Source organism: Chiloscyllium punctatum, chromosome 15, assembly GCF_047496795.1.
Source record: "Chiloscyllium punctatum isolate Juve2018m chromosome 15, sChiPun1.3, whole genome shotgun sequence".
Taxonomy (NCBI): domain Eukaryota; kingdom Metazoa; phylum Chordata; class Chondrichthyes; order Orectolobiformes; family Hemiscylliidae; genus Chiloscyllium; species Chiloscyllium punctatum.
Genome location: NC_092753.1, coordinates 58,862,946 through 58,935,034, shown reverse-complemented (window position 1 = coordinate 58,935,034; position 72,089 = coordinate 58,862,946).

Below are 72,089 nucleotides of genomic sequence, written 5' to 3'. Positions count from 1 at the left end.
AAAACCCGTCTGTTTCACTAATGCCCTTTAGGGAAGGAAATGTGCTATCTTTACCTGGTCTGGCCTCCATGTGACTTCAGACTCACTGGTCTAAAATGTTATTTGAAGCCAATGTTTGAAAGACATTTGACATGGGAAACAGATGCTCAGTGATGCTCACATCACATGAAAAACTAAAGAAAAATGTGGAATTGAGCACTGTAACATTAAGAATATCCCAGTATCAATCCATCTTAGCATTGAATGAATTGACTTAAGCAGGACAAGATGATGATTTATTATAATCTGTAGTAATAGAGTCATAGAGTCAGAGAGATGTACAGCATGGAAACAGACCCTTCGGTCCTACCTGTCCATGCCGACCAGGTATCCCAACCCAATCTAGTCCCACCTGCCAGCACCTGGCCCATATCCCTCCAAACCCTTCCTATTCATATACCCATCCAAATGCCTCTTAAATGTTGCAATTGTACCAGCCTCCACCTCATCCTCTGGCAGCTCATTCCATACACGTACCACCCTCAGCGTGAAAGCGTTGCCCCTTAGGTCTCTTTTATATCTTTCCCCTCTCACCCTAAACCTATGCCCTCTAGTTCAGGACTCCCCGACCCCAGGGAAAATACTTTGTCTACTTATCCTATCCATGCCCCTCATAATTTTGTAAACCTCTGTAAGGTCATCTCTCAGCCTCCGATGCTCCAGGGAAAACAGCCCCAGCCTGTTCAGCCTCTCCCTATAGCTCAAATCCTCCAACCCTGGCAACATCCATGTAAATCTTTTCTGAACCCTTTCAAGTTTTACAACATCTTTCCTATAGGAAGGAGACCAGAACTGCAGGCAATATTCCAACAGTGGCCTAACCAATGTCCTGTACAGCCGCAACATGACCTCCCAACACGTGTACTCAATACTATGACCAATAAAGGAAAGCATACCAAACGCCTTCTTCACTATCCTATCTACCTGTGACTCCACTTTCAAGAAACTATGAATCTGCACTCCAAGGTTCCTTTGTTCAGCAACACTCCCTAGGACCTTACCATTAAGTGTAGAAGTCTTGCTAAGATTTGTTTTCCCAAAATGCAGTACCTTGTATTTATCTGAATTAAACTCCATATGCCAATTCTCAGCCCATTGGCCCATCTGGTCCAGATTCTGTTGTAATGTGAGGTAACCCTCTTCACTGTCCACTACACCTCCAATTTTGGTGTCATCTGCAAACTTACTAACTGTACCTCTTATGTTCGTATCCAAATCATTTATGTAAATGACAAAAAGTCCTTCCCCCCTTTGAGAACATTGTGCGTCCTCTCTGAGACATCCTTAATCCTGGCACCAGGCAGGCAACACACCATTCTGATTTCTCATTGCTGGCTGCAGAAATGTCTGTCTGTGGTTAGGGCTAGAGAGTCCCCTAACACCATTGACCACTTGGAGCCTGACATACCCCTCATTATATTAACGCGAGTCTCAGTATCAGAAACCTGACTGTCAATGCTACATTTCCCTGAGAGTTCATTGCTCCTTACATTTTCCAAAACAGTATACTTGTTTGAAATGGGAATCGCCACAGAAGGCTCCTGCACTACTTGCCAATCCCTCTTACCTTTCCTGGAGTTAACCCATCTATCTATCTATCTGACTTTATCTGTGGCTTTTCTCCCTTCCTATAGCTGCCATCCATCACTCCCCCCTCCCCCCCCCCCCCAGCCCCCCCCCCCCCCCCCCACCGTTCTTATAAATTTTCCTTTGCCTCTAACTGTCACTCTAATTGATCCATCTGATCCAATAGAATTCACAACCGAAGACATTTATTATAGATATAATTCTAAGTAATCACTCTACTAAAGGCCATTTTTTCTCCTTTGCAATCTACAGACCCAAAAAATAGCACAATCATATTGCTCTAAAAAACACTGCTCTGGGCTAACTTAATGCTTATGGCTTATGTTTCGATTTAATTCTTAGAAGCCAGACCTGTTGATGTAGAAAGGCTATTTCACTTGACTGGAAAGGGAGCATTGTATGGGTGGGGGTGTAGAGTAGGAGTGGAGGTTGAGGGATGGTTTTAGACCCAATGGTCGCAGGTCTCAAATTAATGGATAGGCCATTTGGGTCCTTGTCAATATGAAATCTCCTCACTAAAAATGTAGTGAATCTTTGTGTTCTCCACTTCAAAGGTCTATGGAAGATCAATCATTGAGTATGTTCATTGAGGTTAATTTGTTTCTGGACACTAATGATATTATGTGATATGGAGGTAGAACAGGGTAGGTCCGAGGGTAGGTCCGATCAAGGACAGTAGTGGGAGACTGTGTATTGAGTCGGAAGAGATAGGAAAGGTCTTGAACAAGTACTTCTCTTCAGTATTTACGAACGAGAGGGACCGTATTGTTGAAGAGGAGAGTGTGAAACGGACTGTTAAGCTAGAAGAGATACCTGTTAGGAAGGAAGATGTGTTGGACATTTTGAACAACTTGAGGATAGACAAGTCCCCCGGGCCTGACGGGATATATCCTAGGATTATGTGGGAAGCAAGAGAGGAAATTGCAGTACCGTTGGCAATGATCTTCTTGTCTTCACTGGCAACGGGGGTGGTACCAGGGGACTGGAGAGTAGCGAATGTTGTGCCCCTGTTCAAAAAAGGGAATAGGGATAACCCCGTGAATTACAGGCCAGTTAGTCTTACTTCTGTGGTAGGCAAAGTAATGGAAAGGGTACTGAGGGATAGGATTTACGAGTATCTGGAAAGACACTGCTTGATTAGGGACAGCCAGCACGGATTTGTGAAGAGTAGATCTTGCCTTACAAGTCTTATTGAATTCTTCGAGGAGATGACCAAGCATGTGGATGAGGGTAGAGCAGTGGATGTAGTGTACATGGATTTTAGTAAGGCATTTGATAAGGTTCCCCATGGTAGGCTTATGCGGAAAGTCAGGCGGCATGGGATAGAGGGAAATTTGGCCAATTGGATAGAAAACTGGCTAACCGGTTGAAGGCAGAGAGTGGTGGTAGATAGTAAATATTCAGCCTGGAGCCCAGTTACAAGTGGAGTTCCGCAGGGTTCAGTTCTGGGTCCTCTGCTGTTTGTAATTTTTATTAATGACTTAGATGAGGGAGTCGAAGGGTGGGTCAGTAAATTTGCAGATGATACGAAGATAGGTGGAGTTGTGGACAGTGAGGAGGGCTGTTGTCGGCTGCACAGGGACTTAGATATGATGCAGAGCTGGGCTGAGGAGTGGCAGATGGAGTTCAACCCTGCCAAGTGTGAGGTTGTCCATTTTGGAAGAACAAATAAGAATGCGGAATACAGGGTTAATGGTAGGGTTCTTAGTCAGGTGGAGGAACAGAGGGATCGAGGGGTCTATGTACATAGATCTTTGAAGGTTGCCACTCAGGTGGATAGAGTTTGTAAGAAGGCCTATGGAGTATTATCGTTCATTAGCAGAGGGATTGAATTCAAGAGTCGTGAAGTGATGTTGCAGCTGTACAGGACTTTGGTTAGGCCACAGTTGGAGTACTGTGTGCAGTTCTGGTCGCCTCACTTTAGGAAAGATGTGGAAGCTTTGGAGAGGGTGCAGAGAAGATTTACCAGGATGTTGCCTGGAATGGAGAGTAGGTCGTATGAAGATAGGTTGAGAGTTCTCGGCCTTTTCTCGTTGGAACGGCGAAGGATGAGGGGTGACTTGATAGAGGTTTATAAGATAATCAGAGGAATAGATAGAGTAGACAGTCAGAAACTTTTTCCCCGGGTACAACAGAGTGTTACAAGGGGACATAAATTTAAGGTGAAGGGTGGAAGGTAGAGGGGAGATGTCAGGGGTGGGTTCTTTACCCAGAGAGTGGTGGGGGCATGGAATGCGCTGCCCGTGGGAGTGGTAGAGTCAGAATCATTAGCGACCTTTAAGCGGCATTTGGATAGGTATATGGATGGGTGCTTAATCTAGGATAGAAGTTCGGCACAACATCGTGGGCCGAAGGGCCTGTTCTGTGCTGTATTGTTCTATGTTCTATGTTCTAACAGGGAAGTGCAATTGAGGTCTGTGGTTAAACATTATCTAGAATAGTGGAGTAGACACAAGGGCTGAACTGCTCACTCCTTATTCCTATGCTCTTATATTCCCATAAATTGCTTCAACGCCCCACGCTCAATGTAGTTTAAATTTCCTCATTACTTACTATCCATTGGTCCTGTTGAGAAAAGGCACCCTAGGTTGGGGCAGACATAGAGGTGGCTGGAAAACCTGTCGGCATTTGCTTTTTAAATCAATTAAGTTATACCAAAATTAATTTATAGAAAATAAGGGTGGTACAGTGTGCTTGTACCATTGGTACCATATCCCAACCTAAGTCCTCACCTTAAGAAGGAGGAGAAAAGGTGGAGAAAAATGACTGCATAGATCACAATTAAAAATGTATAAACTGCCAACTGTGTCGCTATGGTAACTCTGAAGGTTACAGTTTAAAGTCTCATTCTGCAAGCTTCAGACCACAACCTAAGTTTTTCTTCAATACAATACTGAGGGAACACTGCTCTACAACATATCATTCTTTTTAGCAAAACTATGGCCCAGAGCTGCAGTCAGTGACAGAGTTAAGGATTATGTCGCTGATTTTGTGAAACCTCAATTATCCAGCATTCGATTATCCGAATTTTGGATTATCTGGACAAGATCAGAATGACCCAATACTTGGCTAAATTGTGTTATCTGAACATTCGATTATCCAAACATTTGATAATTCGAAGAAAATACTTTCTGCCCGTGTCATTCGGATAATCAAGGTTCCTTGGCACTATGGACCTTTCTTGACCATAGACTACAGTGGAAACTTGTTCTTCTGTCTGCAGTACAGATCCATTGGTGAGCATTCCTGGTGAAGCAACATTCCCTCTGATTTTTCACCACTTGAGGTCTATCTTTAACTCAATGACAGTCCCTGATTTAGTGGCCTACCTGCTGAACTTTGGCCATTCATTTAATGATTTTCAGTCCATTGCTTCATATGCTTTTAAATACTACTCCCAATCCTCACTTTCCCCATTGTCAACTCTGCAACCCCCCACACCCTTACCCCTCCATTCACTCAGCTTCTCTTCCCTACTGGCAACCCTGGTACCCCTGCCATAACTTATTGGCTTCTCAACCTCTCAACCCCGGCTCCCTTGGTTCTTTATCATCATTGGTAGGCTTGAGGTTCTGAGGTTGCCATGAAGCCAGAGGTGGTGAGGAAGTGGGCGTAAATAACCCAAGGCAAATGCTGAGGTAAGTGCAGCACAATCAGCCCAAATACAGCCTTACCGATGCCAGTAAGACCTTCAGCGTGGCTCCCCACAGAACTCAGTCCGGCCACTCCCATTTCCTGGTTTAAGGGGGGCTTTGTATCCTCGGACATTACAGTGATGGTGGTGCCTCTAATGATGATGAACATCTCAGCATTCAGCAATAACGGGACTGCAAGCTCCAAGCCACTAAGCCATCCCTCATTTGCCATCTTAGGCAGCTTTAGTAAAACCTATGTCACAGTTTAAAGACAGGGTGGGAGTTCTGGCTAGTACTTTTCATCTAACGACTTCATCAAAAGAAGATTAATTGGATAATTTATCTCAATGCTTATTTGTAGAACTTTGTTGCTTTGAAATGAGATTTTTAAATTTCCCTACATGGCAATAGTGGCTGCATTTCAAAAGAACCTCATTCACTGTGAATTATTTGAAAAAGCTTTGGGTTGTCAAAGATGTCACACAAATTCAAGTTCTTACCTTTTTGAATACTTTATATTGCAGGGATGTCACCCATATTATTTAGTACTGTGCTCATATTGTTGTTTGAATATCTCTTTGAATTTCCAATGTAATTTTGCATGACATTAAGGAATCTGACAGTTTGTTACGCTAAAGAACACAAATGCACATAGATGAAGTTCTTGTTTAAATGTGTAGTAAGAACATATAAAGTGTATCTTAGGTTCTGTGTCCTCACAGAGAAAATATACCTGTCCAAATTATTGCATGTCAAATGTAGAAGTTGTTTGGTAGTTTTCTAGCAGAACTCAATATTACACAAATGTGTTGCTGTAATGAAAATTCAATTTAATTACAGGCTTATTCCAATTAAAATCATTTATCGCACTTTGCAGCTTTGAAGTAGTCCAGTTAATTTAAAAAATGTCTTCATTACATCTTGTTATTTAAGAATTTATCTTACCTTTCCAAGAAGAGTTTTGAGATACTTCAATGTCTAATGGCAGCAATTGTGATTCTGCCATGAATGCCCAATTGGGTGAAACATTGTTGAAGAAAACTGATTCAACTTGCATTTATCAGCGTTTATCATGTGGTGAGGTAAAAATAAGGATTGGTATATTAGGGAGAAGACATTACAGACAAGATGTTAAATCCAAAGAGATGATGGCTGTTCAGTGATGTTGAGATTGGGAATAGACAGAAGAAAGGGCTCCAGCATAACAGAATAAAGAGAGCATGACACAACAAACAGAAAAGTGGGCCATTCAGCCCTTTAAACCTCCTCCATCACTCAATTTGGTCATGGTTGGTCCTGTGTTCTTAATTCCACATTTCTATTATTCCCAATAATCTTTGATTCCCTCGTCAATCACAAAATTATCTACCTCGTCCTTAACAATATTTTATGGCCTTCTGAGGATGAAAGTTTCAAAATTGTGCAACCCTCTGAGAGAAAGGATAATCCGTCATCTCTGTCCCAAGAAGGTGACTCCCAAGTTTAAAACAGTAGTCCCTAGTTCTGGACTCATCCACTAGGGTAAACATCCTTTCCACCTCCAACTTGTCAAGACCATTCAGGGTATAATATACTTCAGTTAAGTTACTCCTCACTCTTCTGAACTCCAATGGAAATAAGCACAGCTTGTCTAACCTTTACTCATGCAACAATTCACTCATGTCAGATATTAATTTAGCATACCTCCTTTGATACAGACTGTAATGATTAGGATGTGGATAAAGAGGGGAGAAATGGAATGAGTGAAACAAGTAGAAAGCAGAAGGTGCAGAGGAGAAAGTACAGTGGAGTATCAAAGCGAATAAAGAAGATATAAGGGGAAGGATGGTGTGAATGTGTGCAGTGTAGAGATAGTGTAACAGATTGCAGACAATAGGTCAATATTGAGGACTTTTGAAGAACAGATAACCAATTGTCCTCTGCCATCACAGGCTATTCCTGGCCACTTTTGTCTCAACTGGTGTATTCTCACCCATTTGCTACCCGCATTTCACATGGTGACTGCTCCTTAGGATAGAATGAATTCCATTGTGCAATGTGAAGTGCCCACAGTTTCAGTGTCACAGTGTCTGGTTTGATTTCCTCTGGCACTGACTGGAGGAAATAGGAACAGATTTTCAAAGAAGACCTTATAAGATGTTCTTATGACATAACAATTCCAATGGGAAGGAAACATTTTTTTAGTCGAGAAAAGGAGGAATAAGTGATTAGAATGGGACCAATTTTTCACTTTTCACCTTAAACTCATTCCCCATTATTTTCAGAGCTTCCTGTTACGGAAAGGGAAGAAACGAAAGGAAACCCCTCTCCTGTATCTCCTCTTCTGTTGTGTTTTATCTTCTTCTGCAATTACAGTTGTGATTATTGCAATCAAATAAATTGTCAGCCTGCAGTCACGATGAATGATAAGATTGCATTAGTCTGAATGTAAGAAACAATATAAATAAAGGAGAACTTCCAGGGGAAGAACAAGTTGCTAATGTGTACCCTATTCTTAATGGGAACTCACGGCAAACATTGAAAGTATTTTAAGAGATCTTGTCATGAGAGGTGTCATAGATGCTCAGTAAATTAATGGACAGGGGCAGTGAGTTCTCTTAACGTGGCTGATTTGATAAGGTAATAGAGCTTCTTGTATCCTACTGAAATACTTAGATAGCTGTCAATAAAAAGAAATTACTGCTTTTCAAAATATAGTCCTGCTCATTTAAGATGCTTCAGATCTTTAAACTCCACAACAGCATATAATTTCCAATGATGGGAATGCTTCCAATGATCGAACTTCCCTGTCAGAAGCTTCCTAAAAATATGCAAATATCCTCAGAGACAGATGCAGGTTGTGTTTGTATTCTCACATCATCACTCTTTTGCTGATTCTATCAGAACACTTAGGTTAGTATTTTTATTTGTAATGAAATATGTAGTGTTAAAGTTCAGTGTTCACCTTCAGTGCAATTTACTCAGCATGGATTCGAGTGCTGCTATATTTGTAAGTTTTGTTATATAATATGAGGTTTGGCTCATTATAAGATGGAGTGGAGTTACATTTTTTACCCCCTTATTGTCAACAGTTGGAAAATGGAACCATTTTCAATTCTCCTCAGGATGTAAGAATATGATTATCATTTGAATGTTTAGATATCTGTGCATTTTGTCCTGGTTTTAGGTTGTTTCTAATGATTAACTGAACAAAGGCTTCATCTGGTTATCTCAGTTCTGACACCTCATTATTTCTGACTGCTCTGATGCTTATTTCAAATCGGTAATGCTAAAATAGCCAATAGATTCAGCAGGCAGGAAAATAGGAACTAAGCAGCAATCCTGGTACATTCTGGGAAAGGGAATTCAAGGTTCAGAAGGGGAGACAATGGTAGGTCACACTATCCCATTTTCTGACTATTTTAAACAGGATTGTAGAAACAAAAATGTTCAACCAGCATATCTGGATGACACGCAGCAAGTCTTTTTTTCCCAAACTGTAACACAAAGGGTATTTTGTGAGCTTATTTTGTTTCAACTACAAAAGCAATGTTACACCAAATGAAAACCTCTGTTCATTTGTTGTACACTGAAATGTTTAAAGATAGTTAGACTCTTACTTGCTTAATCTTCAAAGGAAAGTATGTTTTATAGCCACATACTCTGTCATTATTCTTCACATTCAATGTTACCGGTCTTCACTTGGAGTATAAATTTAAATAGCAAAAGAGATCCCTTCCCATGATTGCCAACATTAGTTAGTGTACTTTCGACTAGCTGAAAAAAACTGGAAGTTTCATGTTCAGTCTTTTTTGCATTGTTTGCCAAAAAAGTCATATACTTTGAATGTTTATTTGTTATAGTGGATCAGCATCCTTCTGGATAATTTTGATGTTCCACATTATTTCAGCAATTGAATTCATTTTAGCTTTTAAGTGCAGATCCGCATTATTGAACCCAATTGTCAGTCCCAAGTGCACAGAGGTAGGAGAATTCTGGTTCTGTGAACCCACTCTTTACAGATAGCTGCTGAACGTCCCATTTTCTGAATTTATTTTTGGTGTTTTGAGATGGGTGAGGTGGTGCTAGACTGAATTGGATGGCAGGGTGGGCAACTTGTGAAGACGTGAGCAGGATGACCAGAGCCAAACCAGGATGAGTGGAAAACCTGCCTCAGAATTCTGGCACTGTGTCCAAGTTTTAAAATAGAGAGTAACACAAACATATCCCTTTGACCCTCATGTGTCTCTGCCACCATGTTCCATCCAGGTCAATCTGGGCCCTGTACACAATCCCCAAGGCTCCACACATCCTTTATGTCAACCTATGTCCATGAATGTATACCTGTCCCAAATCCATGGACCATTGTGCCCTCCATACCAACCTATGCTTCTGTTTCCACACCTAGTCCCTATGCTGACATGGGTAGTAATACATGAGAACCCATGTTCCTCACCCACCGACCATTGCCCTTTTGGCTAACTTGCCAGGTTATCCAGTACCTCTATGAAGGGATCTTGGGACCTAGACACAGATGAAAAAAGTAAATGCCTATTAAATAAATTAAGTATAGTGCAGACTTGTCTATGTTGAGAAAAATACTCATTCATTAAAAAAACACATTTACTCAACTTAAATTAATTTGCCATAATAAAATCCTACAAACAAAACTCAGGGTGGCATGGTGGCTCAGTGGTTAGCATTGCTGCCTCACAGCGCCAGGAACCCAGGTTTGATTCCCACCTCGGGCGACTGGCTGTGTGAAGTTCGCACATTCTCCCTGTGTCTGCGTGGGTTTCCTCCCACAATCTGAAGATGTGCAAGTCAGGTGAATTGGCCATGCTAAATTGCCCATAGTGTTAGGTGCATTAGTCAGGGGTAAATGTAGGGAAATGGGTCTGGGTAGGTTATTCTTCGGAGGGTCGGTGTGGACTTATGGGGCTGAAGGGCATGTTTCTACACTGGAAATCTAAACTAAGTCAAATGCAATGAGTATTAGCATTCAGCTTTGGAGAAAGTTGGCTTCTAGACAATATTGACAATATGAACTTTGAGCTAGGTTTCCTGAGATTGTAAAGAGCAGCACAAAACACAAGCAGAAGGCAACAGTGACAATTGCCACCCAAGGAAAATAGGGGACATATCGCAGCTTCCTCCTTTCAGACTCTTTTCAAATTTAACAAAGTTATAATGGGCGGCACGGTGGCACAATGGTTAGCATTGATGCCTCACAGCGCCAGAGACCCGGGTTCAGTTCCCGCCTCAGGCGACTGACTGTGTGGAGTTTGCACATTCTCCCCGTGTCTGCGTGGGTTTCCTCCGGGTGCTCCGGTTTCCTCCCACAGTCCAAAGATGTGCAGGTCAGGTGAATTGGCCATGCTAAAATTGCCCGTAGTGTTAGGTAAGGGGTAGATGTAGGGGTATGGGTGGGTTGCGCTTCGGCGGGGCGGTGTGGACTTGTTGGGCCGAAGGGCCTGTTTCCACACTGTAAGTAATCTAATCTAATCTAATGATTGAAGTTTGAAACAAAGGAATAATCGTTAATACACATTATGTGGTGGTGCTGATGTTGGACTGGGGTGGACAAGGTCAGAAGTCAGAAGATGCCAGGTTATAGTCCAACAGGTTCATTTGAAATCACATGCTTTTGGATTGTCGGGTGAAGTGAGAGAGAAGCACATAGGCACAGAATTTATAGGCAGAGGGATCAACGGGCAGAGAGATCAAAAGATCATGCAAATGGTGTGAGTGAAGTGTTGACAGGCTGAATAATAGGTCTCTGCAGGTGACCAAGAGTGTCAGATGATGTGAGTAAAGTGTCAACAACTGAATAACAAGCGAAGGGATGACCTATCAACTGAATAAATGAGGCAGAGAGATAATTACAAAAATTTCCTTACCAATTATCTTAATGTTTCATTATTAGATCTTGACTCTGGATTAATATTTGCTTGCTGCATGTACATTTGTACTCTTTTTCGCTTGTTCATTTGTGTTTCTTTAATATATATTTGAGTAAATAAGATACTTTATATGTGAGATAACGCATATGTTAAAGTATGAAACTTAGTTGTGTCCTAAATATTTGCTAGAATTGTGCAATAAATATTTGCTAAATACAGGGTTTCTGTCTATATAAACAATACAACTGAAGATTTATCTTCCTTGACAAATCTTTGAATGCTGTTTAAAATTTTTGTAAACTATGTCCGGTTTATTCCTTACCCACAATTTCAGTGCCAAAACAAAACTATATCCATACATATGCGGTGAGAGTCTAAAGCTTGATCGCAATTTGGGAGTGACTCTAGACCGAACTTTGCCCTTCTGGGAACATCTGAAGAAAAAGCAGCAAAATGTCGAAACCAGAAACAACATACTAAACAAACATGGTGAATCTTCATGAAGCACAGCCCTCTGGATCTCAGCATTTTGCCCTATTATGCTCTGCAGCAGATTATTGTGCACCTGTCTGGCATAGGTGATTAAACATGTATATGTCATTGGTGCTCAATTGAATGCACATCATAGTTGCACCCCTCCACACAAAACTCCTCTCTTATAGGGGTAGAGACAGACATCACAGGCCCAGACGCTGTTCCTGACCCAGGTACTCGGTCCCACTCCTAACCCAACAAGCACAGCTGTCCCCATTGACCCCTCCGCCCCTGATTATTGGGTTGCAATGTAACCTCTATTCTGGGTACAGCTTTCCTGGTGTTCAGTCCTCACCAACATATTCCTTCACACATCTGCTAATTGACAAAAAATACAAGCTGGTTCAAACTATGTGTTACACCTCATTTACCACTCCACAAAGAAATAATCTTCAATCTACCAAGCTGTACATTTTTCATCTTGGCAGCCTGTATTGACCAGCTTTCCTGGGAAAGGTATATCAGTGGACATCCTGTGGATCAAAGAATGTGAAGCAATGGAAATCACTAACCAGGCCTTGTGACAAATCCCATTTGCCAAATTATCACAGCCACAATGATCTTTGCTAACCAGATGCAGAAGTGAGGGCCCTTGTGATGTTACACCCACGAGACACAAAGAGAAAGCCTAATTATTTTTAAAACAAACCCGACTAGTTTAAGTTTTACAATTAGTTCATGTTGAATGTAAAATAGCTCATACTGACCACAGATTGGGCATGTTAGCTGCTTTGAGGAAGTTCCGGCAATTACAGGGACAAAGCTAACTCATCATCCTACTGGAATCCCACACTTCCGGTTGTGCGAACATTGCAATGAAAGCCACACAAAATCACAACAGACATTGCATCTTCCTGGCAGGGTTTGATTTGTAAGCAAACCATTGAAATTTACTATGTCTGAAGAGTTTTTTCTCATTTTGTTCTTTCATGGGAAATATGTGTGATAGCATAACCGATATATGTTGCCCATTCACTGTTGCTTTCAACCGAGTGACTTGCTTGGCCACTTCAGAAACTCGTTAAGAGTCAACCTAGGTTTGGAATCACATATATGTCAGACTAAATAAGGATGGCAGATTACCTTCCCTGAAGAATATTAGTGAACTAGATAATGATAATTGACATGATCACAAACACTGAGATAGTGTTCCAGATTTCTTAAAATAATTCACATTTCTATAGTTGCCATGACATCAGAGCCAGGGCCTCTGGATTACTAGTCTGGTGACATTATCAGTGCCACCAACTCCCCAATAGTAGTCTCACAGTTATCCCTTTTTAACCCACAGTGGCTTTTGACTGTGGGTTGGAAGAGATAAACTACTATGTTGTACTGCCTCACCCTAGAAATATGTTACAGCTTTGAGTGCTGTTCTTAGAACAGAGAACAGCAAGCAGCTCCAGCTTCAGCTAAAGCTTGCTGCTTGTCTCAACCTTGTTCAAAACCTGATTGCCAAGAAAAATTATAATGCTGAGACTTCAACTACATCCCAGCTCCCACAAAAAGGGCTTATAAAGAACTGTTAACCAGCAGAATCTTTACTGGACATTGAATTTCTGAACTCTGACTCACTGTGGGTGGTATAGTGGCTCAGTGGTTAGCACTGCTGTCTCACAGCACCCAGGACCTCAATTTGATTCCACTCTCAGGTGACTGTCTGTGTGGAGTTTGCACAGTCTCCCTGTGTCTGCGTGGGTTTCCTCCCACAGTCCAAAGATGTACAGGTTAGGTGAATTGGCATGCTAAATTGCCCATAATGTTCAGGGATATGTAGGTTAGGTGCATTCGTTAGGACTAACTATCGGGTAGGTGGAACGTGTCTGGGTGGGTTACTCTTTGGAAGGTTGGTGTGGGCTTGTTGGGCCAAAGGGCCTTGGTGTTCACACTGTAGGTATTCAATGATATTAGAGTCAATCTTTCTTTATAGCTTTATAGCTGTAACATTATATCCTGCATGTATTATCCTGATGTAGTATGTAAGGTATGATTTATTTGGTTAGCACAAAATACAATGCCCCCCACTGTATTTTGGTACATGTGACAATAATAAATCAAATCAAAATATCTGGACTGAATTGAATTGAATTAACTTTATTGTCACGTGTATCGAGGCACAGTGAAAAGCTTGTCTTGCAAGCAATACCGGCAGATCACATAGTTAAGTCACATAGATAGTAAATAATAGGTAAACACAGGTACAGGTGAATGTTAAGAATTTGTGAGTCCATTCAATATTTAACAACAGTAAGATAGAAACTGTTACAAAACCGCTGGTGCATGTCTGAAGAGTTTTTTTCTATGTCTGAAGAGTTTTTTTCTCATTTTGTTCTTTCATGGGAAATATGTGTGATAGCATAACCGATATATGTTGCCCATTCACTGTTGCTTTCAACCGAGTGACTTGCTTGGCCACTTCAGAAACTTCAGACAGCAGTGCTAACCACTGAGCCACTATACCACCCACAGTGAGTCAGAGTTCAGAAATTCAATGTCCAGTAAAGATTCTGCTGGTTAACAGTTCTTTATAAGCCCTTTTTGTGGGAGCTGGGATGTAGTTGAAGTCTCAGCATTATAATTTTTCTTGGCAATCAGGTTTTGAACAAGGTTGAGACAAGCAGCAAGCTTTAGCTGAAGCTGGAGCTGCTTGCTGTTCTCTGTTCTAAGAACAGCACTCAAAGCTGTAACATATTTCTAGGGTGAGGCAGTACAACATAGTAGTTTATCTCTTCCAACCCACAGTCAAAAGCCACTGTGGGTTAAAAAGGGATAACTGTGAGACTACTATTGGGGAGTTGGTGGCACTGATAATGTCACCAGACTAGTAATCCAACCGATGGTAGAGGTTGTAGAAAAACATTGCCAGGGTGGGATGGATCTTTGAGAATGCTGGCAGCCTTTCCTTGACAGCGGGCCTGGTAGATGGATTCTATAGATGGGAGGTTGGCCTTTGTAATTGTCCGGGCCGAGTTCACCACTCTTTACAACCATCTCCGATCTTGAATGGTACAGTTCCCATACCAGGTAGTGATACATCCAGACAGAATGCTCTCGATGGCACTCCATATAAAAGTTGGCAAGGGTATTCACCGTCATGCCAAATTTCCTCAGCTGCCTGAGGAAGAAGAGACATTGTTGGGCCTTTGTAACCAGTGCATCCACATGAAGAGTTCCAGAAAGCTTGTTGTGGATGATCACTCCCTGGAGCTTAATACACTCCACTCGTTCCACCTCTGTGCTGTTAATGTGTAGAGGAGCATGAGTAACATAGAATATAGAACATAGAACAATACAGCGCAGAACAGGCCCTTCGGCCCCCGATGTTGCGCCGACCTGTGAACTATTCTCACCTCGTCCCCCTACACTATCCCAAAATCACCCATGTGCTTATCTAAGGACTGCTTAAATCTCCCTAATGTGACTGAGTTGACTACATTCGCAGGTAGGGCATTCCACACCCTTATCACTCTCTGCGTAAAGAACCTGCCTCTGACATCTGTCTTAAATCTATCAATTTATAGTTATGCTGATGTCATCACTCTAGGTAACTTCCCGCTGAAAGTCAATAATGAGTTCCTTGGTTTTGCCAGCATTGAGAGCTAGGTTGTTCTCAGTGCACCCTTTTTCCAGGTCTTCCACCTCCCATCTGTAGTCTGTTTCGTCTGTAGTCTGGGATTCAACCGACTATGGTGGTGTTATCAGTGAACTTGTAAATGGCATTAGCCTGGTATTTGGCGACGCAGTCATGGGTATAGAGTGAGTACAGTAGGGGGCTGAGTAGGCATCCCTGGGAGGCTCCAGTGTTGAGTGTTAGTGAGGATGAAATATTGTCCCCAATCTTCACTGATTGTGGCCGGCGGGGCAGGAAACTGAGGACCTAGTTGCAGAGAGTGGGGCTTAGTCCGAGATCACTAAGTTTAGTAATCAGTCTCAAGGGGATAATAGTGTTGAAGGCTGAACTGTAGTCAATGAGTAGGATTCTTACGTAGCTGTTCTTGGTGTCAAGATGTTCTAGGGAGGAGTGAAGGGCAAATGATATGGCATCTGACGTGGATCTTGTTGGCCAGATAGGCAAATTTGTGGGGTTCAAGAGTAGTGGGGATCTGGAGTTGATTAATGCCATGACCAGCCTTTCAAAGCACTTCATGACCAACGAAGTGAGGGCCACTGGGTGGTAGATGTTGAGACATGCTGCATGAGCCTTCTTAGGCACAGAGATGTTGTTGGTCCTCTTGAAACAGGCAGGGACAGTGGCCTGCTGCAGAGAGAGGTTGAAGATGTCCAAGAAGATCTCTGCCAGTTGATCTGCGCATGCTCTGAGTGCACAGCCTGGTACTCCATCTGGTCCCATCGCTTTCCTTGGATTCACACGAAGGAAAACTGATCTGACCTCTGATGCAGTGACTGTTGGAATAGATTCGTCAGGACTTGTCAGAATGTGTGCTACGTATCTGCCGAAATTCTGCTCAATGTGAGCATTGAAGGTGTTGAGATGATCCAGGAGGGATATGTCATTGTCTGTTATCTTGTACTGTTTCTTTTTAGAACCGGTGATGTCATTCAGTCCTTGCCACAAACGCTGGGTGTGTGTCTGGGTCTCTAGTTTGGATCAGTATTGGTCCTTGGCTGTCTTAATGGCTCTGCAAAGGTCATACTTGGATTCCTTATACTTGAGTGGGTCTCCTGATCTGAAGGCCTCATGCCTGGGTTTTAGCAGGTTCTGTGTGTTCTGATTCATCCAGCGTTTCCTGATACGGAACACCTGGATTGACTTCCTCTGTATGCAGTCCTTCACACACTTGCTGATAAAGTCTGTGATGGCGGTGGCGTACTTGTCCAAGGTACCTGCGGCCTGTTTGAACATGGCCCAATCAGCCAATTCCAGACAGCACCGCAGCTGATCCTCTGCCTCCTTCAACCAGCACTGGACCTGTATCCACGAGGGGGGTCTCCTGCTTGAGTTTTTGCCTGTAAGCCGGGACAAGAAAATGACATTGTGGTCAGAGTTCCCGAAATGAGGGCAGGGGGATGGAGTGGGAGGCATCTTTCACAGTGGTGTAGCAGTGGTCTAAAATGTTTGAGCCCCTGGTGAGGCAGGTAATGTTCTGATGGTATTTGGGCAACACCTTCCTTAGATTGGCTTGTTTGAAGTCGTCAGTCACAATAAACAGGGCCTTGGGCTGTTCCATCTCCAGGGTTTAGTGGTGGAGTACAGCACATCCAGAGCTTCCTCAACCTTTGCTTGTGATGGTATGTACACAGCAGTTAGTATAACAGCGGTAAATTCCTGCAGTAGATAGAAGGGGTGGCATTTGATGGTGAGGAATTCAAGGTTTGGGGAGCAATGGCTGCCCAGGGTTGCAATGACCATGTACCACAAGTTGTTGATTAAAAGGCAAACCCCTCCACTCTTTGTCTTACCCAAGGACGCTGTATGGTCCATACGATGGATAGAAAAACTATCAGCCTGAAGTGTGCAGTCAGGAAAGGATGTGTTCAACTAGGTCTCTGTGAAGCAGAGTGCACAGCAGTCCCACAGTTCATGCTGGAAGCTGAGCCGTGATCTGAGTTCGTCCACCTTGTTCTCCAGAGATTGTACATTTGCTAGGAATAAGCTAGGAAGGCGGGGGGCGGGGGGTGGGGGGCGGATGGGGGCGGGGGCGTTAAATTTATACAGGATTGTATTTTGTTTCCCTTTTTTTAAGTCTTTCACCCTGTATGCTTGTGTTCCATCCTCCAGGTTTTGAATCCATTAGTGAACCTGATTTTGGTTTAATCCTAAAGAATTTGTTGTGGGTCATTTTTAAATTGAACTTCACAAAGCCAGGATTTGAGGAGATTCACTGCCAACTTCAAAAGGGAAAATAAATGAGAACGGAAGTTAAAAATTCCCTTTGGTTACAGGCAGAAGTAGAGGATCCATAAAATAATTTAATTCACCTCACTCTCTTGTCCAAGACATGGGGTCTCAGCATAAACCTTTCATGCACAAACAATGAAGATCAGCCAGCAGAGGAGAAAGTCCAGGATAGAAAGGTATGCCACCTGTATCTACAAAATGTTGAAGCAAGTTTACCCCGACACTGGGATTGCCTCCAAGGCCATGAACATCATGAACTTGGTTGGCAATGATATTTTCATGTGCATCATGGGTAGACCTTCCTGCCTGGCCCATTACAACAAGCACAGCACTATCAGCTCCCAGGAAATCCAGACCATCATGTTCCTGTTGCTACCTGGGGAGCTGGCCAAGCATGCCACATTGGAGGCCCAAAGGCATTGACTAAGTTCACCAGCTCCAAATGAAACACTGCATTATACTGAAAAAAACAAACAATGCAGTACATTACTGTGTTTGGCCTCCATCTGGACCTTTTGGAGATGCTCGGAATGATTGGCATATTGGCGGATATTAATTCCCAAGTTTGAGTGGTCCTGAGCTCGAGGTTCCCATGTGTTGGTGGAGATACTGTATTTTTTCATGGAGGCTTTGGGGACACTCTATAAGTGCTTTCTCTGCCACTTGTCATAGTGAAGCTCAGAGATGAGCATTTGTTTTGGAAGTCTTGTGTTCACCAGCTGAATGACCACAACCAGGTTCTTAATACTCAGGATATTGGCCTGAGAGAAGACACAGAGAGAAGAGCAGCTGTGCTGCTTTCAGATCAGTAGGATTGTGTGGAACAATCGCTGGTAACATTTCTCAAGGGGTTTGAGTGTCTTCTATCATTAAAAGGTACAATGGACATGATCATTACAGCAAAACAAACTCAATAAAGTGCAGAAAACAACAGCTACCTCTATATATGACCTTCTTTCAATTTACAAACTTTTTTGTCTCATTAACTGGTGTTATATGTTTGAAGATAATTGTTTTGGAACGGAATCTGTGAATACATTTTTAGTAGGAGCTTTATTCCCATTAATTATACGCCATAAAATTCTCAGTCTACTGATTACTAGATACCCATATTTATATAAAAGCCAGTCACATCCAATTAACTCTTTGGGGTGGAAGGGTGGGTCAGTGGTTAGCGCTGCTGCCTCACAGCACCAGGGTTCCAGGTTCAGCGTCAAGTGACTGTCTGTGTGGAGTTTGCATGTTCTCCCCATGTCTGCATGGGTTTCCTCCGGGTGCTCCGGTTTCCTCCCACAGTCCAAAGATGTGCAGATCAGGTGAATTGGCCATGCTAAATTGCCCGTAGTGTTAGGTGTATTAGTCAGGGGTAAATTTAGGGGAATGGGTCTGGGTGGGTTGCTCTTCGGAGGGTCAGTGTGGACTTGTTGAGCTGAAGGGCCTGTTTCCACACTGTAGGGAATCTAATCTAACCTAATATATCCAACATTAGTTATTCATTCAATAGGGCTTAGACGTCCTTTTGGACTCCTATTAAATGATACCAACTTGGAGGTAAAATGGAGTGATTTCCTCACATTCAGTTGTCCACATAAATTCATTCCCGTCCCCTGATAGCCTGCAAGTCATATCCTCATCCACAATTGACCACAGACTCAATATGTGTGGCAAACTGGGTTGAATAAACCTGTGTCATTGCATGAATGTTCATTTCTATTTTCCTTGTTGTGACATTCTACTTCATATCTATGAGGCATCCCATTGGAATGGAGTCACTTACAGGACAAGCAAGAAACTATTCAATCAGTGTCATCTCCAATCCAGAACGAAGACCAGACCAGCCTCTGTCATGGAATTGTAGTAAACATGTGGGCATGGTCAGAGGCTGAACCCCAAACTATTGCTGATGTATTCTCAGAGGTTAATGAGAGAATGTGCCTTAGCGGTAATGTTGGAAGACAAATGTCCTCTATCAGCCTGTTCCCATATGAACATAAGAACTAGTGGGCATGTAGGAGTGGGCAGTTCAGCCCCTCAAGCCTGATCCACCATTTAGTATACTCATGGTTAGTCTCATCTCAGCCTCAACTCCACTTTCCTGTCCACTCTCCATAATCTTTCAAACTATTACTAATTAAAAATGTGTTTATCAGCTCTTCACCACATAATACTTACTAACTGCACCAGTATCAAGATCCACAGCTGGCCACTGGACAAAATGGATTAGTTTCCAATACCTTGGAAGTTTCCTCTCAGTAACAGTAGACATTGATGACAAAATTCAACATTGTCTACAATGCACCAATGCCACCTTTGACTATTTGAGGAACAGAGAGTCTGATGACAAAGGTCTCAAACATAGCATCAGGCTCATGGTCTACAGGCGGCAGGGTTACATGTCCTCCTCTAGGAATTGGAACGTGGACAATGTACAACTGACAGGTATCACAGCTACGATGGTAGGACTTTGAGTTTCCATAACTGCAGACTTAGCTCCTACTGCAGTACTTGGATGTTTGCTGGCTTCTGCTTGTGTTGCTCTGGAAGCTGGATATCAGATGCTGCATCAGGGTTGGCTCCACATGGATGGTAATGGAGTTGGCTACCATTTCCATGCTGAAAGTGTTGGCCACCGAACTTTGCATTAAGCCATGTGCAATATTGCTGTTGTTACTGCCCCGTGCCCCTTGATGTTACGGCACATTTGCCAATGTACCAAGCATTTCCTTGTGGATATCCAACAGTCTTTTATTGTGTGCTGTCCCATTGAATCACTCTGCATCTGAGCTTGTGTGCGAGTTCATTCTCCACTGAGCTGGTGCCCGCAATAACCTTGTACCCTTCCCTGGCTGCAGCTCACTCATGCTCAGTGTTACAATACATATAGATCCCACCTCCTTGAAAGTACTCACAATGTCGGTATTCAAGCTGGTGGTTAGAGTATGAGTGACAGATGACATCTCCAGTTCTTTCCCTTCATTCTCCTCCACCACTGCCTGGCCTGTGACAGTTCTTGGGTATCTCAAAGGAGATAGGCACATGTGTTGAGTTATGGTGAAGGGAGGGAAGAGAAATTACGAGGTGAGCGCACAGCATTTGTAGCATTTAAATTTGAAGAGTGTGAGGGATGGGGCCAAATGGATGATGTGAAAGGGAGGTTTGGGTGTTAGGATAACTTCAATATTTCTAGCATCCACTGCCCAGACACCCTCTACCCCACTCTCTGCAGTCTCAGTCATGGCTGGTCAGATGATGATAAGCATTGTCCCGCTCATTGGATTGTGAATGTAGAGCCATGCCACTGGCTAGTTCTTACACCCCCTGGTTCGTTTTGTTTAATTTGTTCATTGGCTCTGGACATCACTGCCTTGGCCAGCATTTACTGCCCTTCCATAATTTATTTCGTTATTCAAACAGGGGCTGATATTTCCCATCCCTTTCTTGCCTTTGAGAAGTCAGTGGTGAGCTGCATCCTAGTCATCTCATGGAATCATACCTCACAAACGTTATCCTGGACATTCCTATCACCATCCTTGAGTATGTCCAGTCTCACTGCCAGGAGAGACCCACTACAGATGGCAGAACAGTGGCATAGAGTCAGAGAGGAGACTTGCTCCTGACCTCATTACAGCATTGGTTCAAACATGAAAAATTGAGCTGACTTCCAAAGGTGAGGTGAGAGTCTTTAAACTTGACATCAAGGCTACATTTAACTGAATGTGGCATCAGCAGAGTCCAAACAGAAATAGGCACAATGGGAATCAGGGTGGAAGGTGTTTATTTTCCTGCTGGCTGGGATCATACCTAACACAAAGGAAATGGTTGTTATTATTGAAGGTCAATCCTCTCAACTCCAGGATATCTCTGCAGGTGTGCCTCAAGGTAGTGGTCTAGTTCCAACCACCTTCAGCTGCCTCATCAATGACCTTCCCTCCATCAAAGTGTCAGAAATGGAGGTGTTCACTGATGATTGCACACTGTTCAGCAACATTTGTGATTCCTCAGATACTGAAGCAATCTATGTTCAAATGCAACAAGATCTGCACAACATACAATCTTGGACTGACAAATGGCAAGTAACATTCACACCACAACAGTGGAAGACAATGACCATCTCCACTATGAAAGAATAGCACCATCGCCGCTTGATGTTCAGTGTCATCACCATCATTGAATAGCCATGAATGAAATCCCGGGGGTTACCATTAACCAGAAACTCAATTCATCTATCCAGGATGACTAGGACGCCGGTCACTGCCACCTTCTCAAAGGTAAATAGTAATGTACAATAAGTGCTCGCTCAGCTAGCAATGCCCACTTCTATGAATGAATAAAAAATCTATACCAGGCTGATGCTTGACTAGTACAGGGGATAGCTCTCCCATCTTCTGTAGCATTTTCTTATCCTTCAAGAGAAGGGGAAATGTGTCACTGAGTGTGTTGCAATGAGTTTGGATGATGTGCCTGTCATGGTTAAGTAGCTGCCAGTATGTGTAAGTTGTGATACGTGGGTGTGAGAATTGCAGCAGTGTTAAGTGTCTGAGGGTATGGTAAAGCAGTCAGTGGTATTTATGAATGATTGAGGGAGATTATTGGCAGGTGAGTGATGGAGCAGAATGTGAGGTTAATGTGTAGTTGGTGACAAATGGTATTTGAAGGTAATTTCACTGGCATTGACCACTTGTCAAGATGAGGATGCTGAATCTTGTGGCACAGCACTTTGCCGCTGAATGCCACGATGCTGATATTGATGCAGAGGGCTATGTAGTCCCACTGCCTTTCTGCAGGGCTTCTGGTTCCTCAGTGGATAGAGGAACTCTCTCTTTTCATTCACCTCCTGCAACAAGGCCTCCAAAGCTGTGTTGGAAAACATTACAACCCCGGTGTCTCCCGCTGTGCCACTAAGCCACACTTCCTACAGGAGAGGGACTTGCAGCAGCTGCTTCAGGCAAAATGCAAGTGCAGACTTGAAATTGTGCAGGCCAACTTTAAGTGGTACTTGCTTCATATACTTTTTCATCTCCAATTGAAGTATGAAGGCACTTAAAGTTAGTTTGCTTAGCTGGATGCATGCTGCATTCATGTCAAGGAACAGTCACTATAACATTGCCGACTGTATTAGAAGCGATAGAGCAGGTGAGTCGTGTACAATTCCCATGACATTTCCCAGGCCTCATCGAATTTTATGATCATTGCTCCTTGTCTGTTCTATTTACACAACAACTGCTCATGCTGCTATAAAGTCATGGCAATCATAGGTCTGTTGTTTCCTTTCCTGATAAATGGCAGCTGGATAAGTGGCCTTGATTATCCCACATCTCCTGAAACACTTGACTGTGTCTGGAAATGGCCAGAGATAATAGAACCCTCTTTAATGAAGGCAAGAGTAAAAGCAAAACATGATACAGAAATAGAACAACTGTCTTTGATAATGGATTCAAAATGCCTTTTGGCCTTCCAACTGCTGCACATCACTACAATTGAGCGACCAGTCCTCTTTCGATATTTGCTTGAATTACTGATTACAATACTTGTCCTACAAGAGGCATGGCTGATCGAGGCAGAGTTGTAATTCATTTGGCACATGCCTTTTTCAAAATGCTTATTCAGCTTTACTCCAGTTTTGTTAATTTTGCTCATATATTGACACTGAAGGATTATTTAACTGTCAAGGGCATTCAACACAAGTTCCTGTTAATTCAGCTGTTGTGTTATAACATATATGAACTTGTACTGCACTTTAACCTTGTGTGTAATGTCATATAAGGGGTTTTCTGTTGAGCTTCTACAAGCCCAGGGATTCTGATTTCTTGGAATATTTGGAAAGGCTAGTGAAATAGTTTGTGAGGGTGCAGCAGAAAGCTCATCGGCATATCAAGTGTTTTGCTGACAGCAGGATTTCATGGAAATAGAAAACAATGCACAGTATTGAACTACAGTTGTCTTATGGTACGGTCTTCAAGATATTCAGCCCGTTATCGCTCACAATAACCAAAATCTAAGACTCAATCATCCCATACAAAGTCACTTAGTCCATTAGAGTTGAGAGGACTGATTTAACCCATGCAAAACCTATGCACATGAAGAGTTAAACTCAGGGCAACTCTTTTCATGGGGAATATATAATTTTAAACTGTTCCATTTGCTTACTTTCCTACAGGCGATAAATATCCTGACCTTATAAGAGAAATCAGCAATTGAAATCCAGTTCTTCAGTGAGTTACTGACGATATAGCTTTTGGAAGATATATCTTTTTCATTTTCAAGACTTTGGTGCAACCACCACCTATAACTGGTTAACTGTTAAATTCTGGCAATGTTAACAATACTTCTTCAGTTTTTGTTAAATGTTAATGTTTACTTATTTGGTCTTTACATTCAAAATTGATTTCAAACCATTTCAATTTATTTCAATCATTTCAAATGATTCAATGACAATCAATGGACTTTTTGCAAAACATGTTAACCAATGAAGTTTACAGCACTGGCTGATGTTACCATGAAGGACTCTCCTTCTCACTCTCTCCCCTTACCTGAGGGTGGTAACTGTCAAGTTAAACCACCAGCTGTTGTGGCTGTCTAGTGAGAGAGCAGCTGTATGCTCTGGTAAAATTATGGCAACTTTACCTTAATTAATTACATAGATATGGTTACTGACCACATTACCTCATCATATTTCTTCAAACCCATCCTGCATACATTCCATTAACTTGTCCTCTACACAATTGCTATTTGGTTTGCCCAGCCAGAAAACTGGGATGCAAGTCCCAATTGTTTGAGACGTGTGCCATGACATCTCTGAACGGGTTGATTGGAAAATAATTCCATGAAAATTGAAACAAACCATAATTAATCAATTATCCTTTATTCTGTCCTCAGCAAAGGTCTCAGTTTTATTCATCTGCGTCCCTACCTTATTGAGGTTTGGGCTCAACATGATGTTGAACTGTTCTTTTGTTGCCTTCGTCTCCGTGCCAATTTCTTTAACAAGAGTCCTCTCCCTGTCCCAAAATCCCCTTTGCCCACCTCCAACACTCTCCTTCCACCTGGACCCCTCCCTCTGGCCATTTATCTGCACTCAATCTGTTCATCGTATATTAGTTGGCTCAATTTCTCCATCCCTCTCACCCATTCCAACCTATCTCTCCATGAACTGACTGCCACTCTGTGCTCTCAGCTCCAACCTTGCCTTTGGAATTAAACCTGCTGACAAGGGTGGTGCTGTTGTTGTCTGGCAGACTGACCTCTACATTGCAGAGGCTGCGTGCCAGCTCCCAGATACCTCCTCCTATCTCCTCTGGACCATGACCCAACCATGGAATATCAGGCCATGGTATCCACAATGGTGCGGTCTGGTTTCCAATCTCATTTCATCTGGTGATCTCTCCCCACCACTGCCCCCAGGCCTATAGTCTCTCAGCTCCGCACAGCTCACCTCTACCTCCTTCCCAAAATCCACAAACAGGGCTACCTGGGCACACCCATTGTTGCTGCCAACTTCTGCCCCACTGAACTCATCTCTTCCTACCATGACTCATTTTCTTCTCCATTTGCCCAATCCCTTCCCACTTACATTCACGATTCATCTAATGCTTTATGTCAGTTTTGGAATTTCCAGTTTGCGGGTTCCAGCCGCTTGCTCTTTATGACAGATATGCAATTCCTTCACACATCCATCCCCCACCAGGATGGTCTCAGGGCTCTCTGCTTCTTCCTGCAAAAATGGCCTGAACTACCCCCACCCACCATCCTCCTCCACCTGGCTGAATTCATCATGTGATCTGAAGAAGGGTCACTGGACCTGAAATGTTAACCTAATTTCTTTCTACAGATGCTGCTAGACCTGCTGAAATTTTCCAGCAACTTCTATTTTTGTCCATAAAGAGTCTAAAGTGCTGTTAATTGGAGGCAAGGTAGACAACCAGGTGGCTGGAAGAACACAGCAAGCCAGGCAGCATCAGGAGGGTGGAGAAGTCAATGTTCTGTAACCTCCCTTCAGAACTGAAGAAGAGTTACACCCAAAATGTTAATTGGAGGCAAGTTCTTTGCCACTACCCCATTTAATCTACCAACTCTGAACATTGCAAATTGTTTCAGAGGTGTCAGGAACTCTAGAAGAGCTGTGCAACAGCAATTTTCTAATCCTGCCTATTCCATGTCCTAATCCCATGTCCTTTGAAAATTCAGTTCATGTTTCTGTCACAGCTGCTAGATCAAGTCTATTAATTTCTATTTATGTTAAGTCATCTAAGCCGTTACAAATGCTTAATGCATTCAGATACAATACCTTTAGTCTTGTTTTTTTTCTATTTTTCCAGGGAGTCTCCTTAGTAACTAATGCCCAATTGCCTTTATTCACTCCAGACCCACTTTGCTTATTTTTGCTTGAAAACGTTGTCCACCTTATAGACACTTGACATTTCCTTTGTTGCTCTTGCATTTACTTTCTCTTGAACATTCCCACTGACTTTATTTGTTTGTAAGCTAAGGCCAAATTATGAAGAGTATGTACTCTTTGCTGCAAGACTACCGGTCTGAATTTTGTTACTTTATTTGAAAGATAAGCTGCTACACATATTTCAGAAAGAACAACTGCCTGCATCAGTGGTGCTGAGATGGAGATGGTTGAGACCAGAAAGTTCCTGGGTATGATGATAACTGACAATCTATCCTGGTTCACCCACATTGACATTATGGTCATGAAAGCACAACAATGACTTTTCTTTATCTGGAGGCTAAGCAAATTTCACATGCCCATAAACACTCTTACATTTTTTTATGGCCATGATGTGGAGGTGCTGGTGTTGGACTGGGGGTGGACAATGTTAAAAAAAATCAAACAACACCAGGTTATAGTCCAACAGGTTTATTTGAAAGTACCAGCTTTCATAGTTACCTGACAAAGGAACAGTGCCCTGAAAGCTTGAACGTTCAAATAAACCTGGTGGACTATAAACTGTTGTTGTGGGATTTTTACCTTTTTTGTAGATGCGCCATAAAAAGCATCCTACACTGATGTGTCTCAGCATGGTATGGCAGCTGCTCTTCTCGAGACTGAAAGAAACTACAGAAGGATGTGAACACAGCCCAGACCATCACTCAAACCAGCCTCCCATCCACTGATTTCCTCTATAATTCCTACTACATTGAGAAGCAACTAAAATAATCAAAGACCCTTCCCACTCTGATTGTACATTCTTCCACCATCTTCTGTCAGGCAGAAGATATAAACATTTGTATGCACAGCAAACAAATTCAAGAACAGCTTCTTCCCTACTATTATCAGACTTTTCAATGCATCTTTTTAATGTTGATGTTTATCTCTCTCTGCTTCTTCTCAGCAGCTGTAAAATTGCACCCTGCACTCTATTCTGTTATTCTGATGCACTTGTAGAATATGATCTGCATGTAAAGGATACATGTGACAGTAATAGTTGTAAAAATGCTATCCCTTACTCCCAGCTCTTCTGCCTCCACCATATCTGCTCCCAGGAGGAGCTATTCCACTCCAGGACATCCCAGAAGGCCTCTTATTGCAGGGACCACAATTTCCCCTCCTACACGATCAACAATGCCCTCCAGCACATCTTCTCCACTACCCGTGCCTCCCCCCTCGAACTTCACCCATTCAACCGCAACCAGGACAGAAGTCCCCTGGTACTCACTGTCTATCCCACCAATCTCCAGATACAGCGCATTATCCTCTGCCACTTCAGCCACCTTCAGTCAGAACTCACCAACAAAGATATATTTCTCACCTTCCTCCTATCTGCGTTCCACAGAGACCATTCCCTCCCTGACGCCCTCGTTAGGTCCACACCCCCCATCAACACACCCTCCCCTCCCAGCACCTTCTCTTGCCACCACAAGAGGTATAAAAGCTGCACCCACACCTCGCCCCCCCCCCCCCCCCACCGCCATCCAAGGCCCCAAAGGATCTTTTCACATCTGGCAGAGATTTTCCTGCACATCCACCCACCTCACCTACTGTGTCTGTTGCTCTCGATGTGTTCTTCTCTACATCGGGGAGACTCATGGAGTGTTTTAGGGAACATCTCTGGAACACATGCACAAACAACCCTACCGTCCCATGACTGACCACTTCAAATCCCCATCGCACTCCCCCAAGGACATGCAAGTTCTGGGCCTCCTCCACCGCCAAATCCAAGCCACCCAATGACTGGAGGAAGAACACCTCCCCTTCTGCCTTGGGACCCTTCAACCACATGGCATCAACATTGACTTCACTAGTTTCCAATCCTCCCCTCTCCCCACCTCATCCCAAATCCAACTCTCCAACTCAGCACCACCATCTTGACCTGTCCTACCCGTCCATCTTCCTTCCCACCTCTCCGCTCCACCCCCCCTCACCTATCTCCTTTATCCCCCACCTACATCCATCAATCGCCTTTGAAACCACCTTCCTCCTTCGCCCTACCCCAACCTCCTATTTATCTCTCAGCCCCTTTCCCCTCCACATTCCTGATGAAGGGCTGATGCCCGAAACGTCGACTGTCCTGCTCCTCGGATGCTGCCTGACCTACCGGGCTTTTTCGGTGCCACCCTTTTCAACTCTGACTCTCCAGCATCTGCAGTCCTCACTTTCTCCTAGCAACAAAATAAATCAACTCAAATCAAAACTTCAAGGTAATTATCTTTGAATGCTTGGCAGTAAATTGTATAGTTGCAGGGGATTGCATCTATTTATCTTCAACTTGAAAGAATCTAGAGCAAACTGTATGAATGTATAATCATCCGATTCATTACCAAAGACATTTCCTGAATCCAAATTTTGGTGTATTTTTCAATTACTTTTACAACAGGAATTACAAGTCAAACTAGATGGATATACAAGATGTAAAAGATGGTTTGGTTGGATTGAATCACCAAATATGTTCTACTGCTATTGAAACTGCATATTATTGTGGCCATTACTGATCCTAGCAAGATAGACCTGACTTACAGTCATAGAGTCATACAGATATACAGCACAGAAACTGACCCTTGGTCCAACTTGTCCATGCTGACTAGATATCCAAAATAATCTAGTCCCAATTACCAGCATTTGGCCCATATCCCTCTAAACCCTTTATATTCATATAGATGCTGCCTGAACTGCTGTGCTCTTCCAGCACCACTAATCCAGAAATTTATATTCATATACCCATCCAGATGCCTTTTAAATGTTGTAATTGTACCAGTGTCCACCACTTCCTCTGGCAGCTCATTCCGTACACGCACCACCTCTACATGGAAAAGCTTCCCTTAGGTCCCTTTTAAATCTTTCCCCTCTCACCTTAAATGTCTGCCCTCTCATTTTGGATTCCTCCAGCCTGGGGAAAAGACCTTTTCTATTTACCCCAACCATGCCCCTCATTATCTTATAAACCTCTGTAACCCCTCAGCCTCTGATGCTCCAGGGAAAATGGCCCCAGTATATTCAGCCTCTCCCTATAGTTCAAACCCTCAACCCTGGCAACATCCTTATAAATCCTTTCTGAACCCTTTCAAGTTTCACAACATCCTTCTTTTAGCAGGAAAACCAAAATTGCATGCAGTATTCCAAAAGTGGCTCATCAATGTTCTGTACAGCCTCAACATGAACTCCCAATTCCTAGGCATTTACTATTAAGTGTATAATTCCTGTCCTGATTTGCCTTTCCAAAATGCAGCACCTCACATTTATGTAAATTAAACTCCATCTGCCTCTTCTGGGCCCAATGGCCCATCTGATCAAGGTCCTATTGTACTCTGAGGTAACCTTTTTCGCTGTCTACTACACCTCCAGTTTTGGTGTCATCTGCAAACTTACTAACAATACTTCCTATGCTCTCATCCAAATCATTTGTATAAATGGTAAAAAGCAGTCGACTCAGTACTGATCCTTGTGGCACACTGCTGGTCACAGGACTCCAGCCTGAAAAGCAATCCTTCAACCACCCCCTATCCTCCACCTTCAAACCAGTTCTGTATCCAAATCGCAAGTTCTCCCTCTACCCTATTATCTTTAAATCATGATTGTCTCATTTCTCAACTACCATCAGCAACATTTGTCAAGGTAGATGTACAATGGAAGTTTATGGCACTCACTGTGTAACATGTGAACATGACTGCGATTGATACTATATCTCAATTTTTCATCACAGGAGTCCAAAACAAATTTTGTTCAGTCTATGAAGAAAAGGCACACATTACATGGGATTCTCTTTTACATCTAGAAATTCCTTCTAACATGTATAAATAGTTACATCACTCCATTTATTATGCAAATGAGAGAATCTTTGAAATTCTGTTCATATAATTAATGATTCACTTGAGGTAGTTGTGCACCACTGTCATTAGGTATTATATTGATTCTAATGGATGGTGCATTGTAGAATTTCATCACTCAGCAAGGGTTCCATAGATATTTCATGGGATACTTTAAAACATCTTTATTAACTCAATGTTTTACACCACATGCTGCCATGGTAAAATTTGTCACGAGGTGAAGTAATGTGGTTTAGGACAGGTCCGATTGAACAATCTTTTAAAAATGCAAATCTTTCTTTCTCTTGAATTAGAATCAGATATATAAAGAAGTAAATTGGCTGAGTTGAGCTGTTGGTGTTACGTGTGCTCCCTGTTCTTGCAATTGACAAATGTTAAAGGATATGGTGTCTGCTTATTTGTAAAGATTCGGAATGGTAGGATAAAATAAGGATGGATGGGAATTTTACATTATTGCTTAGAATGGTGAGTAAGTATGAGCTTATAAAATGATTAACATTAAAATCTCAGCTGATATTCAGCCTGCCCTCACAGAGACATTGTGAAATTGAACATCCTAACCTCTGCTAGCCAGCATCCACCATCAGCCACATAATCTCCCGAAAGCACCAGAATAATCAACAGAATAATCACCAAACTTCCTTTTGGTGATTTGAGAAAACAAATCTGCGATATGCCTCTCTCGTCCCTGCACTTATCAATATTTGCGTTCTTATGATTTCCTTATGATTGTTCCATTATTCATGGCTGTGTTTTCAACCATTTACATCTTAAGCTCTGGAAATGTTTCCATTAACCTTTCGACTTTGTCACTTCCTGGAATTCTTTGAACCTTTCCATAAAACCCATCTACTGGGCCAAGCTGTAATCTCCAAAACCTCTTTATTTAACTCAATTTTGATTTTTGCCTGATTACGTACTGCTGAAGCAAATTGGGACATTTTTCATTAAAGAACATAAGATTATAGGGGCTGGAACAAACCGTACAGTTCCATCAGCCTGTTCTGTCATTCCATGCAATCATGCCTGGTTATTAGCCTTAACCTCTCTTTCTGCTGACATCTCATATTTCTTGATGTCTGAAGAAAGCAAAATTCTGACTTTTTCAACTTTAAATATACTTGATAATAGAACATTCCCCGCTCACTGGAGTACAGGTCGTTCCGCTATAACACACCTTTCATTGTGCGAATTCGCTGTAATGTGATTGATGAATTGGGGACACTGTTTCTAAAATTCAAACTCTTAAAACATATGCTGGCTGTAACGCGATTACATCACTAACAGTTTAAGTGCTGTTTCTGAAGCATGATTTTTCTATAATGCGGGTTTGCACAAGAACATAACCATTGCATTATAGAAGAACTACCTTTATAGAATTCTGAAGCTTTGAGTGGAGAAATTTAGCATCATTCCAGTCTTTAGATACGAACTCTTTATTCTGAGACTGAGGAGGTATGCAATAGTTTTCCTGTTTATTCCTTCCTTTTCAAAGACAAGTTTTAAATTTGAAATCTGGACTTGATACACGGAGGCATAGAACTATTCACTCTCCACCTGAACTGTCGGTATAAGGCAAAATGCTCAGATATGGAATGGTGCCATTTTGTGGGTGATGTGTGACTGCAAGGAGAAGGCTTCAGTACTCAGTCAGCACTCTCTTACGACTTTGCCACTTGACTACGTTCATCACATTAAGGTCTAATTTCAAAGTGCCAAGTTTGAGTTATTCCAAGACCCTCCTTGTCAGAGTGGTCTGTGCCTCACTGTATGGAGGATATGTTAAACCCTTATTTGTCAGTGGTGCGAATGCTGACTGTTCACATTGACAATGCTTTCTTTCACTCCCCACACAGGGTCATTGCAAGTCAGACTGCTGGATCCAGACATGGCTGGCTTTGTCATCTCTGTTGCCGCTGTGGTCTAGTTCCTCTTTGAAACAAGTTAGACAACTCCAACCAGAATGGTATGAATGAATCTGCCCAAATGTCCCGCAATACTGAAACGGTCAAATCACTAGGAGCAGAAGCCGGTACCAAGGCAAAACAGTCCCAACTTTATTAGGAAACAAGTTACAATAGCTTTTACTACAAAACAATATTATCTCTAATCTGATTCTGCCCTTTAAGCTTACAATAATTCTCTTGTAGATTTGTGCAGCCTCTCTCACTGGTTCTCTTTCGCTGTGGGACTCTGAATCTGTTTTTGTTCTTCCTCTCTTTCTCCAGATGGTGAGTCAGTCACTACTTTCAGCCACATTGGTCTCCTCAGAAGCTCCAACAGGGACCAAGAGAGACGTCTGTAGATGAACAGTGTTTTTATACCTCTTCAGATGGTTTTCTGGAACTTTCTGGTCAGTCAGGGAGATCCACTTAATAGTTTGAAACAGTATCAATTATTTGGAAAGCATGCTACTGTTTGTTTCCTTGTCTAGCAGAACCCAGTGCCTTCCTGTCTGGGTCCTCCTTTGTTTACTGGATAATTTGTTGGGTGATATGTCTCTCCATGATCACCGTTATATGTAACACATTTAATATGCTAATGTCATGAGCATCTGACTGCTGTGTTTGAACAGTTTCTAGTGTGTAGGTTTTGTGACTTCAGAATTTTACTTGACCAATGTACCCAGCATCCCTTGCTGTTTGGCTAAGTTAGCAATCCATCTGCATTCAGCAGCCAGGAGGCCGCTACACTGTAACGCAACAAAAATGTAGAGAAATGGAGGAGTATCAGATACACCAGCAAGATCAGGGCCAGCAGCAACCTCTAGTGACTATGAACAGCCTTCACATGAAGAGTTCACAGCTGAATGGCCTCTCAGAATGCAGAAGAGGTTCAGGATGGCCAAAGTGTTTCATCCCTAATCCTATTTAGGCCATGTGTGAGGGGCAATGTTGGCACAGACTGTGGTTGTACCAGGACTCTGTCAGAATACTATGCCAGCTGTTGGAATGAGTATTGGACTGATGGGTTGAGTGATTATCCTATCTTGGAAGCCATTAAAGGTACAGTGGTGTTGAATTTTTAGCTACTAGCTCCATCTAAGGAGCCACTGAGGAACTGTGAGGGATCTTTCAATACTCGACCTGCAGATATATCAAGGCTGTAAATGATGCAACTTGTGCCAGATCACACCATCTTATGTTGTTTCCTCAGAGCAATGGCACACTGCAGCTGGAATAGTGGGTTTCAGGAACATGGCTGGCTTCCACAGATGCAGGGAATGATATACTGTACACAGGTTGCACTGAGAGGGCCATGTCATAATGGCTGAATTCTATCCATCAATGCTCCAGTTGTCTATGATCTTAGAAATCTCTACAGGATACACTGAGAGCATCTATGATGCTGATATCTTTGAGAGCTCCACGGGTCGAGTTGTGATTGAGGATCCAGATGCCTTACAACAACAGTTACCAGAAGGCAAGAGCTGCCCACTGCAACAACGGCTGATGACTGTGTTACATATAAACCCCAAGATGGAACACAGATACAAAGCAGCCTATTCTCCCACCAGGACCATGGTGAAGCAGACACCAGTTCTCTGAAGATGAGGTTCTGACACTTAGATCATTCTCTGGAGAGCATTGCAATACAGTTCAGACATAACTGCAGCAGGCAAAAAGGGGATGAGATGGAGGCTGACAAACTGGAAATGTGAGAGCTGTCTTCAAGAATGAAGATGACAACATTGTACAGGAGCAACATCACCTTGTCCATGATAGAGTTCAGTGTGTCAGGCACCACAAGTCAGACAGGACCTAACAGGACCTAGCCTGTTCCAGAAGATGAAGTCTGGGTGCAGTGATCACTTACTGACTGTAAAATTCTTGGTGCTCGACATTCAAACAGTTTATTTCTGTTCCAAGAGGCAAAAGTAGCTTCTGTTTTTTTGATTTCTGTTCACTTTTTTGTTTGCAAATAAAAATGAATCTTTTGAGATCACTGTATGTGATGGTCCCACATTGAACAATGATAAGATGCAGGCTATGATGGGCACTGGGGAAAGGGCAAAGGTCATTTTGAGAGGTGGGATGTGGCTCGGGGCAAGTACAATGCATGGCCTGGCACTTAAACAGTGATAGATGTGGGGGATGTGCAGTGGCATGTGTGAGAGGTGACAGGCATGCCCTGGCTGTGACATGGTAGGCATTGGTTTTTGGCAGCTATACCACCATGTTGATCATGAAGGATTGCCAACATTTGACTGGGTACACGGCTGGAGTTCTGGGATAATGCCTGTGTCAGGGATGCTGGTACATGTCAGTACTTCTGACCTCGGTGAGTTGGAGACTCCGGTTAGCATTGGACAAGTGTGGACCCATATTGGGTCAAGCAGGTAATCAGTAAGGTGAGCTGGAGACCATTACTTGAGAAAACTAACTCAGCCTGTGAGAGAAACTCTTCATGATGCGCAACCAAAACAACACGCTGCCAAAACATAGGGAGATTTAGTCCGGGTTTTTCTGTTTGGTTGCTCCAGCTACAACACCTCTATTGGTATCAATTCCATTTAAGAATTGGAGATTAAACCAGCATCCTCTGGGAATGAATGGCTCAGTTGCAGCCTGGATGGTGCACTTAGCGTCTGACTCATTAAGGCAGCCAAGGTACACCTTTTAAAACATTCAATTAAGATGTGAATTGAGCTGGATAAAGATCAAATACTTACAATTTCTACACAATTCTGAAGAGTCTAACCTATTTTTGCACTGTTTAATTATTCATGTGGAGATCTAACGTCTTTTTAAGATCAATGCATTCTTATCTAAATGGTGCTAATCACATCAGTGCAGTATTTTTAGTGTTGGTGAGCATGAAATAAAATATTTTTTCTGTCTGTTTACAAAAAGAGACACAGCTTTTGAATGATCACAGGATAAATAGAGTGTAATGTGATACTGTGGCGTGATCTCAGCTGGAAATTTCCCAGCACATCCTCTGCCCAGCAACCAAGTTCATCAAAAGTACTAATTACAGGAATCAGTAAGACTCCTGAATGTGAGAAATAATGCTTTTCATAGACATAGGGTCACGGGGTCATCAAGTTATACAGCACGGAAACGGACTCTTTGGCCCAACTCATCCACACCCTCCAGGTTTCCTAAGCTAAACTAGTCTAATTTTCCTGCATTTGGCCCATATCCCTCTCAACCTTTCCTATCCATGTACCTGTCCAAATGTTGCAATTGTAATCACCCCTACCACTTCCTCTGGTAGCTTATTCTACGTTCCTGCCATTTCCTGTTCCAAAAGATATTCTGTGCAAAGATATGCACAGCAAAGACTGGCTATGGAGCACTGCGATTGGTTGAACTGTCATTGTCCTGAAGGTCTGTTGATCGGAAACCTATCAGGATCAGCAACATAAATACTAAGGCCATAAGAGCAGGTTAATCATTGTATTCCGTGCAAGTGCCTCTCACCTCTTGACTGACCAATGTCTTTTCACCATCTACAAAGCACAAGTATAGAGTGTGATGGAGGACGTGCCACTTATGTGGATGGTGTAGCTTCAAAAACACGCAAAAAACTCAATAATGTCCAGGACAAACAGACTGCTCAACATGGACCCCATTCAACGCTCTAAATTTTTACCCATCCAGGCACATGATTGCAATGCATATCACCCACAAGACACAGTAACTTGCCAAGTTCCCTTCGAGAACGTTTTTAAACCAACAATCTTCACTAACTTTAAGGAGAAGATCAATAGGTGTTTGAAATCCCCCTCTAGGATCTAAATCATCCTGACTTTGAATTATATCCCCATTCCTTCACTGCCATTGGTTCAAATTCCTGAGAATGCCTACCTATCAGCACTGTGGGTTTACTGACACTTATAGACTGCAATGGTTCAAGAAGGCAGTTCACCACCACAGTGTCAAGAGCAATTATAAATAGAAATGCATTCTGACCTTGCCAGCAATGCTTGCATCCCTTCAACAATTGAAAAAAGTATCTGTGGAGAAGGGAAGATCCTGGGCTAAGGTTGGATGGGGGAGGTGTGAAAGGAGCAACTAATTGAGGGTACGTGGAAAGGGCTTTGATTGAAAGAAAGAGTGGGACAGGGGGAGTAATTTTGACAGTGAAGTTGGAGGCCTAGTGGGATGGGAAGCCATTGATCCATAATGCTAGGCAAGGGTTGTCTGAATGGGAGGTAAATCATTCATATCATCAGTTGCAATCTTTGCATGTGGAACTGGGTTGTGATTAAAGCAGTGGCGATCCTCCTCATCTCCTCTTTCCTGATTGCTGGTAGCAGGTTAGTTGTCAACACAATGATATGGAGGAGCCAGTGTTGGACTGGACAATCAGCTGATGGAGGAGCAGTGGTCCCAAAGTTAGTGCTTCCAAATAAACCTGTTGGACGATAACCTGGTGTTGTGTGATCTTGAACTCTGTTGCCAGCATTTTTGCTACAGCTTGCTCCATCTGCTGGATGCAAATGCAATTACGTTATTTTTGACCTAAGCTGAATTTGCTTGTCCTCAGCAGCGTATTCTCTGCTGAAATGATAGTGAGAGTGCATTTATGCACATCAGTCTAATTCCACTGAGAGTCTACACAATTTCCTTCAGGGCAGCTTTGAGGTGGACTTGCAGCAGTGTCTTTAGACATGGTGGATGTACGAGGTTCAGCAGCTACAATGACAAAGTTATCCATTTTGGCCACATATTTACTCAGGCATGATTTCCAAGGGTGCTGGTCAAAGTAGTGGTGGTGGTTGTTTTTGGCAGTCTGCAGGAAGGAATTCTTAACTCCACAGTGACATGTTTCTTTTTCCACTTGGCTCTACCCAGCAGGAAGCCTTGTTGCAAATGTTTAGCTCGTTTTTTTAGTGGGCTACTTATTTGAACAGGCACTATGGTGCCAGACAGTGACCATCTCTCCATGGAACTAGACACAAGCCTGAAGTGAAGCCAGAGCCAACAGGATATTCTGGGTTAAGGACAAGGCCATCTCAGTATTCCGACTCCAGAAGTGATGGAAAGACCTGAAGAAAGCTCAGTGGTAAAAATGAAAGAGTCAGTACTGGATTTCAGGAGTTCACAATTTGAATTACTAGACATCAAACTGTGGAGAGAGAAAAAGCTTGGGAGAGAGTTCACAGCAAGGAAATCTATTGGCCATAGTGAATAATAAATTATGGTAGATTAAACATTTTCACCCAGAGGAAAAAAACCATACAAAAGACCATGAGAAGGTAAACCCGCACAAAAGCTGAGAAAACATAGGAGAGAAAAGAAGTATTTTGTTAATCATAGCCCACATTGTAATACACCAATGATGGAAAAAGCTTTGCCTTTACCCAATCCTTTAGAACACATTGAAGGCCCTAACTGTGCCGTTGTATTGGTTAAACTGGCACCCACTATTTTGCAAATACTGTGCTGCTTGAGGGCTCAATGAAAAGCCAAAGATCAGGTCCATGCACTATATGCGGGCAGTGCAGACATTATTCTTACCATGCTGGGCATAGCAGAAGAAAGTACAACAAACAATGATGTAACTAGAGCCTTCAACTCCTATTTCAGTTTAAGGTGAAACTTCGATTTCGATCAAGCAAAGTTCAACCAGTGCAACCAGGAGCTGGGGGAATCACAATAGTTTTTGAAATGATTTACACCACCTCATACATGATAACCAACATGGAATCTTGACAGAAGTGATCATGGAGGAGTGCAGGATGAAGCCTTTTCAGAAAGTTTGTAGTGTAAAGAATACCTTATGCCACCAATTTGTGAGACAGGCTGAGCTTCACAAATGAAGCAGACTCTTATTCGAGTGGCCAGAGGAGTTTCCTGGACCAGCCCAGTGATTTTAATGGAGTCCAGTTTGTAAATCAGAGATCTCCTAATCAGAGACCACCAGGTGGATAACAGCCACAGAAGAAGACAATCCTTTCTTCATTGCTTCTTGTTTGCACTATGACAGGAAGACTCCATGTCAATATCAATTGTGATCAGCAGTAATACTGATAGCCGCATATTTCAGGTGGATTGCTGGACTAGAAATGGATTTGACTTGCAGCAGGGAGATGGGACAAAACCACCACTCCATCTGCAAGTGTCCAAGAACTAGATGCTACTGAGTACCAAGAAACCTTTTCCATAGAGGAAGTGGAAGTAGCTGATAAACATAGCAGATGACTCTCCTGTCCAGAATAGAGTTGAGAGATTGAGAGGTTAACTGAGGGTCTCTTCCTGCCTCCACTGACAGTTAACTCGTGCCACGGGGGCCCTTTGCCAGAAGAGGATCACCAGACAAATGAAGAATGCTTCACAGAGTGTTACAAAGGCTCTCCTACATTTTCAATCATAGTTTGGCCTTTGGAGAGCACCCCAGCCCCTCCCAGTTCCCATCCTCCCCAACAGCAATGGCATGAATTGCTCTCTCCAACCCATAATTGATTGGCCAATGCTGGCTTGATGTGGTGCTGAGATTGACAGCACACTGAAGTGTTCCAAAAGCTAGTGCTTCCAAATAAACCTGTTGGATTATAACCTGGGGTTGTGTGATTTTTAACTTTGTGCACCCCAGTCCAACTGCAGCACCTCCAAATCTCTCTGAAGTGGACTTGCTCCAAACTGGCTGAACTCCAGGCTTCATCGCTAAACCCAGCCTCACGCAAAGGTGATTCGTTCAACCCATTTTTGCCTATTTGAGTCACCAACATGTCATGAACTTGTGTATTCAAATAAAGCATGTTTAATTTTTTAACGTAATGATCTTTGCATGGGACTGTACCTGCTGGTAGACTATCACAGTAAAACTCTCATTCCATTCTTGCCACATTCTGCTTGACCTTATCAAAATTGTTACCTGCTCTATTGAACTGACTTCCTCCTTAAATTTCTGAATTTTCTTTCAGCTTGCAAACCGTCAGTAATCAGTGATCTGATTATTGGATGAGGTCTTGTTGTGAGCAGGGATCTGACCCTGGTGTAGGATGGGTCAACCATCAGAGGGTGGGAAACCTATTTGTTTGGCAGGGAACAGGGAACAGGGAATAGGGAGGGGAGCTGGGAGCATGCACTGTTGATCTTCTTTGTTCAGAAGTGCTTGTGAGAAAGCACTTACCCCTTAAATAAGGGGGTCCTCAGCTCCCTTTTGTTCTCAGATCCTTCAAAGCTCAGGAATTTCAGCCAACAATATTCAACTTCAAATAGGGAATAACACCAGAAATGCAGTGTTATTGGAATAGGTAATGGAACTATTTGACTGCTGAGTGTGGATTAACTGCCCTCCCACTGTCCCAAGTGAAAGAAGGTAGATTTAAGGCAGGTTGGTGTGACTTTAAGAAATTAAAAATGTTAATATCCTACCTGGCCCAAAGCCATCCACCTGTTATGGGAGGACGGGGCAGTACAATTCCTTTCTTTATTTCTGCAATATTGTGGCGCTAGCTCTCGGTCAGGCCACTAATCCAAGATATTGGCCACTTGATGGTTAGTTCAGCGGCCATCTGCTGTTGATTTTGGAGCTAAGTATGAGAAACAGATTTATCAATATTCTGAGCTCAGTGAGCTGGAGACTGAGACCTCTGCTGGAAACGAACCCTCACATATCAGTTATTCTGTGGATACTCATTCAGATTTAATATCACTGAGAGAGGAAATGAGGTGTTGCACAATTTATTATTTCTCTACTTGAGGAAGTATGTGTCAAATGTACTTAAATCAAAGGAAGTTTCTTGCGGTGATTTTTTTTTCTGCCACTGACTGTTTTATGTTTAATAAAGCTGTTATAGAGTTTGTAACCCTAGTTGCAGCATCCAAGGGACAGTTTATGTTTTCTGTGGTCTGAGAAGACTCATTCCTACCTGGTATTTAAAATAAAGCAGGCTTCTGGTCAACAGTTCAGTTCCATGCTCCTTTCTTGTGGCCAAAGTGGGAAAAGGGTCTTTACTTTCAATTGTCTGGCTCTCTACTATGGTCAAATTCACCCCTAGGCATCCTGGTAAAGGATCATGTGGTAACTGCTGGTGGCATTCAGGTTCTCTATGACTGTTGGGGACCACGGTGGTAAAGTGTGTCATTGCCCCACAAAACCAAATTTTGAGCTAATTTAATAGGTTTCTTTTTACAGTGTCCATTTAAGGGGCTTTCTCTGATTATTTTTGTTAATTTGGTAATTTGTTCTTCATTGTTTTGACAATGGAGTATAAAGTCACAGTTTGGTTTCTCATGATCAAAGGCAACTTTTCAGGAATCGTCTATGGTACTGAGTATGGCCAACGTTGATTGTCGATCCCTAAGTGACCTTGAGAAGATGATATAGATGTACCCACAGTGTTGTTCAGAAGGGAGTTCCTGGATTTTGACTGAGCAATGGTTCCCAGCAATAGAGTTCAAGCCAGGATCGTTCATGGCTTGGACGGAATTTTGCAGGTGATGGTGTTCCTATGCATCTGCTGCATTTGTTCTTTAAGGTGGCGGAGGTCACAGGAAAGGAAGATGCTGTCCAAGGAGCCTTGATGGTGTAACATGTATTGTAGATGGTACACATTGCTGCCACAGTGTGTTCGTGGCAGAGTGAATGCTAAAAGTGGTTGATGAAGTGTCAGTCACATAAGCATTTAATCCTGGATATTATTGAATTCTGTGTATGTTGTCAGAGGTGAACTTATCCAGCAGAGTGGGGATTATCCCATTGCACTGCTGACTTGTATGATGTAGATGGTGGACAGACTTGTAGACCTACTGTTGAAATCACTGTATTTTGTATGACTGGTTTAGCTCATATTCTGGTTCGAATAGTAAACCCCTTGGATGTTGTTGATTGTGGGATATTCCACGAAAACTATTTCATTGAAAATCAGGAAGTGGTGGTTAAATTCTGTCTTGTTGGAAGTGGTTTCAATGTCCTGGATCTTGCTTAATCACTTAGCCCAAATCTGAATGCTGTTCAGGTCTTGCTGCATATGAACATGCACTGCTTCAGTATCTGAAGAGCTACAAATTGGACTGAACATGCAATCATCAGTGAACTATTGACTTCTAACCTTAAACTTGAGGGAGAACACTTGTAGCATTGTAGCGATGACCCTGTCTTTAGGTAAGAAGTCAGGTTCAAATCCCACCTGCTCCAGAGATGTGTCATAATGTCTAAATATCTATACTGGAAGTATAGATGAAGTAAGTGAAGATGGTTGGACCTAGGACATTACACTAAAGGAGTCCTGCAATGATGCTCTGGGGCTGTGATGATGTTATTAGGTATGACTCTAATCAGTTGATATTTTTCCCCAAATTCCCAATGACTTCAATTTTACTATATAAAAGCAAATTACTGCGAATGCTGGAATCTGAAACCAAAAGAGAAAATGCTGGAAAATCTCAGCAGGTCTGGCAGCATCTGGAAAGAGCATCTCTCCTTACAACTGCTGTCAGACCGGCTGAGATTTTCCAGCATTTTCTCTTTTGCTTTCAATTTTACTATAGTTCCTTGATGCAACACTCAGTTAAATATTAACATGATATTAATCACAGTCACTTTCATCTCACCTCTTTTATCCAGCTCCTGAATTCATGTTTGAATAAGGTTTGGAACAGACTAATCTGAGCAATGCTGACTTGTATTGGCACCACTTGATAGCACTGACAATGACACCTTTCATCACTTTGCTGATGATTAAGAGTAAACTGGTGGGCAGTAATTGATTGAGTTAGATTTGTCACCTTTTCCCTCTACAGTACAGACCTGGTTAATCTTCCACATTATCCAGTTGATGCCACTATTGTCACCGTAACAGCTTGAAGCAGCTTGGCTGGGGCAAAGACTGGTTTGGAACATAACTATTCAGTACTACAAGCGGATTATCATCAGGTTGCATAGCCTTTGCAGTATCCAGTGCCTTCAGCTTCTTCTTAACGACGTGTATCTTAATGTCACTTGATATCTGATGGTTTATGATGTCAGGGACCATGGGAGGAGGCTGACATTAAATCATTCATTGGTTATAAGTTAAAAGCAAATTACTGTGGATGCTGGAAGCTGAAACCAAAAGAGAAATGCTGGAAAATCTCAGCAGGTCTGGCAGCATCTGTAAGGAGAGAAAAGAGTGATGTTTCGAGTCTAACTGACCCTTTGTCAAAGCTGAAAAAAAGGGAGAAATAGGAAGGTATTTATACTAGGCTGAGAGGTGGTGAGTCATGGCTCCAGAAGCAAAGGTAGCAATAAAGAGGTGATAATGACAGTGCATAGAGAGATTATAGGGAGATTAGGAGCTGTGAATGACCAAGGCTGAAACCAGTGCTATGTGACAAAATATGGGGGGGATGGGGGGGGGAGGGGTGAAGCAGAAGCAAAATGGAAAACAGGGGAGAAGGGTAGCAAAGGGGGAAGAAGAGAGGAAAAAGGTGATGAGAGAGTGGGGAGCGAGAGAAAGAGAGACAATCAAGAAATAAGAGGTACAGAACAGTGAAAAAATATAGAAAAAAAATAAAATAAATGAAATAAAATTACAGAGCAGAATGAAAATAGAGGGGTCGAGATGGGATAATCATCATATTTTTCCCACTCCTCTTCCCCCTTTGCTACCCTTCTCCCCTTTTTTCCATTTTGCCTCTGCTTCACCCATCCCCCACATTTTTATCACATAGCACTGGTTTCAGCCTTGGTCATTCACAGCTCCTAATCTCCCTATAGTCTCTCTATGCACTGTCATTATCACCTCTTTATTGCTACCTTTGCTTCTGGAGCCATGACTCACCTTCTCTCAGGTAAAAACAATGACTGCAGATGCTGGAAACCAGATTCTGGATTAGTGGTGCTGGAAGAGCACAGCAGTTCAGGCAGCATCTAAGGAACTTCGAAATCGAAGTTTCGGGCAAAAGCCCTTCAGGAGGAAAACTTCTTCAAGGCAGGCATCCTCCGAAACGTCGATTTCGCTGCTCGTTGGATGCTGCCTGAACTGCTGTGCTCTTCCAGCACCACTAATCCAGAATCACCTTCTCTCAGTCTAGTATAAATACCTCCCTATTTCTCCCTTTTTTAAGCTTTGACAAAGGGTCAGTTAGACTCGAAACATCAGCTCTTTTCTCTCCTTACAGATGCTGTCAGACCTGCTGAGATTTTCCAGCATTCATTGGTAATATTTGGCTGAAGGTTGTTGCCAATGCTTTCGGCTTGTCATCTGCGATAAGTCAGGGGTGGGGGGTGGGGGGGTGTGGGGGGAAGGGGGGTGTGGTAGTGGGGGGGGGCACCCCATTCTTTTCATGACAATTTGCGACTGGATGTGAAGGAATGTAGATAAAAACAATGACTGCAGATGCTGGAAACCAGATTCTGGAGTAGAGTGGTGCTGGAAGAGCACAGCAGTTCAGGCAGCATCTGAGGAGCAGGAAAATCGATGTTTCGGGCAAAAGCCCTTCATTAGGAATAAAGGCCTGATCTGCTGATTGTGCCATTGCTCAGAATGCATGTAGCTGTGCGTTGTAGTCTCACCAGACTGACAGCTCACTTTTAGGTATATGTTGGTACAGCTTTTGAAGTACTCTTCTAAACTCCTGACTGAACCACGGTTGATTCCTTGGCTGATGTTAATGTTAGAATGAGACAGGTTCAGCCATGTTGAGTACAGTTCTGTCTCTGCTGATGGTTCTCAGTGCCTCACTGTTGCCCAGTTCTGACCTGCCAGATTTGTTTTGATCTTATCACATTTATCACAGTGGTAGTACTACAAAATACAGTGGCTGATATCTTTATTGTAAAGATGGAACCCTGTCATTACAAAGAATATGTGGTGGTCACTCCTACCTTTATTGTCATGGACAAATGCATCTGCGGCAGATAGATTGGTGACAATGAGGTCAAGTTGCTCTGCTCTGTTGTTTGTTCTCTCACAAGCTGCCACAGGCTCAGTCTGCCAGATATGCATTTCGGCTTATAGTCACTGGATATGTTTAAGAAGGAAGTAGACTTTCCAAAGCCAAAGGTCTTATGGTATGTGGGGAAAAAGTTGGAGTGAAATGTTGAGATAGAAGATCAGGCACGATCATGTTGAACGGTGCAGCAGGTTTGATAGCACAAATAGCCTACTCCTTTACCAGCTATCTATGTTTCTATGACTTGTTCTTTGGATGTACATTGCAGTCCCTTACTGTGCCCTTACTAAGGTAAGCAAACCTGGGTTTGTATTGTTGACATGATTTCCATGTTAGAGGTTTGATTTTACAAGCACATGTATTCTACTGATTGAATATGGCAAAGAGGCTAAGATAGGTTCTTAGTAAGTAAAGAGTTGAAAGTTTATTGGAGTGGATGGAAATGCACATTTGACATTATAATCTGATCAGCCTATTATCTAATTTATTGACAGAGTAAGCTGAAGAGGCTGAATGGCCTACATGTGTTTTTTTTATGTTTGCATGCATGCTCATGTATGCAAGTTTTGATTATGACACATATAACAATCTCCAGGTTAGCATAATTACGAATAGAATTATGAATAGTTATCGGCCATCAACAAATGATTAATTAGAAGCTTTCAATTATACTGTAATTTAAGGATATGTAATTGATAATCAGCGAATAAAAGCTGCATCCTTGTTAATTTCCACTAACTACATTAATAACTGTCCATATTGTAAAATGAATGGTTAACTACGACTGTGAGAAAGTCAGTGATAAAGCACTTCCAAGGTCTTATCACTTGCAGTGTCCTTGGCAGTAAACCCACTAAAGTCAGGAACATTTATGAATAGTAATTGTTCACGGTTAAAATGAAAAAATTATGCCTGAGACACTCCATTGTTTTCGGGTAAGAGACCTTGTACTCATATGGATTGATCCAATTAGTTCACAATGAACACATTATTAGAGAATTAGATTTCAAAACAACCTCTTATTACTGGGAAGTGGCGGGGAGAAGTGAGGGGGTGGGGGGAACACGAAGGATAATGGAATATTATGTTTGTGAGTACTCATATACTCTGACGGCAATTCAAGTATGCTCCTGATTCAGACTGGGTTTCAGATCAATCCTTGTGAGGTCACTTTTTGGGGACAGTCATCCAGGGATGAAAACTGGAGGTGATTTTATCATGAGGAAGAAAGTCGTCTGACAATGAGCTAGGATTTGGATCCAGTGTTGAAGTTTGTCCGTTTATAATATTTGTGTTCTTTATTAGTCACTTAAATAGTCTTTAGTTGTTAAATCAGTGTATTGTTTTCTTTGATTATGTTCAATAAAGTTTGAAAATGTTCATTAACTCAGTACCATAGCCATTCCTGATGTAATATTTCTGTCAAACTTGACATATCGGAACTGCACGGTTTGAAAATGTTAATTTGAGACTTTTAATCAGGTAAGATCAACCAAATTGAACTAAACTAAGTTATCTAAACTCCTAAACTCACATTATTTTAAGTATATCTTCCAATTGGTTTTCAACATAGAGGACTATTGGTGCTGGCCAGCTTGCTCTTGAGAAGGTGGTGGTGAGCTGCTTTCTTGAACCGCTGCTTCCGTTTGGTGTAGATGGACCCACAATGCCATTAGGGAGGGAGATTCAGGATCTTGACCAAATGATAATGAAGAACTAGTGACATATTTCGAAGTCATGTTGATGAGTGGCTTGCCTAAGAATGATGATGTTCTCATATATTTGTTATCCTTGTCCTTCTGAATATAAATGGTCATGATTTTGGAGGATGCAGTCAAAGGACCCTTAGGCAGTTTCTGCAGTGCATCTTGTAGATGATACACAGTGCTACTACTGAGCATTGTTAAAAAGTATCGTGCTGGAAAAGCACAGCTGGTCAGGCAGCATCTGAGGAGTGGGAGAGTCGATGTTTCAAGCATAAGCTCTTTGAAGAGTTCCTGTTCCTCGGATGGTTCCTGACTGGCTGTGCTTTTCCAGCACCACACTTTTTGACTCTGATCTCCAGCATCTGCAGTCCTCACGTTTCTCCTATACTGACCATTGGTTGTTAAGGGAGTGAATGTCTGTGGATGCCAATCATGTGAGTTGTTTTGCACTGGATCATATCAAGCTTCTTGAACTTGGAACTGCACTCATCTAGACAAATGGGGAATATTTCACCCCAATTCTGACTTGTGCCTTGCAGATAATGAATAGACTCTGGTGAGAAAAAGCTATGTATTCACCACAGAATATCTACTTTGTGATCTTGCTTTAAACTACGGTATTTATATGGCTAGCCCAGTATAGTTTCTGTTTAATAGTGAGCTCAGGATGCTGATAGTGTGGCATTCAGCAATGTTAAAGCCATTGAAAGTCAAGGAGTAGTGGTTCAATTTTTCCTTGTTAGAGATGTTTATTGCCTGGGAATTGTATGATGTGAATGATACTTGCCACTTGTCATTTCAAATCGGAATATTATGCAGGTCTTTGATATGATGTTGTGAAACTTGAAAGGGTTCAGAAAAGATTTACAAGAATGTTGCCAGGGTTGGAGGTTTTGAGCTATAGGCAGAGGCTGAACAGGCTGGGGCTGTTTTCCCTGGAGCGTCGGAGGCTGAGGGGTGACCTTATGGAGATTTATAAAATCATGAGGAGCATGGATAGCATAAATAGACAATGTCCTTTCCCTGGGGTGGGGCAGTCCAGACATAGAGGGCATAGTTTTAGTGTGAGGGGAAAAATATGAAAGGGATCTAAGCGACAATGTTTACACACAGAGAGTGGTGCTTGTATGGAATGAGCTGCTAGAGGAAAAGGTGGAGGCTAGTACAACTGCAGCATTTAAAAGGCATCTGGATGGGTATATGAATAGGAAGGGTTTGGAGGGATATGGACTAAGTGTTGGTAAAAGTGACTAGATTAGGTTAGGATATCTGGTCAGCCTGGACAGGTTGGACTGACCAATCTGTTTCCATGCTGTACATCTCTAGGACTGTATGACATTTTCAGCATCTGAGAAGTTGCAAGTGGTGCTGAACCTTGTGCAATCATCAGCTAACATTCCCACTTCTGACCATATGATGTTGGGGGAAGTCATTGGTGAAGCAGGTAGAGACGGCTGGAGTGAGAACACTACCCTGAGGAACCTTTGTTGAGATGTCCTGGAGCTGAGAAGATTGACCTCCAAAAGCCTCAACCACAATCACCCTTTTTCTTAATTCATTCATGTGGGCATTTTTGGCTACCCTAGCATTCATTGCCCATCCCTAATTGTCCAGAGGGGAGTTGGGAGTCAACCACATTGCTGTAGACCCAGAGTCAAATCCAGGCCGGACCAGGTAAGGATGACAGTTTCCTCCCTTAAAGGATATTAGTGAACCAGATGGGTTTTCCGATAATTGGCAATGGCTTCATGGTCATCAGTCGACTCTTAATGCCAGATTTTTAAATCATTGAATTTAAATTCCACCAACTGCCATGGTAGGATTCGAACTCGGGACCCCAGAACATCTCGATTAACAGTCCAGTGATAATACCACCAGGCCATTACCTCCCACTTCTTTTGTGCAAAATATGATACCAAACATTTAGACGGAAAAGAGTGAGATTTCCTGCTGATTTCCATTGAATCCGGTTTTGCTAGGGGTCCTTGATGCTATGCTGGGTCAAATGATGTCAAGGACAGTCACTCTCACTTCACCTCTGGAATTCAGCTCTTCTGTTCAAATTTGAATTAAAATTGTAATGAGGGTAAGAGCTGAGTGGAGTTAGTGAAGCACCAACAGAGCATTAATGAACAGGTTAATGCTAAACAAGTACTGTTTGAAAGCATTATTGCTGACATCTTCCATCAGTTTACCTGATGATCAAGAGAGGAATGATGGAGCGATAATTGGCCAGGTTGGATATGTACAGGAGATATCTTGGCAATTTTCTACATTGTCAGGTAGGTGCCAGTGTTGCAGCTTTCACTTCCTGTGTTGATGGCCCAGTCTTGAGAGCCACATGAAAGAAGTGGAGAGACAATGGCCTAATGGTATTATTATTAGGCTATTAATCCAGAAACCCAGCTGGGGATTGGGTTTGAATTCAATAACAAAAATCTGAAATTAAGATTCCTTGGATGACCATGAAACTATTGTCAATTGTTGGAAAAGCCCATCAGGTTCACCAACGTCCTTCAGGCAAGAAAATCTGCCATCCTTACCTGGTCTAACCTACATGTGACTCCAGAGCCACAGCAATGTGGTTGAATCTTAACTGCCCTCTGAAATGGTCTAGCAAGCCACTCAGTTGTATCAATCACTATGCAGTCTCAACAAAGAAATTAAACTGGATGAATCATCCAGCATCGACCTGGGCACTGGAAAAGACAACTGCAGAAACAGCCCTGTCAACCCTACAAAGTCCTCCTACTAACATCTAGGGGCTCGTGCCAAAATTGGAAGAATTGTCTCACAGACTAGTCATAGAATAACTTGACATAGTCATACTCATGGAATCATACCTTACAGACAGTGTCCCAGAAACCACTATCATGATTCCCTAGTTATGTCCTGTCCCATCACAGGATAAAACCAGCAGAGGGGTCAATTGGCAAATTTCTGCAATACATCTTGTGGATAGTACACACTGCTGCTAATGAGCATTGGTAATAGAGAGAGTGAATGCTTGTGGATGTGTGCAAATCAAGTCGGCTGGTTTGTCCTGGTTGGTGTCAAGAGATCAAGCTTTCTGTCATCTCCAGGACACCAGCAGCAAGTCACCTCTAGACACAATTTCCCCTCCCCTCCCTTGTTGGCACTTGCAGGGACTATTCTCACTGGAAAACACTGGTACACTCCTCTTCCATTCCTTCACACCTACACAGTGCCTTTCTGTGAAATCACAGGGGTGTAATGCTTGCTCATTTACCTCCTCCCTTCTCACTATCCAAGGCCCACTTTCATTTGCACTTCACTCAACCAGTCTATTGCATTTGCTGCTCACAATGAGGTGTGCTCTACACTGGGAGAGGAAATGCAGACTGGGGACTACATCTATGTTTTGCCCATAAAAATGGCCTTGCGCATCCACTTGCCTGCCACTTCAACACATCACCTTGTTCCCATGCCAACATTTCTGTCTCAGGTCTGCTATAGTACTCCAACAAACCGCAATGCAAGCTGGGGATATCACACTTTAATCTTATGCCTAAGTAACTTAGGACTCAATGTTGAGTTTAACAACTTATGACAGTGAACCCTTTCCGCCATATTTGTTACCCACGCCCAAGATCTCTTCTGTTTAGATGGCTTTCAGATGAGCCAACTGATTTTCATCTATTCCCACTTCCTGCTAGGACCCATTCAGCATTTATTTCTTTCCCGGTTTATAATCAGCAGTCCCTTTATCTGCTTCTCTCTTTTCTCTTTCTGTCTCTCGACACTGTCTCCATTTATTCAACTCACGATGTTTCTATCCATCAACAACACCCCCAACCACATTTAGAAAGTAGTCCATGCTTGTATTCTTTTTTCCAAAGTACAAGACATCGCATTTGCTCACATTGAATTCCATCAGCCATTTCCTGGACCACTCTCCTGAACTGTCTAGATCCTTCTGCAGCCTCCCCACTTCCTCAGTACTACCTGCCTGTCCACCTAACTTCATATCATCGGCAAACTAGAATGCCCCCAGTGCCTTCATCCAGATCATTAATATATAACGTGAACAGCTGCGGCCCCAACACTGAACCCCGCGGGACACTGCTTGTCCCGGCTGCCATTCCGAAAAAGAACCTTTTATCCCAACTGTCTGCCTTCTGTCAGACAGCCAATCCTCAATCCATACCAGTAGCTCACCTCGAACACCATGGGCCCTCACCTTGCTCAGCAGCCTCCTGTGTGGCACCTTATCAAAGGCCTTTTGGAAGTCTAGATAGACCACATCCACTGGGTTTCCCCTGGTCTAAACTATTTGTCACCTCTTCAAAGACTTCCAACAGGTTTGTCAGGCACGACCTCCCCTTACTAAATCCATGTCGACTTGTTCTAATCTGACCCTGCTCTTCCAAGAATTTAGAAACCTCATCCTTAATGATGGATTCTAGAATTTTACCAACAACCGAGGTTAGGCTAATTGGCCTATAATTTTCCATCTTTTGTCTTGATCCTTTCTTGAACAAGGGGGTTACAACAGCGATCTTCCAATCATCCGGGACTTTCCCTGACTCCAGTGACTTTTGAAAGATCTTAACCAATGCCTCCGCTATTTCCTCAGCCACCTCTCTCAGAACTCTAGGATGTAGCCCATCGAGGCCAGGAGATTCATCAATTTTAAGACCTTTTTGCTTTTCTAGCACTTTCTCTTTTGTAATGGCAACCATACTCAACTCAGCCCCCTGACTCCCTTTAATTATTGGGATATTACTCATGTCTTCTACTGTGAAGACTGACGCAAAGTACTCATTAAGTTCTCCAGCTATTTCCTTATCTCCCATCACTAGGCTTCCAGTATCAGTTTGAAGTGGCCCAATGTCTACTTTTGCCTGCCGTTTGTTTCTTATGTATTGAAAGAAACTTTTACTATCATTTCTAATATTACTGGCTAGCCTACCTTCATATTTGATCCTCTCCTTCCTTATTTCTCCCTTTGTTATCCTCTGTTTGTTTTTGTAGCCTTCTCAATCTTCTGATTTCCCACTGCTCTTGGCCACTTTATCGGATCCCTCTTTCTTTAATACATTTCCTGACTTCCTTTGTCAGCCATGGCTGTCTAATCCCTCCCCAGATAATCTTTCTTTTCTTGGGGATGAACCTCTCTCTGTACAGTGTCCTCAATTTTACCCACAAACTCCTGCCATTTTTGCTCTACTGTCTTCCCTGCTAGGCTCTGTTTCCAGTCTATTTTTGTCAGTTCCTCTCTCATGCCCTCATAATTACCTTTATTTAACTGTAACACCATTACATTCGATTTTGCCTTCTCTCTTTCAAACTGCAGACTGAACTCTACCATATTATGATCGCTGCTTCCTAAGTGTTCCCTTACTTTAAATATTTTTATAAAGTCTGGTTCATTTCATAGCACTAGGTCCAGAATAGCCTGCTCCCTTGTGGGCTCCATGACAAGCTGTTCCAAAAAGCCACCCTGTAAGCACTCCTTGAATTCCCTTTCTTTGGATCCACTGGCAACATTATTTACCCAGTCCACCTGCATATTGAAGTCTCCCATGATCACCATGACCTTGCCTTTCTGACATGCCTTCTCTATTTCCCGGTACATGTTGTGCCCCTGGTCCTGACCACTGTTAGGAGGTCTGTACATAACTCCCACTATGGTTTTTTTTGCCTTTGTGGTTCCTCAATTCCACCCACACAGACTCCACATCATCCGACGCTATGTCATTCAGTGCCATAGATTTAAATTTGTTCTTAACTAACAAGGCAACCCCGCCCCCTCTGCCCACCTCTCTGTCTTTTCAATAAGTTGAAAATCCTTGGATGTTTAACTGCCAGTCCTAACCCCCCTGCAACCACGTCTCTGTGATGCCTACCACATCTAAATCATTCACAATGATCTGTGCCATTAGTTCATCTGCTTTGTTACGAGTGCTACGAGCATTCAGGTAAAGTGCCTTAATGCTAACTTTCTTATCATTAGAGATATTGGAAGTCATAAGATGTCCTAAGTTATCCTTCCTTTTTGCTGCATTCCCAGTCTGCCTCAAATTTAAATCAGCCTGCACACATGCTATCCTGCTGCTTATCTTTCCATTTAACTCCATACACCCTGTCACTTTCACTGTTGTTGTGAACATTTTGCATTCAGCAATGATGATATGCTTACATAAGACGAGAGGAACTGAAACTATAGTATTCGCACAGGACAAAGATTAAGAGTAAAGCTGCTTGAACTGTTCACAATTATGAAAGTTAAGCTCATTAAAATTAATCTCGAAGATCTACTGCCATTAGTCAGAGAGTCAATGCCTAAATGGAATCACCAAAAGAATGAAAAAAGGTATTGATAGATTATTTTAAGACATGGCAAATCTAATGAATGTAAAAATCTGGAAGTTAAGTTTATTTAGCCTTTACAAAAATTATTGTTCTTAAAGAGGTTTAAATAGTCAGGAGGAAGTTAGGCTAGGGTGATCATTCCAGGTTAACTCCTGGTATTGAGAAGCTGGGCTTAATGGCTTCTTTCTGTGCTTTACAAATTCATGGTAGACAGGCAGGAGGCTTGGAGAACACAGCAAGCCAGGCAGCATCAGGAGGTGGAGAAGTCAACGTTTCAGGTCTAACCCTTCTTCAGGACTGGCTCCAGGCATTATGAAGCCTCATGGCATCAGGTCAAACATTGACAAGGAAACCTGCTTATTTCCACATATCTTCCTCCTTCGGTGGATGAATTGGTACATGCCCACATTGACGAACATTTGGAGGAAATGCTAAGGGTGACAACGGTATCAGAATGTCTGAATGGAGACTTCAATGCTCATGACCACCAAGAGTGGCTTGGCGGCAACATTACTGATTGAGTTGGGTAATTCCGAAAGGACATAGCTGCCAGACTGGTGAGGGAAAAATGTTCTTGACCTCATCTCTACCAATTTGCTGGCTGCAGATATATCTGTCCATGACAGTATCAGTAAGAGTGGCCACTGCACAGTCCGTGTGGAGATGAAGTAATATCCTTACATTGATCGTGTATTGTGTGACATCACCAGTATGTTAAATAGTAGACACTTCAAACTGATCTAACAACTAAAGTCTAGGCCTCCAGGAGGTGCTGTGAGCCATCAGCAGCAGCAGAATTGTACTCAGCACAATCTACAACCTCATGGCTTAGCACATGCCTCATTCTACCATTACCACCCAGCCAGGGGATTAATGGAGAATGCATGTCAAGTGCAGCACCAGGCATACCTCAGTATGAGGTGCTAACCTGGCGAAGTTCTAAAACAAAATGACTTGCAGGTTAAACAGCATAAGGAGCAGATTATAGACAGAGCTAAGTGATCCACAATGAATGGATTGGATCTAAGTTATGTCATCTAGCCACATTCAGTTTGGAATGCTGGGGACAACTAAACAACTCACTGGAGGAAGCTCCACAAACATCCTTCATCCTCAATGAGGTGGGATCCCAACACAGAAGTGCAAAAGATACGGCTGAAAGATCTTCAGCCAGAAGTGCTAAATGGATGATCCATCTTTGCTTCCTCCAGTGGTCCCCTGCATGACAGATACCAGACTTCAGCCAATTTGATTCATTCCTCATGATATCAATAAATGTTTGGAAGTGCTGGATACTGTGAAGGCTATGGCCCTGATAATATTCTAACAATAGTACTGAAGATTTGTGCTCCACAACTACTGTTTCCCTAGCCAAGCTGTCCCAGTACAGTTACAACACTGGCATCTACCTGACAATGTGGAAAATTGCCCAGGTATGTCCTGTACACAAAAAAACTTAGTAACCATACCAATTATGTAGTCAGTTTTGTAATCTTTCAGATGTTGGTGTGAAACACATTTACGTGCTTCTCTTCTGAAGAAAATGGACAAACATTATGCCTAGCCATGCTTACAAAAGCTCTAATAACACCAATAATTGAGTATGTGTAATGTTACTGAGTCCAGCTGTGCTTTTCATGGCAGTATTTGCTTCCTGGATAACACTGCTGTCATGGAGTATTTTAAGCTGACACTCAATGCCTGGACTTTTTGTTCAAATGTCATGCAGTCTTTATTTTGTGCCAGCAGGAAGACAATCTCAGTTGGTAAGCCAGGAGACTCCTTCAATGATAAAGAGTTTCAAGTGCTTCATATATTACTTTGTAGTCACAGTCGTGCTTACAATAGGGGTGATATAATTAGCAAAGGACAATTTAAGACATTGAAACTATGACACAGGTTAAGCACCATCTGGTAATCTATTTAAGAAATGGAAGAAGTCATCGTGACACCTCCTGTGTCATACCCCCACCCCCACACACCAGATCTTGTCATCACAGAGGCTGCTACCACAAACAACCCATTGTCAGCCACTACTGATGGCCATTAGCAATTATCCATTCTCCCAGACTGACTTTTATCCACTCGTTTGTCTGTTTCTGTTCTCTCTGGGCTCCATCACAACCCAATCATTGACTCAGTCCCCCTCTTCCCACCTCTCCGCAAGCAAAGATACCAAACTTTCCCTAGTTACTATTGGTTATGAATATGCTGCCAGACCTGCTGAGTTTTTCCAGCAATTTCTGATTTTGTCACAGCCAAATATCCCCAGACACCATTCATTAGTCTTTGTTATAGAAGCAGTGTAAATATTTGACATAAAGATTAGCTTTGGAACCAGTAATACCTGGCATAAATGAAAAGTATTGCTTCCAGTTGTAGAAATAGGATAATTACTGAATGCCCGTCCAGAGCCAATTAGCAGGTTCAAAGGACTTGCAGGTTAGATGCAGAGAGGTTATTTCCTTTGTGGAAGGGTCTAGGACCAGAGGGCATAATCTCAGAATGAGGGTATTACATTTAAAACAGAGATGAGGAAGAGTATCCTATCCTGGAGGATAGTGAATCTGTAGAATTATTTACCATAGCATGTTTACTATACTATCCACAAAGCTGCTTTTCTGATTCCATTTTGATTCCAAGAATCATTTTACCCCACCCTGAGTATTGTTCAGTTTGGAAGAAAACACTTCACCTGCTAAGATAAACATTGAGAACATTTCAAAAGTGTATACTTAATCATGTCAAACACTGAAGAGGTAAAGGGATTAACTTTATATTGGAGTTTATGGCATATTGACAGCTTAAGATCATTTCATACAAGCACTGGTTTGACCATTTTGCTTTCATGGATTTATTCATGAGAAATGTGCCCTAATTAGGTTATGATACAGAAGCATTTAATTTGTTCTTGAGAAAGTTAACCAAAAAATTGCAGTGAGCAGCAGTTCTTTGTGGATAACAACATTGCACAGAAATGACTAAAACATTAAGAGTTGCGTTGAAGAAAAGCACCAGATCAATAAACATATTCCAAATGCACTTTTAACTGTCCAAAAATTCACTTATGCATATCATGCATGTGCAACTCAGAACTTTAAATCCAGAGAAAGTCTAAGAAATCCAGAGGAAAACATTATTGCTTTTAATGCTCACAGATCTGAGCAAACAGGGAAATTGATCTGTTCACATGATTAATTCAAGAGCAGCCTGTTATGCCTCATGGACTATCCTTCAACATCAGGTGCCAAAGTCAGCAGTGAACAAGGTGAACAGAACAGGTTGAAGAGAATTCTTTGTGAAGAATAGCCATTTAGGGGGAAGTGCAGAAAGTGCCTGACATTCATGGAACCGTATCACAGTAAAAAATCTGGCCTTCCAGAGATGCATAGGAAAATACAAACAAAAGATAAATGAATAAGATGTTCTTTGCAAACAGCATTTGTTTACAATTTACATTGAGTTAAATATACTATACATCACCTAACAAAGGACATTAGGTTCTAAAACTACCTGCAAATCAAAAAGACTCTGAGGTGATTGAGTAGCATTGTCTTGACCCCTCATAGTAAGTGAAAAGCAGAAGGAAAATAAAGTACTGCACAGAAACAGGACATTTTTTCACAAGGCTCTGCTGCCGTTTATATTCTGAACCTCTCCTCTTCCATCCTGCACACCTCATTTCAGACTTTCAGCATATCTTTTTACTTCCTTTTCTCTCAGGACTCATTCTTTGTGTTTTCTTCAATGCTTCTATGACCTTTTCACAGAATAAAAACCAGAATTGTGCTTGCTGTGGCCTGACCAGGATCATACACAAGTTTAAAATAACTCAAGTACTTCTGTATTACAGAAATAAATCCCAGTGTTTTATTAGCAATTATTAGCTGTTTGTACAAGATGCTATCTTTAATGATTGGATCCTAATACCTGACACTCTAAGTATATATAGCATGACAAAAAATCATGAACCCGGATTATTTATGGATATAACTTATAAGCAAGGCACATGTTTTTTTGAAACAAAAGTCATACAAATGAGAAGATGGCTGAGGATGTAAATTTGGCAGTTGATTGAAATTGCTCCATGGATTATACTGAGTCTTGAGAGGAATCATGGAATGTCATTTCTGAAGAGTGTCAAGGGAACTTTAGATGGCAATACTTCAGATGAAGAAATACCATTCAAAATGCAGAACTATGATTTCCTGTGGATTGTGGGTCAGGTTGCAGGCAGGATATAAGTTGAGAAAAGGCAGATCTGGGCAAAAGGCCCACTTGTGTTTTATTCTTCTAGGGACACCCATGAAATGAAATTAAAGTATAATTTCAGTTCCTGTTCTCCATGTGCTAGTATCCTCGAAAGTTTACATTTTATTGTGCGAGGTTGTGGTTTAAGTTCTTGGATGCTGAAGTGTGTCATGAAAAGCCACAGCTGATACATTCTACTAGGTACCCCTGGATGTATAGCTAAAGAGGAATGAAGTCTGTCTGATTGCTCAAAACCAGTTGTCAACAGAGCCACTATTGAAGTAAACTTGACAAACCCCTTTTGGCTAATTAGAGCATTAAGGATTTCCAAATTTGCTGAGGTTAGCACCACCAGAAATGATCAGCTTAGTGGTTGCACTGTTTCACAATCAATTCATCATAGACAAGCCACAGAATAACTTGTATATTCTTATTTTTGCTTTTCATTTTTCGATTTACCTCTCATTTCTAATCTGTGTGTATGAGTGCAATTATACATATATAGGTTGGTGGGATGAAAAGTGTGGACCATGGGGACTCTATCGTTGTGGGACAAAAGGGAAGGGGTGAGGGTAGACGTGTGGGAAATGGGCCGGACAGAGATGAGGGCCCATCAACTGTAATGGTGGGTCGGATCTTTGGTTGAAGGAAAAGGATAGGTTGCCAGCCTCTGTGATACTGTGTGTTTTATGAGTCCCAATAACCATTGATGTGTCTCCTTATCAAATGCTTACTGGTAATCTAATTTCAATAAGGTTCCCCACAGTAGGCTCATTCAGAAAACTAGGAAGTATAGGATACAGGGAAATTTGGCTTTGTGGATATGGAATTGGCTGGCCGACAAAAAGACAGCGAACTGTAGTGGATGGAAAGTATTCCACCTTGAGGTCAGTGGCCAGTGGTGTCTCGTAGGGATCAGTTCTTGGGCTTCTGCTCTTTGTAGTTTTTATAAATTACCTCAATGAAAAAGTGGAAGGGTGGGTTAGTAGGTTTGCCAATGGCACAAAGGTCAGTGGTGTTGTAGATAGTGTCAGGGCTGTTGCAGACTACAACAAGACATTGACAGGATGCCGAACTGGACTGAGAAGTGGCAGATAGAGTTCAACCTGTATAAATGTGAAGTGATTCATTTTGGAAGGTTGAATTTGAATGCTGAATACAGCGTTAAAGACAGAATTCTTGGCAATGTGGAGGAACAGCAGACCTTGGGGTCCACAAACATAGATCCCTCAAAGTTGCCACCCAAGTTGATAGGGTTGTTCAGAAGGAGTATGGTGTTTTGGCTTTCATGAACAGGGGAATTGAGCTTAAGAGCCGCGAGGTTTTGCTGCAGCTCTATAGAGCTGAAAAACGTGTTGCTGGAAAAGCGCAGCAGGTCAGCAGCATCCAAGGAGCAGGAGAATCGACGTTTCAGGCATAAGCCTGAAGAAGGGCTTATGCCTGAAACGTCGATTCTCCTGCTCCTTGGATGCTGCCTGACCTGCTGCGCTTTTCCAGCAACACATTTTTCAGCTCTGATCTCCAGCATCTGCAGTCCTCACTTTCTCCCTGCAGCTCTATAGAGCCCTGGTTAGACCACACTTGAAATATTGTATTCAGTTCTGGTCACTTCACTATAGGAAGGATGTAGATACTTCACAGAGGATGCAGAGGAGATTTACCTGGATACTACCTGGACTGGAGGGCATGTTTTATGAAGAAAGATTGAGTGAGCTAGGACTTTTCACACAGGAGAGAAGAAGGAAAAGAGGTGACTTAGTGGGGGTGTACAAGGAAATGAGAGGAATAGATAGAGTAGATAGCTGGAGGCTTTTCCTCAGGGCAGAAGTGGCTGTCCTGGGGAGATCCTATTTTAAGGTGATTGGAAGAAGTTATACGGGAGATGTCAGAGGTTGGTTCTTAATGCAGAGAGTGGTGGAATGCACTGCCAGTCGTGGTAGTAAAGTCAGAGACATTAGGGACATTTAAGCAACTGCTGGACAAGCTGGACCAGACGGCAATAAATTGAGGAGTATGTAGGTGAAGTTGATCTTAGATTACGATAAGTACTTGACACAACATTGTGGACTGAAGGGCCTGTACTATTCTGTACTGTACTACATTCCATGTTCTGTGTTCTATGGTATGTCCACCAGTGCCCTTTCATCCACAGAATGGATTACCTCCTCAATGACCTCCAATAGTTTGGTCAATCATTATATCTGTTTTACAAAATTATGTTGACTTTGTCTGTTTACCTTAAAATGTCCAAGTGACCTGCCATAACTTTCAAACAATAACATTTAACATTTTCCTGAAGATAGATATTGAGCTAGTTGGAACTGTGCTTTTCTGCTTTCTGTTTCCCTCACTGTTTTGAATAAAGGAATTACATTTGCTATATCCAATCTAATGGAACCATGCCCAGATCAAGAGTTTTGTAAAATCGAAACCAATATATCAACTATCTGAATAGCCACTTCTTTAAAGACCCTTGGATGAAGTACATGAGGATCCAGGCACTTGTCAACCCATAGTCCAACAATTTACTCAGTACCATTTCAGTGGTGATTGATTATCCTGAGGTTTCCCTTCCATTTCCTGAACTATCACAGGGTCTGAGATGGTATTTACATCCTCTATAGTGAAACAGCTGCAAATACTTGCTCAGTTCATCTGCCATTTCCTTATTTTTCATTACTGATTCTCCAGTTTCATCTTATATTGGATCACTTTTCACTTCCTTAATTTTTACCTTCTTTAAATTTGTATATCTTAATAAGTATATATACTCTTAATATAAGTCCTTATATTTTTAACTAGTTTTCTCTCATACTCTAAGTTTTCCCACCTTGTTAACTTATTAATCATTTTTTGCTGTTTTTTATATTCTGGTCTACCTTTTCACCTGGCACCTTTCCTTTGCTGAATTTTATACATTCTTTTTAACTTCAATACTGTCTGTAATCTTTCCAGTTCACTTTAGACTGTGGGTCTGTCCTATGGAATTTTCTTTCTTTCTTGGAATGGGTCTATTCTGCATATTCTGAAACAGCGCCTAAATTATCTGACATCATCTCTCTGTTGACCTCTCCTTTAACTTGATTTACCAATTCACATTCATGCACTCTTCATGCTCTGCTTACATAACCTTTTAATTGCCTTTATTGAAATCTGAAAAAAATTGTCTCAGACCTTCTCCTCTAATCTGCATTCTAAAAGTAAAATTGAACTGTTTAAGTTTTTTGCTATCTCGGGGCACTATTGCATGATTAATTTATCTCGCCTCATTGCACAACATCAGGCCAGTAATGCTTGCTCTCTGGTCAGCTCTAGAACATGCTGTGCTAAGAAATTATCCCTAATCTCAAACACTGATGTTATTGGGAGTGCAGCACTGTATAATGAAGCTTACTGAGTTAGTTGGTCATTCCCACTTGCTCTTTTCCGGCTAATTCAGGTATTTTCTCCATCTGGAGACTGAGAAACCATCATCCCACCATCACCACTCCCCACCCTGAACCTTGTTGGAAATCATGCCTTTGTTATGGACCAGTGTTCCTTCAATGAGACAAAGGGAGGGATTGATCATGCTCGACATGGATGGAAGAGCAGTTAGTTGTGATGCAGGAATGGTGCCGAGGCATCCCCAGTGATTGAGTGGGAAGTATAGAAGGCTGTGGGGCTTAGTTATTTGGGAGGATAGTGCAGATGAGAACCATTGAGTGAACATGATGCATGCACTACTGAGGGTAGTAATCCGTGAGGCTTGGTGAAATGGACGTGTAGTGCCAGAGTTAGAATGAATGCTGGCCCTGTGAGTATGAGGTAGCAGAGAGGAGATGGTGGCACATAAGCCTTGGGGGAACATCCCAGCTCACCCAGGACAGAGCACGGATCTAGGGTGCTCTCTGGATCCTGGCAGGCTTAGTTAAGTGGCGTGGCCTGCTGTGGAGATCAGATGGAAAAAAAAAAGATCCTCCTGTCCAAATATGTGTCAATCAGAGCCTCCATATTCTAGGTCCTACAAAGCAGATAATGAGTTATCCTTTCAGTGCAATAATCTTCTAACACCATTGTGTGAGAGGCATCTCCTACCATGCAAGATCTGGAAGAATGTGTAATTGAGTATCGAAGATGACACCAATGGTGTGAATGCCATCAGGTTTCAACCATGTCAAGCACATCCATTTCTCCTGCCACACGGTTCCTGCCAAAGGTACTGAAGAGCCCACTTATGTAACTAAGGTGAGAAGCAGAAGACTGCCTAAGAAAATCTGTTCCATGCTATGGCAGGCAAGGAGCCAAGAATCTCACTTGGAAAAATATTTTAACTGTAATTGGGAACATTTTTCTGCCAGATTCCTTTTCTCTTCTGTCTCATTCAGTTTCTTATGTAAGCAGGAGCAAATGATGTTTCTGCTTATTACCAAAATTTGCAAATTTTCTCATGTCTTCTTGTTTAATGAGATGTTCTTCCTCAATGGGATCATCCTGTTAATTTTGTTATTTTCAGATTTTTGCCAGGGAATTACAAATGTAGGAAAAGATGGTGCCAAGATGTGGAGTTAGATCAGAGACATCCCACACTCAGTGATTCACCTTTGTTTCAGTAAGATCCCTTGGCAGTATTGATAGCTGGTAAACCAAGACTGGTAAAAACCAAACTTTCATCCCCAATGAACAGGAGTGAGGAGGGGAATGAGGTCCCAGGTCCAGGAGAGAAGCACAGTGGGGTTTGGGCACTGGCCTAGGGTTCACAGTGATTTTTAGTGGAGGGATAGATTCAGGAGAACTGCAGACCAGCATCCACAGGGGAGCAACACACACAGACCAAATACTTAACTACAGAAGCAATCATCCCAACACCTACAAATGGAGCTACATCAGGATGTTATTTAAATGGGCCACAACACACTGAAGCACCCAGGAACTATGAGCAGTAGAAGAAAAAATACCTATACAATGTTATCAAGAAGAATGGGTACCCATTAAACGCTGTCCACCGATTCTTAAACAACAAGCCCAAACAAGTAGACACAACATGCCCAGAAACCCTAGCCACACTACCATACATCAAAGACATCTCAGAGATGACGACCAGACTACTCCGACTCCTTGGCATCATGCTAACCCACAAACCTACCAACACACTGAAATAGCTGCTGATAAATCTAAAGGACGCTATATCAACAACTAGCAAAACAAATATAATTTACAAAATACCCTCCAAAGACCGTAACAAACACTACATCAGATAGATAGGCTGAAAACTAGCCACCAGAGTACACAAACACCAACTAGCCATCAAAAGCCATGATCCACTATCACTACTATCCTTACATACAGATGAAGGACACCACTTGAACTGGAACAATACATTCATCCTGGGACAGGCTAAACAGAGACAAGCATGGGAATTTCTGGAAGCCTGGCATTCCAACCTGAACTCCATCAATAAACACATTGACTTGGACCCCATTTACCAACCTCTGAGAAAAAGAACCAGAAGTGATATCACCCATCACAACAGACCAAGACACATAAATAGAAAGTGGGACAGAATACCAACACTTTACTGGAGGCTCACTGATGTCATTACCGAGCATGGTGATGAAACATCGGAGGTCAAATCTACCAGCTCAGAGAGCAAACTTACAACCTGAATCTCAACCTGAGCAACAAATATTCTTAATAAAAAAAATCACAGGGATCGATTTTCTAGCTGTAGGAGCAAACACCACAAGCACAGGAGAGATATCAGCTGCCAAAGTTGATATGAGGATGTATCCTTTTGCAGATCATACCAGCTCTAACAGGTGACTGACTACTAATTGGCTCAGACAGGCTCAAACCTACTTGACCACAGACATTCAGAACCATTTTGTTTTTGTTTTTGGAAAAAAAGAGGAGAAAAATACTGTATTCTCCCCCAGTTCCAGCACTTAGAAATTTTCTCAAATTTTCTATTTCAGAAAATACCGTAATTATTGTTGCTATTCTCACAATTCACAAGAAATGTTGAGAAATAATAAGCTGCTGGTTGAATGTCAACTGAGACTTTATTCAGGAGCTTCTAATTGCAATATTGCCTTCCTTTTTGACTGTATAATTAATGCAATTAATATTGTTTCTGCAGTTCATCCTCTAGGATAGCCTGCTTGACAGTTTATAAGCTTAATTGAAATATATTTTCTGCAGAAGTATTCTTAATCTTCTGAATATTAATGAAACACGAATAGTGACCTTTAAAGGTGATTTCAACATAAAAGTAAATTATGTAACTTGCTCTTTAGGCACAATTAATCTTGAACGCATCTTCAAGAGCAAACTTGTTCAGACTGAAAGCAATTGCAAAATCTTACATATATCATGGCATTGTTGCTATGCTTTCAATATGGTGAAAATTCAAGTACTTAAAGTATGCTCCCTGCAGACCATCAACGGTAACCAATGACTTGAAATTTATTACCACATCATTATATCTCAGAAGTTAAGGTTACAGTGTATTAAATTATATTTAAAGAGTAAGTGTCACTGACACACACCATTTCAAAATGGTGCAAAGCTTATCAAGTTAGCAACAGAATAGATTGCATCTGATTGGCACAGTCATTATGGCCAAATTTACAGGGGACAATTCTTTAGAGAGCCTCGATGCTTAAAACATATAAGTTAGGAGTTGACATCCTGAGGGCCCCTGCCACAAACTGTCACTTCATGACAGACACAAAGCTCCACTCAGACCTTTCACATGGCCCAGCTAAAGGTAATTTTTGATCCTTTGTAGCTTCTTCCTTTGGAGCTAATACAATCAGAATAGTGCATCCAATTGCTCAAGACTAGTGATTGGTCCATCACACAGCCCCTCCTGAGCCAATTGCAACTCTCCTCCTGGGGTGGCTGTTGTTGGCCTGAAATTAGTTTCGGTCATTGGACAAGCTGCTTTTTGTGTGACTGGAGGCAACAGCTCACTCTGAGAATATAAATGAGGCCAGAAGTCCATTTCCAATAAATCTGCATGCATTTTGCTATGGGTGTGTGCTCCTTTCATAGAGTTGCATCTGAGCCTGGTAATGACCTACACTATTATTCACCCTCAGCTTGCAGAGCCTAGTAAACACATTTATCTGCTTGAAAATTTGGGCAGTATAATAGTATATGACATTGACATATAAAACCCCTGCAATGTTAATGAAAATCAATCAAGTGCTCAGCAGTTAGCACGTATAAGTGACTATATTCCACCTGATGAATCTTTATAGTTGTAAACATATAATTTGAATTGTCATCCCACAAGTACACTTTAAAAACACTGTTGCCTTAGAAAGACTCTTGGTGTATTGTAAGCAAGTATAGATTCTGCCCACGCACAACTCAAAGATGGATGTGAATTAAAGTGTGTGGATATCAACTAACTGTCTGTTTTCTAAAAGTGGAAATGTCATTTTCTTTTCTCATATTGTTCTAATAATTTGGACTCAGTACACAGAGTTTGGTTAGGTGACAGGGTCTGATGAGATGATGTGTTTTGACTGCATGTAATATTTGGTGAGTCAGGTACATGGGCTCCCAAACTACCTTCTCTGAAGGAATTCTGAAGCAGGATTTTTGAAGCAGGGTTGGGGAGAACTATGCCATTTACTAGCTCACACACTCATTCAGTTGTGTGCACTTTTGAATTTAGCCATTTACATACATCAGGGCCAAGTTTACCACTGTGGGTACTTGAGGAGTCAGGCACAGGTGTACAACGGTTCTTCTGCTTTATCACATGAATCTCTTTTCTAATAAAATGAATTCAAATCGAAAGTGAAGAAAGTTCACATTCACTACCCCCTTAAGACTGCTGTATCATTTAATCAGACCCTGGTTAATCTGATTCTGGTCACAAAACCACGTTCTGTCAGTCCCCAGTAACACTGAACTCCTTTGTGGATCTAAATATGCCCCAGTTCTGGATCCCACATTCTCTTGGCATCTTCCATGTCATGTTTGCTCAGAGAATCTTCCACCATTCAATAAGATAATCTTGCATTTTTCTCAACTCCAATAAGCATTGGTCCAACTGTTCAACCTGTTCACGGGCTATTTATTATCACCACCACAATGATTGTGATTCGCACAAACCAATGTTAGAGTGCTACACTGTGGTTCTCCAACACAGTGCTACAGTGCAAAATGACACTGTAGTTGACTGTAACAAAGATGATATTTCCCATATAGTCAGAGGAGTGGGTGGAGAAAGCTCATAAGTGTACTCATTAGAGGTTAGAGGAGAAAATATCACAATCATTTTCAATAGCTACTTCACATTTTTTCTCCCTCACCAGCTCCATACAGAGTGATCAAGGCTGCACCCTTTTCTCATCACTTGCACCAACTTCCTGTTCCACTTTGCCTCTTATAGCTTATGAATCTCCCTGAACTGACCCAGAGTCACTAACCCTCTCTGATTCTCTCTAAGACTAGGTTTACATGTCATTGTGCTACTGGAAGTAGACTGCTGCTTCCTTGCTTACATGGGCCTTGTTATATCGATTCCCATCTGTTTCAAACCATGATTTTGCTTATTATGGCTTTCAGTGGCCGTGCTGGGGGAGTGGTACATATATACACACACACACACACACACACACACACACACACACACACACACCTCTTCTAATCATACCCAGGGCATGGGAAGGAGGGTGGAGGGTTGCATTGAGACTGTGCTTCTTTTGGCAATGATTCAGAGAACAAAAAGTTCTGCGTGCACAGGTGCTGATGGCATTCACACAGTGCAGACTGCACCCTGACAATAGGGGTTCTCTCTCAGTTGTGTGATGTAACAGGAGCCCCTGTGCAAGCATTGGCATCAATCTTGGTGGGCTATCTTTTGAATTGAGGACACACACTCTTTTCCTCATGAGACAACCCTCCATTCCAGGAGTTAGGCTAGTGAACATTCTTTGGGCTACTTCCAAAATACATATATCCATAGTGAGTTTTGAGAAGATTTGTATCTCAGGTTGAGGTTCTGGATGTAGGTTTGCTTGCTGAGCGGGAAGGTTCATTTCCAGACATTTCATCATCCCACTAGGTCACATCTTCAGTGAGCCTCAAGGTGGAGCTCTGCTGATAATTCCTGCTTTCTATTTATATGTTTGGGTTTCTTTGGGCTGATGATGTCATTTCCTGTAGTGACATCATTTCCTGTGGTTATATCCATATATCCATTCCTAAGTAAGGAGTCCAAAACTATACACAGCAATCTAGGTATGATCTCACCAATGCACCGTATGATTGTAATTCACCCATTTGCAAAAATAATTTCAAATTCTTACAGTGTCGGATTGTTTATCGAATTGTTATACGAACGTGCTTCCATCTTAATATTAGTACTCAAGTACTTTTCATGAATGGATTAATTCATGAAAGGGAATATTAAAATGAACAAAAAAATGGTCACAAAAATAGGAATCAAAACTTGGAAGACAAACTTCTCCACACTTGCTGTTCGCAGGTCAAGTAGCAATTTGTTCTGGCTCTGGTGCCACTTGCTTGTCTTCACAGGCCAGAATAATTTTGCAGAGAGAAAAATAAACAGGAGGATATAGAAACCTGTTAAAGTTTAAAATTCACTTTTACACTATGTTACTAAATGGTATAAGTTCACAAATTTTTATCTCTGTTCCCCTACTGCTCCCAGGCTCAGGCTACAACTGTTCACTAATATCTCTATCTGAAGGTTACTTTTCATTCACAAAATTTAAGTCCCAATTATCAGGGGCCAGTCAATTACACAGGAGTTACCACAGATGAGCGAGCTTCTGTCTTCACCTGGTGTCCATATATTTGTATTTCCAGCAGTGTCATTGGGCAGCAAACAGGAACAGGAACCTTCATTGATTCACTTGTCCCTGAACTGAAAGCTTCAACTGTACTGTCCCTATCCACCATCAAGTCTGAAATCAGCAACAAGAACAAACAGTGAATCACACAATCTCTCAGAGGCTGAGGGGTGACCTTATAGAGGTTTATAAAATGATGAGGGACATAATAGGATAAATAGATAAGGTATCTTCCCTGATGTGGGTGAGTCCAGAACTAGAGGGCTTAGGTTTAGGGTGAGAAGGGAAAGATATAAAAGGGACCTAAGGAGTAACTTTTTTCACACAGTGGATGTTGTGTGTATGGAATGACTTGCCAGAGGAAGTGATGGAGGTTGGTACAATTGCAGCATTTCAAAGGCAGCTGCATGGGTATATGAATAGAAAGTTTTAGGGAAGTATGGGTCACGTGCTGGCAAATGGGACTAAATTAGGTTAGGATATCTGGTCAGCATGGACAAGTTGGACCGAAGGGTCTGTTTCCGTGTTGTACAATTCTATGACTCTTTGACTCTATAAACTTCGAGAGCCTTTGAAAATTTGTCAATAACCGATTCAATTAATGGTCTCAACAATCATTACATTTTTTAAAGATCTGACCATTTAGCAGTTGGATTTTCTTAGGGATTATAGAAAAATGACATTATTTTGTGACAGGGTTGTTGATTCATTTTCTAAAAGAAGTTCACATCTACTTTGGTTTACTCTGAGAAAATCAGCACCAGACGTGAAAAATGCATAGAACTCGAACTGCTTTTGAACGGGAGAATTCTGATTAACTGCCCTGACTTTGACAAATGCAGCAATATCTTTTTAGACCTTTAGTTATATTCACTTGAGACCCATTCCTTCATTTACTGACCAGTGAGTGAGAAGGAAGCTGTTCTCCTACAGTATTGTTCAACCATGCGCTGCAGTCACTGATACAATGGCTGTCAGCTGTTTCTATTGGAGCATATAAAGATTAATTGGGATTTAATGCCATCTCCTGACCTTTCATAAACTAGGCTGTCTTTCATATCTATGCATGTGATTCATCAATAACACAGTTAGACTAATAATGTGACTTATCATCTCTGTGGTAAGTATATTTACTCTCTAAGAACAATTTTATTGTCTGCAAGTAAAGACTTATAACGAGCATTTTGTACCAGTCCACAGATGTCTGCACTGACCGTAAGCTGTATTCTGCATCTAGAGGCAGGTTAGTTTTTCCAGATCTGCTTTGTTTTGTGCAATAAGTTGTTGAATTATATTGTGCAACAATGCAGATTTAATCAAGGAAAACGTAAATAATTAAAAAAAACTATTCGGATTCAACTTGAGTAACTTTGAGCCATGTTTGACATATGCTGTTAATATCAGCAAACGTGAGGAATAACACTATGTCCTGAGTTTCAAAGCTGTTACAAATTGATGCCGTATGTTTAGCATGACTTCAACCCAGAAATTAATGAATGCATGCCTGCAGGAACATAGATGAGGTTGGTCGTTGCTTGTTTACAGTATTTAAAGTTGTCAATAATGCACTCATGCATCTTTCTGTAGCCTCAGAGTCAAATAGAAGGACAAACATTTAACACAAGCAAAAAGAGGAGCAGAAACTTCACCAGCTAAAAAGACCTGTACACTTTGGGGACTTGCAAACTGTATACATGACCAATATGTGACTTTGTATGCTATAATCATCTTTTCAAGGGTCAATTTCACAGTGTATTTTGTAGGCCGTGATGGATAGCTTGAGGAGTGTGGGTGTAGAGGTGGGAGTGTGGGCGTAGAGGTGGGAGTGTGGGTGTGGAAGTGGGCATGTGAACGTGGAGGTGGGGCAGTTAGAAGACCAGCCTTGGTTCTCCAACACATCCGCCAAACTCCCGACATTTTTAAAACCTCTCATCCCCTAAATCTCATCACTTACCTTCCTCATCCCTAAATCTCTTACCCTCCTCATTCCCCCATCTCAGCTAATGTAAGCATATGCTTCCTCAGATCTCTGAAGATGCCACATTCTCTGTTATTCCCCCATATACAGAGGAACCTCGATGATCCAAAGGACACGGGCGGGGAGTATTTCGTTCGGTTAATCGAATTCTGGATAATCGAATGCCAGGTAACATTGTTTAGCCAAGCATTAGGACCTTGCGATCTTGCTGGACAATCGGATATTCGGATAATAATTTGCCGGGTAATCGAGGTTCCTTTGTATATCTTTCCCATGCACACTTCCAATGTGCACTATGTACATTTTACAGGAGCCATGCAAGATCAATGAGAATCTAACATCATTAGATCATAATATCATTATACCTGACACATGGGAGATGGTTGTGGTTGTTGGAGCACAGCACTGATATGGGCCGGCAGTTAGAGAAGGAAGAAAAAGTCAATGTCTCAGATATTTGGAGGACTGCTGGAGGATAGGGCTCCTGCTGAGCCCAGTATGGATAATGAGCCTCTAGACTCAATAATGATTGAGCTGAGAGAGATGCGGTAGCAAGCAGGGAATGTTCTGGAAGAGGAGTCAAAGACCATGAACACATTGATGCAAAGGGCATACGAGTTTGAACAGGTGGCAGTGGCTGTGGAGAGCCCAATCAAACAGAACAATCATTATCTCTTGGATATGTTCAAACCATGGTCACATCATTTCCTGGCTAAGCAAGAAGCTACCAAGGAACCATGACCTCCCTCTTGTGTTTGTTTCACTCAGGAGCTGTGAGAAGTTTCATTGTGCACTGACAGGGTAGAGGAGAGACAGAGAGACACTCAGAAAATGTCAACTCAGGAAATTCCAGAGGTGTCTTGGTGCATCTTATTCCTTCTGCTAGCAACCCGAATACCTCCATTAGTTCAGAGCTAATGGACGTCAGCCTGTACAGAAGACTTCAAGCTGTAGCCCTCTAGATTCAAGGTCACTAGAGTCATCATTCACCAAAGTTGTCTGAGGCACTCACTAAAGCAGTTGGTCAGCTTGCTCTACCTCAGCTGCAGCTGCCAAGGTGGCACCAAGACATACTGTTGGGAAGAGAAGAATTAAAAAGCCCAGGTGGCCATCTTGTCAACATTAGTCATGGTCTGTTAAGGTGACAACCTTACGTACAACCTGATACTTGGCAAAATTATAGTGCTTTGTATGACAGTCCTGTGGTTTCTTTAAAGATGTTCACGCTTCTGATAATTTATTCTTGTAGACCATCTTGACAGGCGCTGATCACCGTACATGCTCAAATGTACCAAGGTAGTAGTTTTCTGCTGCCCTCTGGGAGGAATGTAACCTCTGCAAAGTGGGAACCTGTTTAAGAAGCTTTTAGAACTTAACACTAAGAACTTTGTGTTGATCAACACAACTTAATCCCTCTGCATCTCTGTAATAGATGAAGTCAAACTGAGGTTCAAGTCATTCTGATGCTCTGGTCAGGAAACTAAACAGGAGGTTGTTAATGCTAAGGGAGTTGATTATCTCATGATTAATGGCAAATAAAGTATAATAACATTTTAACCAACCATTTACTCAAAGCCAGAAAAGACTTTGTGCCATTACTGGCTTAATCTTTATTAGCCACATATTAACACAATGTTATTTGTCCTCATAACAGGTTCTCTTAGGCCTGTTTGCCCCCTCTCAGTATGATCCTAGCTTCTTCAGCATACCCATCATCAGCATTGACTCCCTCAACATCTCCATCTGATTCCCTTCTTCCCTGTCTGTGAAGTACATGGTGAAAATCATCCACTCTTCCAGGTTGTCACCCAGTCATTGAGATAGGATGGGTTGAGTACAACAGCAATCTGGAGACCCTGTTCAGCCAGTGCTGGAGTACTGTCACTGAAAAACCAATTGACTATTGAATTTGGATGAACGGGCAGCATTGTGGTGCTGTTCAGCATCAGTCTGAGAGTTGTGCACTGGAGTCATGAGCTATATTTCACTGGGAGGGCAGTGGAATTGTGCTTTCAGCACTACTTATCTTGCTTTTTTTTAAAAACTAGATCAACAATCCCTTCTGTCTGCCTTTTTTTATGAGAGAGGTAAACTAATTACTGTGCTTTAGTAAAGGTCTTTAGCCTTTAGTTTTCATTGTATTTGAAACTCTGGGCCTTTTATTTTTAAGGAAGGCATTCTTAGAATTGCTTGTATTTTGAAATAATTAAATTTATAATTCGAAAGAGGTTAGTCTCCTTGGTGGTCAATGGCCTATCTACAGATCTGCATAGCTATGTGTACTTACAGAAACTGATCCTGCTGATTGTCTGAATTCTCTTATCTCAAAAGCTGTTTTCCAATTGGCCTACAATTACCTTTCCAAATATCTGCCACTGAGACATTTGGAAACCTTTTGTTCTATTCAGACTCTGCTGCAAACCATGATATGTGTTCTACCAACAGCATATTTTACAGCAAACATTTTATTATCCAGCACCTATGGGACCAGGAGTGTGCAGGTTGGTCAAGAGGTCTTCATAATCAATGTAAAAACACACACTAAGCTATAGAAACATAATGCAGGGGTTATATATATCACTATTATACTTCATTTGCAGCGCAGATTACTTTAATAATAACCTAATTAAATAACTTACCAGCAGAGAGTCTTTTCACTCACACCCTCAACTGACCACAAGGATCGGTGTTGGGTCCTCTACTTTTTGTCATTTACATAAATGATTTGGATGTGAGCATAAGAGGTACAGTTAGTAAGTTTGCAGATGACACCAAAATTGGAGGTGTAGTGGACAGCGAAGAAGGTTACCTCAGATTACAACAGGATCTGGACCAGATGGGCCAATGGGCTGAGAAGTGGCAGATGGAGTTTAATTCAGATAAATGCGAGATGCTACATTTTGGGAAAGCAAATCTTAGCAGAATTTATACACTTAATGGTAAGGTCCTAGGGAGTGTTGCTGAACAAAGAGACCTTGGAGTGCAGGTTCATAGCTCCTTGAAAATGGAGTCACAGGTAGATAGGATTGTGAAGAAGGCGTTTGGTATGCTTTCCTTTATTGGTCAGAGTATTGAGTACAGGAGTTGGGAGGTCATATTGCGGCTGTACAGGACATTGGTTAGGCCACTGTTGGAATATTGTGTGCAATTCTGGTCTCCTTCCGATCAGAAAAATGTTGTGAAACTTGAAAGGTTACAGAAAAGATTTACAAAGATGTTGCCAGGGTTGGAGGATTTGAGCTATAGGGAGAGACTGAACAGGCTGGGTTGTTTTCGCTGGAGCTTTGGAGGCTGAGGGGTGACCTTATAGAGGTTTACAATATTATGAGGGGGCATGCATATGGTAAATATACAAAGTCTTTTCCCTGGGTTGGGGAGCCCAGAACTAGAGGGCATAGGTTTAAGGTGAGAGGGGAAAGATATCAAAGAGACCTAAAGGGCAACTTTTTCACACAGAGGGTGGTACGTATATGGAACCAGCTGCCAGAGGAAATGGTGGAGGCTGGTACAATTGCAACAGTTAAAAGGCATTTGGATGGGTATGTGAATAGGAAGAGTTTGGAGGGATATGGGCCGGATGCTGGCAGGTGGGACTAGATTGGGTTGGGATATCTGGTCGGCATGGACAAGTTGGACCAAAGGGTCTGTTTCCATGCTGGACATTTCTATGACTCTATGACTACTTGGAGATCATGATAATACAGTAATTTCTGGTATTTGAGGTATTTAATTTTTGTCAGTTTATCAAGAATTCCATTTCATACAGTACTGGTTAAACAAAATTTGCTGTACCTGATATGGTAATGCTTATGGTACCTGATATGGTAATGCTTAAAACATCAGAAGCTAGCAGTTAATATTGTGGTATTGGAAAATCCAAAACTTATTATAGATAATTATTACACAAACACTATGCTTCTTAGGTATATCGTTGTCAGGGGTAATATTAAGTTAATAGGTCATAACAGATTAGTATTGAATAGTATGCTTCCAATAACACTGTCATGCTTCAAGTGGTCCAGGAGATAGAATATGAAACCTTTATACCTTCAGATCACATTTTATAATGCACTAATGATATTATGAAACTATTTCTTAAATTTACATTGATATATTGTCCCTGAGTCATAATACAGCAACACAATACCTTATCTATATTTTTTCCATCACTGTGACTCTCCATCTGTGTTGTAGTTGCCCATGACTAAATTTGACAAGATGGCCACCTGGGGCTTTTTAGCTAACACAAGATGGCCGACAGGTATTGGCAGATACATAGAGCAGATACTCACTGACAGAATTTAAGTTGCTGGATAAGATAACAAAAGGTCCCATGAGGGTCACAAAAGGGTCCTGGTGAGAAGAAA